The 72,089-nt window shown below is 47.8% G+C and overlaps 1 protein-coding gene across 2 annotated transcripts; it reads left to right on the top strand.

Moving 5' to 3' along the window:
* Positions 1 to 17,758: 17,758 nt before the first annotated feature.
* On the top strand, positions 17,759 to 69,350 carry LOC138453093 (dual specificity protein phosphatase 8-like). 2 transcript variants are annotated; one of them, XM_069605605.1, is made up of 7 exons: positions 17,759 to 18,110; positions 37,026 to 37,239; positions 41,370 to 41,499; positions 46,133 to 46,299; positions 52,357 to 52,516; positions 56,036 to 56,159; positions 67,518 to 69,350. In XM_069605605.1, exons 2-7 carry the CDS (start codon positions 37,027 to 37,029, stop codon positions 68,317 to 68,319), a joined length of 1,596 nt encoding a protein of 531 aa, XP_069461706.1. In that variant the 5' UTR covers positions 17,759 to 18,110; position 37,026; the 3' UTR covers positions 68,320 to 69,350. The 2 variants fall into 2 exon arrangements, with proteins under 2 accessions (XP_069461706.1, XP_069461716.1); XM_069605615.1 differs by lacking the exon at positions 17,759 to 18,110 and adding an exon at positions 19,503 to 19,523.
* Positions 69,351 to 72,089: the final 2,739 nt, after the last annotated feature.

The raw sequence follows: 72,089 nt of genomic DNA, 5'->3' as shown, positions 1-72,089 counted from the left end.
CCTCCATCAGCAGATGACGTCGCACCACACTCCATTTCTCTGACCCCTTCGATGGATTCTGCCCCTATCAAGCCGCATATGTCTCCTCCCACGGCATGAGTTTAATTGGCAAACTTGGGCCTCCTCCGGTCTCCAAGGCCTGGTTTCTGTTCGCAGAGAGGATGCTCCGCACCCTCAGCCGCAGGTCGTCCCACCTTTTGCTGCAATCCTTTATGGTGCGGGGGTGTTGCCCACAGCGCTCACCTTCTGGCATGTTAGTGCCCAGATATCTTTTTTTTTCTGCACCGCCTCCCTGCGCATGTTGCTGCTAAAAACAGTCCCAGCATGCTCGTGGAGGGTATCCACAAGCATTTGCAGCTCATCTGGGCTGAACCGCTCCTTTCGGAGGTGTGCAGCTCCCTTCTTTGGTGCTTTGGGCATTTCTGGGTGGTAGCAGTTAGTTTCCGGTAGGTCACCAGTGTGCCAAGGTTCCTGTCTGGTGAGGATAGCAATGGATTGTGTTTTTAAAGATGGCCGCCGTGCTCCTTCCCGTTCCTGTGTGATGACGCTGTTTCCGGTTCCGCAATTTAACGGTGACCGTAAATAACGGTGACCGCTATTTACAGTCACCGCTAATGCTGTGTTGATCTATGGCGATAGTGTTGTCTACGGTGCAGTTCATGCCGGTAGGGGGGTTTTCGGGCCCTTTTGCGGCATGCCGCTACGTCCGTTACCGGCATAGCGCAAAGCTTGTGCCCTCGAACTCGTAATAGTGCGGTTTTAGCGGCCTATTGCCAGCATGGACGCGCTATTTGCGCCATGCCGGTAAACAACGGTACTTACCTCGAAACTCGGAATGAGGGCCATTGACACCAAAAAAAAAACACTCTAAGATGCTTATACTTCCGCCTTGTAAACCATTGCTTATTTTGAACCATGTTTTTTTTAAACTGCTTACAATTGCTTTTGTTAACTGAACCATCTGTAACCATGGTCCCTTTCGGCAGCCTTTCCTGCATGTCATTGAATAATGTATATTGTTAACGTATTTACTGTGCCTCACCTTGTATGCAAAGCCTAAGTCTTTCAAGCGCCCAGTTACCTTAGGGTTTGGTGTGTGATATAAATAATAAACAAATACAAAAAAGTAGAGCAGGTCATTACATCCTGCCTCCCTTGCCAAATCACAGGAGCACCTCCAAATCCTGAGCCAATATGTCGGCAGAGCATGGATCATCAAGGTGGGACGCCATCAGCATCGACTTCTGCACAGTGCAGGAAGGAACATATCTGCTGGTGGCCATTGACGACCACTCACGATACCCAGAAGTGGAGACCATATCCTTGTCAGCAGCGAAGACCATAATACCTGCACTCGAGAAGATGTTCATAACACATGGCCTGCCTAGATGCATCAGGAGCGACAATGGACCACCATTCCAGGGCACGGAGCTCAGGAAATACCGGGACGATTTGCAAATCAAACATCACCTCATGACGCCCCCTTGGCCACAGGTGAAAGGCGATGTGAAACGTATCATGCGAACAATCAACAAAGTGTTATGCATATCCAGTGTTCAAAACAGCCACTAGAGAGTAGATCTATACAGGTTCCTTCGGAATTACCGGGTGACACCCCACAGCTCCACCAACATACTCCCGTCGCCCTCATGTATGGGACTGTGGTGAACTCAACCATACCACACCACCCGAGCAGGGGAGTAGGCCTTTTCCACAGCAACCGCAGCCAATGAAGGGGGGTTGCAGCAAACGAATACATGAGTGACAGGAGACATGCAAGAAGGTTGAGACACAAAGTTGGTGATCACGTATTGGTGCTGCGAAACCCTACAAAGTCCAAGTTGGAAACAAATTATGACTGCGCACCCTGGACAGTGACCCGAATGGAAGGAACGATGGTGACAGCGGCACAAAGACAACAGACGATCACCAGGAATGCTTCTTGCCCCAGCGAATGTGGACTGACAGAGACAGACAGTCCCAGGTGGAGGCAAATCTGCCACCACATGCTTCAAGTCACTCAGGTGAGGGAGAAGCAGCACCAAGTGGAGAGCCGAGGAGCAATCAGAAGGATCTGAGGGGGTGTATCCAGAAGATGGAGATGAGCCAGAGGGGGGACATAGCCCTGAGGTAGCATCCAGGCAGAGGCCCAGCAGGTATAACCTAAGGGCAGCCCCGAAGGCTAAGAAACTATGGGCCTCATTACTAATCGCCCGGTATGGAAACAACGATGACAGTAAACCCGCCGCCACTGTTGTTTCCATGCCGGGCGATCACAACTCCTGCAGGCGGGAGGTGATGTTCCCGCCAGGTCTTACCTGGCGGGTTTAACACCGCCCGCCTGCAGGCGGACGAGGAAACACCGGCAGCATTACAAGATGCTGCCGGTGTTTCCATGATCCCCATTCCCATTGAGTCCTATAGGACTCAATGGGAATGGGGATTAACACCATTCCGCCTCCGTGATTCCCAGAAAACCGGGGTTGTAATGCCCCGGTAATTCCGGGAATCACGGAGGCGGAATGGTAATACGAGTCCGGCGGTAACCAGGCGGTTTTACCGCTGCGGTTACCGCTGGACTCGTAATGAGGCCCTATGAGTGGTGAAATGACAAGGTGGAGAGCGTGTAACTGTGCCGGACTGGATTTGTACAGGAACGGTAGTGATGTTGTTTGATATGGTTATGTGTGTGTGTGTTTAATTGTGTTTGTTGGAAAAAAAGAGAAATGTTGGATCCGCCTCACGTCCCGCATGCACAGCGACGTCAGGCGCACCTAAAATAAAGGGCCCGCCTTGCCGGAAGGCAGGCTGTTCTAGGCACGAGACCAGCCAGGTGTGCTGTGTCCTTTTGTTTGTTTGTTTGTTTATTTGTATAGCGTGCCGAACCCTGGGTATCTGGGCGCATTGCAAATTTACAAGGTTACATAAGCACATTTACAAAATTAGCAAGTAATACAAATTATTTACAACATTGGTCACTAACATGTGACTGTGATCTGATATTTTACATAGCAGTTGATAGGATATTTGCAAAAGTATATACAGGCATGTAGGCATTACAAAATGTGAGGTTTAACAATGAAGGGAGAATAGCCAGGTTTTTGTTTCTTTCCTAAATGAGAAGTGAGAAGGGACTGCTCTTAATGTTACAGGTAAAGAGTTCCACAACTGGGCTGCCATGACTGGGAAGCTGTTTCCCACTGCTTTCTTGAGTTTGAATGATGGGACCTTGAGGCAGTTGATATGCTGGGACCTTGTAGGACGTACAGAGGTGTGTTTAGTACATTTATCCATAAGGTATTTGGGAGCCAAATTAGCGAGGCATTTGTGGGTAAGGGACAGTGATTTAAGTTTGATTCTGTCTTTAATGGCTAGCCATTTGGTGTTACACCTGGCATATGAGATGTGCTGCGTTCTAGGGATGCGAAGCGCCGTTCTGAGGGTGTTATTTTGGAGTGTTTGCAGTTTGCAGATGTTGTGTTTGCTGGTACCTAGATAAAGTTTGTTACAATAGTCTAATTTAGACATGATAAGGGCTCTAGCTAAAGTGATACAGCTATCAGTGGAGAGAAACGGTTTACAAGCGTTGATGAGTTTGCATGTATAGCTTGTGGCTGAGGCTGTTGCATTAACTTGTTTGTTTAAGTTCAGGGCTGAGTCTCGATCTTTACCTCGGTGGAAACTATGATGTTTAGACCATCAATGTTGAATGCCTTAAATTGGTTGTTAAGTTTGTTGAGTCTGCCTGATGAGCCAATAAGCAGGAGCTCTGTCTTATTATCATTAAGAAAGAGTCCATGTGTGGACATCCATGCTTGTATGGTAAGGTACATTTTGTTAATCCACGCCACGTCTATGTCATAATCACCTGAGATGGGAATGAGAATCTGTGTGTCATCCACATGGTTAGTGTAGGAGATACCCAGATTGTCGAGATCATCAAACAGAGGCTTGGTGAAAATGTTGTACATAGTGGGGGAGACACCCGAGCCCTGAGGTACTCTGCGAGTTACCGGTACAGGTTCTGCTGATGATGTAGGTGAGTAGACTCTCATGGAACGATTTTCTAAAAAGGATTGGATCCACGCAGTGTCTTCCCTGGAAAAATGGGTAGCTGAAGTCAAATGGTTACATAGCACTTTGTGATCCACCAAATCGAATGTGGCGGACAGGTCTAATTAGAGGAAAATGGCTAGTTCTCCTTTGTCCTTTAACTCATCCATTGGGTTTTTTAGAACAATGAGTGCAGTTTCTGTTCCGTGTCTCGGTCTGAAACCTGATTGACGGAGTCCTAACAAGTTGTTAGTCAGTTGGTAGGTTTGGATCTGGAGGTAAGCGGCCTTGTCTAATATTTTTAAGAGAAATTATACTGTTGTTGTCGGTCTGTAGTTTGCGGGTATGCTGGGGTCTAGGTTTGGTTTCTTTAAGTGTGGAACAACCCAGGCATCTTTAAGATTAGTTGGCAGTATGCAGGTGTCAAAGGAAGAGTTAATTAGTTTATTAATAAAAGGCACAAGAACATTAACTGCTTCTTTGATTATAGGTGCTGACATTAAACCCCTAGGCATCTAGAGGGTTTAAGAGATGTTATTATGTTCTCCACTTCCTCGATGGAGACTGGTGAAAATTAAAAAGGAGTAGACTTTTTGTTTTTATTAGTACTAAGGGGTTCTTGCATCTGTTTTTTGCTAGGTAGGAGGTTTGCTTTTTTGGCTTCAATTTTTTCTTGTAGCATGGTGATTTTATTGCATAATGCAAATTGAATATTAGTACACCAAATTTTGTTTTTGATGTAAGCGTCAATTGATGTTGCAGGAGATTCAAGTTCTCTTAAAATGGTAAAGAGTTCCCCTGTGCTAGAGTTAGCTTTAGATATTCTCTCGTTAAATGTGTCTCTTTTAGTTTGTAGTATCTCAGATTTATATCTTGCTGATATTTTAGCAAGGTTTTCTTTGTTCTGGTTAGAAGGGTTGTTTTTCCAAAGGGATTCTGCATGCCTTTTTCAGTCCGTGTAGCTTTAAGGCTAGGACTAAACCAGGAGTTAAGGAGAGCTAGTGGTTTCCCTTTACATGATTTAGGCAGGGCTATTTTGTCAATGGCTTGGTTAACCGTTGAGTAGCAAAGCTCCACTAGTACTATTGGGTCTCTGCTAAGATTTATGGTGTTCGTGATAGGGTGGAGAAATGGTAGTAAGTTATTAACAGTAATATTCTGCTTGTTTCTAGTTACGGCTGGGGGTGCCATTTGAATGGCAGAGTTACGTTGTTCGTTGTCTTGAATAGAGAAGGAGATAAGATGATAATCGGTCCAGGCACAAGGTTCAGTAGATGAGGTCCACAATCCAATCTAATGTGTGCCCTTTGATATGAGTGGGAACGTTGATTCTGAGGGTAAGGCCTGCCTCCGAGATAGTATTAGCAATGGTAGTGGCATTGGCATCATTAGGGTCATTCAGACCGAGGTTGAAGTCTCCCAGTAATATACTTAGTGAGCCAGGTTTTGTATTAGTGGTGAGAAGGGCATTTATGTCTTCCTCAAACGTGGAAATGGGGTCAAGCGGTCTGTATATGAGGTAATATTAATGGTGCGAGAAGCTGATTTGTGTGCTCCCACATCACATCAGCTGGGCCACCGATGCAGGCCCTTTTTGTTCTTCTCTCCACCGGCAGCACTGGCAGGGAGGAACGTTACAGCGCCGTCACCCCGGTCCCTCTGGCAACTCTGCATGAAGATGGGAGAAAAGAACAAAGAGCAGGTCGGAATGGGGACAAAGCCCCAAGTACAAGTGAATGGAGACCTGGGCATGAGGTGTTAAATGCCAGCAGGAGGCCGTGTGGAGACCCGGCCCGAAACCAAACCGGTTTCAACAGGGGGAATGATTCTCCAATAAAAAGCGATGGTGGCAGCATTAGGGCACTGCCGTAGGCAAGCTCATTCAAGGCGGATTCAGTTTGCAGAAGGGAGGCCCGACCACAAGTTTTGTTTCTTTGCCTTGTGAGCAAACGATGTGCGAGGCGGATTGCATGATCTGCATATTCCACGGTTGCCCTCTGAAAGACGCACACTGAGCGGCAAGAGGAGAAGCAGACGCTGAGCCCAACAGCACAGGAGGAACCGGGCAGGTTTGCAACATTGTGACCCTTAATCAAACGATCGCTGGAGGAAGGGAGAGCAGGCGGAGAGAGCGGATCCGAGAACGAGGCTCCCTGTCTGCAAAATAAAGGTGAGCCTTTTCTACAAGTGTAACGCTCTGCCGGAAGGTGAAAGTGAGCACTGAGCCAAAGTTTAAATGCTCTGCTGGTTTCAACTCTCGGGGCAAGGCCTTCCAAGCCTGCAGCTGCCTTGTGGTCCAGAGAGTGAGCTGCAGTATTTGGGTCCTGTGTGTGGCTGGCAAGAGGAAGATGCCCTGTGGGAGCTTTCCTGGATTGGAGAGATCAGGGGCAGTACACCAATATGACAATTCATTGTCTGTGGTTTTCAATTTTCCTGTTGTACGGCTGCGAAATAGCTCAGTGAGTAAAATCAATTTCTTAACAGGTTGAAAGACATGGGTGTGGTGTCCCTTTAAGTTAGCACAAGCGGCTGAGTGACATATCTCCGTCGCATGTGGATGCAAATGAAAGGGGTAGGCCACGTGCGCTCGACAGAGCACCCGTGGATCCCGGACGTGATGCAGAGCCTCATGAATCTTCTGTTTGCCGGAGGTCTCACGGTGCACAGGGCAATTCCTACTAAGGGTCTCCCATACCATATTAGCGACGAGGTGGTCGTCCATGCTGACATGGACCAGATGGACCATGCAGCGGTGAGTGGAGAGTACAAATTTCCCTCATGCCATAGAGCTGGCGCATACAGCGTTTTCAGCTGCCATTTTTGATGCACATGTTGCGGGTGGTTGCGGCTCCATAAAGGAGTGCTTGTGTGCCTCCCATGCCTAATTTTTGGAAAACCCACAGCCACGTAGTTGTTGGACTACATTGTGGAGGTTTGGAATCCTCCATTCACAAAAGGAAGGTGAGAGGTTGTGAGACTGGGAAGCAGGGAGGAGGATCACATGGCTCTGGTGTCTCTCTGTCACTCACCATCCTAATTTTCCCATTTTACTCACTCATCTATGGTGGTGAGGGAGTGTCTTTTTCTCAGTGACATTGATCTGCAACTGTGTGCAGCTGGGGAGGATGTGCCTTTCAGGTTGCGCCAACCGGGTGCGTTGGCCCCTATGCCAGAGTTTGACGACTCGGGGGTGCCATCGAGCATGGTCCAGGCTGGAAATCCTGGATTGATCGTATGGACATATATTTCAAGGCCCCAGGAGGGACTGATGAGGAAAGTAAGGTGGCAAGCCTTTTGTACTCGGCTGGCCCGGCAGTGCTTCAGCTGTTTCAGTCGTTAGAGCCTGTGAATGCGTCCTATGCTGCGGCAAAAGTTGCAATGCATGAACATTGTATGCCTCTAGCAAATGTGGACTATGAGAGGTTCATCATGTGCAGCGCCAGGCAAAAGGACGACAGGTTTCTGGACAGGTTCTATGGACACCTCTGGTGGATGGCGATGTCATGTGTTTGGGACAATGAACAAGCCATGATTCGGAACCAGCTCATTCAGTGCTGCGTGTTTCGGGGAAACTCCGGCGTCAAGTCCTTCGGGAGCTTGGCCTCATGCTGTCCCATATCCTGGAGCTGGGACTTCAGTTGGCAGAGATGCAGGCATCAAGAATAGATGCAGCAATTCGCCCTGCCAGGTCGGAGGAGGTGTGTGTCATTGGCGGTGGCCAAGGAGCGAGAGGGGCTCGTGGGCCCGCTGTGCAGCAGACGCACAGGAATAGCCAGGGGCCCGAGTGTATGAAATGTGTGTATGATCTAACGCATCCTGCGGAGTGCACCCCAAAAGGGAAGGCTGGACCATTATGCCTGCATGTGCAGGGCTCTGTTGTTGGTGGTTGTCCAGAGAGGACCCATTTCGGCTAGTTTCTTCCACCAACAATGTCAAACGAATGTGGGTCAGGAGGAGGATGGTGCCACACAGGACCCGGAGGAAGAGGAGGATGATGAGAACATATTGTTCATCTCGAGTGTGAGTGTCCTGAATGTGAGAGCCAGGAGGCAGCTGAAGTGTATGGTTAAGGTGGATGGGTCACCAGCACCGGTGTTGGTGGACACAGGTGCCTCAGTCAATGTCATGGCCAGGGAACACTACGAGGCATTGAGAGAACCGCCAAACCTTCAAAGTCCGAAAGGCACAGATATTCACATTCAGGGGCGACCGGCCCATTCCGCTGGTGGGGGCGTTCTTATCAAAGGTCGAGCATGGCAACAGCTCAATCAAGGCATGCTCCTTCATGACGGACGTGAGCACCAACGCCCACCTGAGCTGTGCTGCTGCAGAAGCGTTGGGCATTGTCAGTTTGGCCTACAGTGTGCATTTGGAGGATGTGCAGGCGGTCCTCGAAAGGTTTGGAGAGCTGTTCACAGGGATTGGGCAGATGGTCGGCGAGCCTGTGACATTGATGAGTCCATTCAACCGGTGGCCCTCAAGCACTGAGAGTCCCTTTTCATCTGCAGGACCTAGGAGTTGAAGACCTTGTAAACCTGGACATCATTGAAAAGGTGGAAGGCCCGACTCCCTGGGTCTCGTCCATCGTAAGCGCTTGCAAACCCAAACAGCCGAACTGAGTCAGGATTTGCATGGACATGCGACTCCCCAACAAAGCAATCAAGCGGGAGAGGTACCTTACCCCAACAATTGATGACATCATCGCAGATTTGCAGGGTGCAAAGTTTTTCTCTAAACTGGAGTTGAGAGCGGGATACCACCAGGTTGTGTTACACCCAGTATCTCGCTACATCATGACGTTCACGGAGCACTGAGGGCTGTACTCCACACGCATTCTCCAAAGAACACCACCTTGTGCCTCATACACTTCCAATCCTGGATTGCTCCAGTTTGTCTGCTCCTTGCACACATTCCCCCACCGTAATTCAACAATTCATGTTAGCATATCACCAACTACCACTATGCACATATGCACCATTGCCACCAGCACTCCTAACCAACCTTGACACTGCAATGGACATGCACATCATTACATACAACTGTTACCGTAATGTATAAACATTGCACTGCCTCCGGCACCCCTACACCTTTCATTCACATACTATTGTCTTACACACTTCCTCTCAGAAAGGATTGCTTCATTGCCAACATAACCACAACATGTTTACATTGCCCATACTGCAAGTATTGTGCACACAACACACTATGCAAGCACATATAAGCTGCCCTTCAACCATACCCTGTAACATACTGACAGCATACATGCATTGTACCCAGTGCCCACACAGCGTGACTTTTTTTTCATCTCCAACCACAGGGCGCTATGCAGTAACAGATTGCAACAGTTACCATAACGTACAAACAAGACACTCTCTCCTGCATCCCTGTGCACTTTCAATCACATATTGTGGGCGTACCCACTACCATTCACAAAGTATTATGCCACTGCCAACCTACCCACAATCTGTTTCCAACAGTGGCCTATAATGGCTTAAATGTGCTCCACACCCATTCCTTACATGTCACCACCCTCTAACTGATGCACATTGAAAAATGCATTACTGCCGGGCGTGTCCTCAAGGCATAGGCTCTTGAATGCATGGCCTACAGATCCAATAGTCTAGGCCTTGAACACACTCACAGCAATGTAATGCCACCATGCATGTCTCCATATCAGCACCTGCGAAAATCCACATAGACACCATTTCCACCAACACTCCTACTCAACCTGTACACCGCCATGGCGCTACGCAGCAACAAATGGCAACAGTTACCATAATGGCCATGTGGGCCACTACCATTTTGCACAAACGTGCCACACGTATGTAGCAACACTTCACCCCAACTCCCCCACACCATAAAACACCCAATCACGAACACAGGCCACACTTACCAATATGCACAAACATATCACATCCTCCACCACCTCTACACACAGCCATTTACAAAGTATTGCGTCACTAACCACAACATTTTCACAACATTCGGCCTACTTCAACAATTCTGCACACAGCATAGGCATTGAACACACCTACAACAACGTAATGCCACCATGCATGTCACCAACTACCACCATCCACATACACACCACTGCCACTAGCAGTCCTACCCAACCTGCGCACCACCATGTAGCTATGCAGCAACAAATTGCAACAGTTAATACAATGTAGAAAGAAAACCCTCTCTCCTGCACCCCTATACAATTTCATTCACAAACTTTGGGAGTACCCACTCCCATTCACAAAATACTGTGTCACTGCCAACCCACCCACATTAATTTTGCAGCACTAACGCTACTGCAACCAATCTGCAAACACTGCACTATGCACGCACCACCTGTACCAGATGCAGAGTCAAACATGCCTTCCTGCGGTGTACATGTTGCAGACCTACGCTCCTCAGTGAATGCCCTACAGCCTACAGGCTACAGGTTTCGGCCATGCACCCAATAGTGTAATCCTTCCACAACCCACTGCACCTTCAATCACCCATGCATGCCTCCATGTGTCCTACTACCACATTCCATCCGCAGCACACCGTCACCAGCGCTCCCACCCATCCTATGTCATGTGCAAATCACACCCCATCTGCAAATGACCTGCCACCACGAAAAGAGTTTGCCGCAAACAGGTTGCGGCAGAAGCTATGGGACCGTTACGACAGCTGCCTCCAATCACCACAGGAAATACTCACCTACATATGTCACATGAGCCACTAATCACTCCCCCAGCCATTCCCTCCCTTATTGCTGCCAACACAATGCGTATGGTACATTTTCCAGAGCCTTCCGCCACAGCACGATCCTCTGATACACCATGGCGGCTTTCCTAAAAAATGTTGACGCACAGCACGCTTCCCTCCAGCCAACCACCAGCCACGTCCAAACTTCTCTGACACCACGCTGTACCGCGATCCAATGACACTTCTGTCCGAGGAGCGAACAGGGAAATGGCTCTGCAGAACGGACCCAGATATCACTCGTTTTTTGGGACATACATTTCAGTATTTTACAAAGTAATTACTTGTTGGATTTCCACCAAACACACAAAAGCATGCTTTCTGGCACAAGCCCCCGCTCCTGTCGCAAATTCGGTGAAAATCCATCCAGCCGTTCAGCCTGTAGCCGTGCACAAAGTTTTTCCCCATTCAGTCTATGGGAAAAAAATGTTTGGGACCCCCCTATAACTTTCCTCCCCCCACACGAAACCTCGCCCAACTTGGCAAAAAAAATCAGAGCCGGCCATATACTTTTTTTTGCAAAGTTTGGTGAGGATTCGTCCAGGGGGAGAGATGTTATAAGCCACCGAAAAAGTGCTCTTCCTATGAGTTTAGCAACTTAACCATAACTACACAGCCGCTACTGCAGGCAGTGTAATATATATATTATATATTGGTGAGGTTTCCTCAAGGGAGGGCAAAGTTATAGGGGGGATCCCACATTTTTTTTTCCATAGACTGAATGGGTAAAATCTTTGCACACGCCTACAGCCCAAACGGCTGGACGGATTTTAACCAAATTTGCGGCAGGGGCGGGGGCTTGGTTCCGAAAGCATGCTTTTGTATGTTTGGTGGAAATCTGACTAGTACTTTTGTTGTAAAGAACTGAAATGTTCATCTCAATAAATTAGTGATATTTGGCTCTGCTTCGCGGACCCATTTCCCTGTTCGCTCCGCTGTCAAATGTCTAATTGGCTGGGAGTATGCCGTAATGTCAGCAAACATTGGACGCGGCCGGTGGTTGGCTGGAGGGAAGCGTGCTGTGCGTCACACTTTTGGGTTATGCCACCATGTTCTATCCGTGGACAGTGCACCGCTGAAAGGGCCTGGCAAACATACCTTACATCATGTGGTGGTGGGAAGAAGGGATGGAAAGGGTGGGGGAATGAGAAGTGGTTCATTTTAAATATCTCATTAGGTGGAAGAAGACAGTGGTGTGCCTGCAGTATCTGTGCGTACTGCGCCAATTTGCAGGTACCTCCACAGGTGACTACCTTATGTGGTGAATGCAGGCAGCCTTTGTTACGGCACGAAAGCTTGTGCGGCGACCTCTTTCCGTGGAGACTGGTGGCAGTTCAATTGCAAAAGGGGAGTGTATTGCATATGACATGTATATTTTAACATAGCGTGTACTATGGTATGTTGCATGTGGTACGCCCGTAGCCCCTTCCATGCATGGCTGGAGGCCTTGTACCGACAACTATGTGCCCTGGTTGCAAGGAGGTTTGACATTGTTGCCTTGTGTGTGTGTGGTTTGTCCGCATTGCATACATTGTTCATTCCATGAGTGTGGTGATTGTTAGCACATCCTACAGTTTGCAGTCCATGGCTGGAGCTTATGTAGTGAACACTCCTGCAGTGTGTCAACTGGGTGAAATGTTCAAATACTGTGTGCATAGAAGTGGATAGGGTTCACCTGCATATTGTATCGGCTTGGGTATTTTGTATTGTATTTTATTGCATTTATATAGCATTTTAATCCAAAACGCTTTACAAGAGGAACCAACAATATACAGCACACATTGCATAACTATTGAATTAAACCAGAAAGCAGTACAAAAAACAATTTACATTATGGAAGGGGAAGAAGAGAAGGGAGGGGTCAAGAAGAGAGAAGAAATAGTGGGTGGGAGTAGAAGTAAGAGAGGAGGCAGGGGGAGTATGGAGAAGGAAGGAAGAGAGGAGGATGAGAAACGTACAGGACATAAGGAAGGAGAGAGTGGAGAGAAAAGAGAGAGCGAGGGGGACGGGAAGTAGGAAAAGGAAAAAAGAGGTAGGAGAGAATACTAAAAGAAGTAAGAGGAAGCAAAGGGTTTTAATGAGGTGAATGAAAGAGATAGGATTTTAGGGAGGTACGAAAGTAAGTGAAGGAAGAAGTAGAGCAGATGAAAAGAGGAAGGCGGTCTAGTGGTAAGGGGCAAGGAGTTGGAAACAGCGGAAGCGAGAAGGGGCACAGGATGGAGGTGGAGAGGAGGGTAGGTACAGATTGGAAGAGCGGAGAGAATGAGAAGGAGTGTAGAAAGTGAGAAGGGAGGAAGGATGGGGGGGCAAGACCATGGAGGGATTTGAATACGAGACAGAGGAAATCGAATTTGAGCTGGGACTGAAATGGGAGCCAACCTAGAGTGGAGAGAGAAGAGGAGATGGATTCATAGGGAGAGAGAAGGCAGAGGGAGCGGATGGCAGAGTGGTAGATAGACTTAAGAGGGGAGAGGTGAGAGGAGGGTAGTCCAAAGAAAAGAGTAGAGCAGTAGAAGAGTCTAGAGAAGATGAGTGAGGAGATTAAAAGTTTGGTAGCGTGAAAGGTTAGGAAGGATCACATTTTACGGGTAGTGTCCCTTGCGCCAAGTGCTGACTACTGTACTGCACTATGAAGTATTGGTTTTGTGCACTTAATAGAGTGCTGGGAGCAGGGCCACTGTTGTGAGGATTTTGTGGTTTGGTTGGCAGTAACACCATAGTATGCAAATGAAAGTGGGTAGGGGTGCCGGAGGCTGTGTTATGTTTGTATATTCTGCTAACTATTGCATGTTTCCATGTATAGCTGTATTACGGTGCAGAGGTTGGGTTAGAGTGCTGGTGGCTGTGGTACGTTTGTGGATTGTGGTACCTGGCCACGTGTTCGCATGCATGGCTCCATTATGTTGTGCTGGGTGTGGGCAAGGCCTAGACTCTTGGGTGAATGGGCAAAGTCGTGATGGGTGCCACTCTGGATGATTTTGGATGCTGAAATCGTGGATTGTTTTGCAGAACTTACTACTCGAGGTGCTTTGGAAGCACATGCGACATGTACTTGGAATGTTTAACGGTACATATGGAGTGCTGTAGAGAAATTATAGTGTTGGATGCAGAGGTCTTGGATGCGATTGGTGCATGCGTGTGTGAATATTTCACAGTACCTAATGAGGGAGTGCTGCAAAAAGAACAGTGGAAAGGGAAGAATGATTGTCCCTGCTATACTGGGGCGAGGCCCTCGCTGTAGCTGAGAAAGCGCACGTGCCACATCCTACCCTTCTGAGCATGGTGGGCATGGAAATGGAACTGTAGGGATTATCCAATCAGGTGTTCTGGGTGTGGTTCACAGGAAGGGGCGGTACTATTTTTTCCAAATACTCTATGTAGTGAGGTTCGCAGAGATGGAGAGACACACAGTGCTGATCGTGGGAGATACCTTTGTGTAAGATCTGCACAGGTATGTCGTGCAAAGAGGCACTGCTTCTAATTTCGGGCTGGAAGGAGTGGAGGCTTTGTGAGGCAGTCTCTATGAGTGCAGTTTCGTCAGTATGGTTCACCTTTCCAGATATGTGACCTCAGTCGCTACTGTCAAAGTTGTCACTGTGCATTGTGGAGGTCTTCATCTGGGTTACATGTCGTGTGGACGTTTTCTCCGTCACCTGAAGAAGTTGATGAATGCATTGATGCAGATTTTTCCCACTGCCAAGGTGGTTTTCTCATGCATACCACCAAGAGGAATATGGGACCCTGCCGGCCTAGAGACCCAAGCTACTCCTCACTGATGAGCCCCAACAAGGGCGAAACATGTTTGGGGATGCTTGTGGTCTCGTGTAGAAGGGATATGGCCTAGCAGTTCGGGCTGGACTGCCCCTTTTGGGGTGGGGCCAAGCCTGATTTGCATATGGTCTTTCCCTTCTGTAATGGCTTGGCAGGCGAAGAACGGTGGTCTGGAGGGTTGCCCAGAGCATTGCCCGTGGTTAAGATTAATTCTAAACCTTCCAGCCATCACCTCTTTGTTTTTGTAATTTGTCCCCAGCCACATCTCGGAACGTGTCTTATAAACAGAAGCATGTGTGCATTTATGTGCATTGATGGGATGTTCTCCACCCACTATGAGATCATTAATTTGCAAAATATGCATTGTTTCCATGCAAATGGCATTTCTTTGACCGCCGTTGGCAATGCTATTTTCTTTTACACTGTGAAAGAAGCTTTGACCAGAAAGGGAAGGGTGTAGCACAAATGGATACATATACAGGGGAATTTGGGATTTTAACAAGTTCGTCATGAGGGGAGCCAAGGATTGAGGTCTCATTGTAATGTCTCTGCTCACAGGGATGTTGTTGGGGATGGTGGCCTGGGAAATGGGGATGGGGTAGACGTGAAGGTAGGGCAGTGGTATTTCATTTCTCCAATGATATGTCCTTGTACAACATCTTGTACGGGGGCTAAATTGTTTAGCAATTGTTCTATTTTGACGTCCAGGTTGCATAGGTTGCCTTTTAAAGCTTTTCCTTCATTTCCTGTGCCATATGCTGCTGTGCAAGAGGTGCCGCATCTGATGCATTGCTTTCGTTTCCAGTATGTCCTGTTCAAGATAAGAATATCTGTTAGGTGCATATGAAGCAATACTTGTTAACTGTCTTACTTTTCAGACTGTGCTACGTGCCAATAGCGTTACTTTCGTTACTCATTTCATGAAGAGGCAAATTCTGTTCCAGCCATTGTAGGGTGCTTTGCATTGCTGTGTACAAAAAAAAACGATCATGTTTTTTCACTGCTGTACACTGCACAAGCTGTGCAATTATAGGAGAAGCTTCAGTGTACTTACCGCTTTGTAGTGACGTTCTGCTCTCAATACTTTGCAGTCCTTACTCTGCCATTTCTTTCTTCGTTTCCATGTAAAGCAGCAGTGCAGTAATATTGTTGGACGCAGACGTCACTCCGCCTATTGGTGCATTCCATTATGGTGTATACTCGATGCCTTTGCTCTGTTTATTTCACAAGTACAGAGTTTGCAGGCCTACTCCATTGTTCCTTGCAATGCACATACATGGTGCTCTTTGTACATGTGCCCTCTCTTTGCTAGATGCTACCACTTTGTAAGAGAACCCCTGCCTTTTTCAGCAATTTGCATGCTAGCCGCTATCCGTGAAGAGACGCACAGTCCGCGGTTAGCGCGCCCATCGGCATGCAGACATCCCTTTGGTATGTTGTATGGTACATCTATACAAACTAGGGGTATCCTGGTAAAAATCTACGAAATGAACTCTGATAAATTTTCTGCCAACATTATAATGACAATCTCTTGTGGAGGCTTCTCATGACAACTAACTGCGCATGTGATGTCATCAGTGATGTCATCAATGACATTTGTGATGTCATTGTTCATCTCCTGGGTGTTAGTTTTAGCAGTGCACAGTGGTGGCACGAGTAATGGTTGCTTAGCCTGGGTGTCATTTTAGGGGTGGGGACAAGGGTGTTTGCCCCCCCCAATGTTTGTGGCACACCATTTTGTCCCCATTCATTTGCCAGTATCACCTTTCCTGTAGATGTCATCCCCCCCCAACATTTTCAGCAAAGTTACTCCACTGTTGCTTAGCTTACCATAACTAGCGAATTCATGCGGTTTTTCGGTTTTACGTGTAACCATAATATGGATAGGTTGGTATTACTACAGAGAACTGCAATGTCCCTTTAAAAAAACTGTTTGCACGAAATTTGATAGGTTTTTCCTAGGGCAACTGAACCATAACGTCCCTTTAACAACGTTTTTTCACTGATATATATATATATATATATTGCCTGCTATCATGTAGCGTGCATGTCGGTTATTTCTAGTTGACATTTGTTTAGAACTTGCTCGAATCTCGACCTTACCTCACTGACTACAATAGCACGTCGACGTAAGGTGTCCAGAGAATGTTGCTGTTGTAATGTTTTGATATGTAAATACGTCCTCTATGTCTGTTTTTTTTTATCTGCGCTTTGATGGCTTTTATGCCGAATAAAGCCCGCGGAACTGGAACTGTGACGAGGGACAGGTGTTGGCAGCGTCCTCTCTCCAAACACGGAACAGCCGAAAGGCCGGTTACTGTGCGGTGTAACAGCGAGAACCCGCGTGGGCAAAAAGACACGAAAGGGGGAAGCCCGCCTTCCATCCCAAGCACTAAAGTGCATAATGTGTCCTAAATTAGTCAACAGAATTATGGCCGCAGGAGTAAAGCAATCATTGCAAACGACCCCGGGTAAACGCTGCTGCACGCCTTTGTGTCTGTCAGCACATGGGGGAGGGGGGTCCACAGTGGCGCGTGCTGAGGGGCAAACGCTGCCTTGCACAGCAGAGGCGCGCGAGATGCGGCGTGGACTGCCCCTGGCATGAGGGTCTGCGGGGCTGGGGCTAGGTCCGGAAGCCCCCCACCAGCACAGTGTGCACTGGGACAGCAGGGAGGGGGGGGGAGGTGTGCACACAGACACACACACACTGATGCCTGTGCAGCACTGCAGGGGCTGGTGCATGCGCTGCTGCAAATGCATGCACAGACTGACTGGTAAAGACAATTGGCCATTATTCACAGAGCGTTTTCCAATGGGGGGCAGAGGTGGGGGGGGTTGCCATTATAAAACGCTTCTGTGAACTAGACCCATTGTGTATGTAGGTTGTGAATGCACATATTGTGTGTTTTTTTTTTTGCAAGGCACACTTAAAGACCCGTCTCTGGGTCCCTATGCGGCAAGGATGCGGGGATCCCCCTCCCCCCCTCCTTCAGGCTTTTGTTATTATTACGATTGTTATTATTGATATTCATTGCAGATTCTGTCCTGGTGCCCGAAGGGTTAATGCCGTATATCCGCGCAGAATGCACCAGGAGATTGCATTAATCAGGCTAAGCGATGACATCACGGCCCTGAGAGGGTCCTCCTGATTGGACGGAGATGACATCAACCTGGGTTATTTATACTGCTGCCCCCAGCAGCGCCCCTCCCCTCGCTGCTCTCCATCACACATGACCTCATCCTCCAGCTGGCTCCAGTCCCCATCCCGGTGTAGAGCCCGGCCGTCACCTGGGCTGGCTTCCGCCGCTCGCCGCCGCCGCCGTGCCACGACCCCGCTGTGCCCGGCGCGCCACCTGCTGTGCCACCTGCTCGAGCCCCGGCTGTGCCCTGCTCCCAGCGCCACCTGGAAAAACCCGTACCCTTCGGGCTTCTTGGGGGATCCTCGGCGACGCTGCTGCAGCAGCCCGACACCTGGAGGAGCGCGCGCAGCCGTGCCACCTGCGGACGCGTGCCCTACGCAACCGCAGCACCCCCCTGGGTAGCCAAAGGTAGGTGGCGCGGTGTTTGTTGGTGCCTGTGCATTTTTTTTTTATTATTTCTTTGCCACCTCTGTATCTCTTGGTCGCCCGGGTAACAACGAGGTTTAAATCCTGCAGGGACATGGACAGGCCGGTGGCTCCCCGTCCTGCGCACCCGCAGCACCGGGCCCCGGAAATACAAATGCGCTCCCGTATTTTCTGCGGGATGTCGCAGCGCCAGCTTGCACCTCACAGCTTGCACACCGGGTGCAGCCGACTCTCCCTTGTCTACCACACGCATACCTCTCACCTTACACTGCGCACGTTGTAGTAAATATCCCCTTTTTGCAGCGTCCACCGTCTAATGGGCCTTACACCGCAGCTTGCCCTGACACCCTGCGCACTTCTAACCAGCACCGTTCTCCAAGGACTAACTATTAATGTGGGCAACGCAGCGCTTCGAAGCGAGAGCAGCGTGCCCCGGAGCGATCTATACGCGTGACGTTGTTGTAGAACCATAGGGGTAAACCCAGAATTACGGGGGGGGGCAGACCGTTTACCCCACATGGTGTTGACAAAATTATGCGCCAACGAATCATTTTAAGCACGTTTTCGAATTGAATGGGGACACCCTAAAGGTGTGAGAGCCCGTTTTTGGAGGGCTTTCGTGAAACAGAGAAAGGGGATGCCCCTGTCTGCAGCAGGTAACGCTGCACATCGCGTGCCCACTTCTGCGCCTGCTGGGGGCCCTGCGCTCGCGGCAGCCACATATCTGCGTCACAGGGGCCCGGAGACCCCGGCTCCATCATTGCCTTTCATGTTTATGGAGGTGAATGAAGGGTGTGAGTCGCACAGTAGGGCCCCCATCTCCTCTCGGCCTGTGCTGCGACGTGTCCCCCGGGATAATCCACTTGAAAACAAGCCGAAGTCGCGCATCATGTAACGGAGTCGGGAGCACCCCTGACGAGCGCCGAAAGGGACTGCGTCACCGTTTGCGCCTCACACCCCTGAGAGGCAGGGCCGCGAGCGCGCCGTGCTGGGTGCACCTTCCCCCGGTGGAACCCCCCCCCCAACCCCCACCCCGCCCGGCCCAGTCTGTTCTGGGGGCGCTTGCAGCCCTTCCTCTGCAACCCTTCCACTCACGCCTCGCTGCTGCTGCTGACAGCACCTCACTGGTATCCCGAGGCAGCTGGAGCGGGAGCGGCTAAGGGAGGGGGGCTGGGGTTTCCCCTGCACCTGCTGCCATCCGTTCGGAGCGTCGCCCGGCCCCCGCTCCCTCCACTTGGTGTTAAACACCCGCCCCTCATTCACAGAGAAGGGGCACGAGCGCCTGCCCCTGATTCCGGGTCTCGCCTACCTTTCCTGGCTGCTGTGCCCATCCACCCTGCACCCCTGCGCTCCGCACCTCAAGCCCGGGGCTGCCAGGCCATCTCTCCGCGGCAAGTACGTCATAACCGCCCGGCCCCCCTCAACATGTGGAGAACGGTGTGCTGGTGGTGAGGGGCTTCCCTAACCGCTTTTTGCAAAATACGGCATGAAATGGATCCGAGACTCGGAGTCATGAGGGGATTTAAAGCAGGTCGGGATGGAGGAGAGGGGGGAGGGGCGGTCGTAGAATCCTCACCACCAGCCCACCGCTTAATAATTATCATTCTCTCTCCTGGCCTGTTTTTCAATGGAAAAATCCGCTTGAAAACCATCTTGTAAATCAGGTCCAGCTGCTCGCTACTTATATCCTGCTCTCTCTCCCTTCCACATAGCCAGGGCTGCAAAAGGATTGGCTTTGCTGTGGAAGCCACCTGAGAACCAGGCAGGGGGGAGGGGGTGGGGGGCGGAATAACAAAAAAGTTTTTTTACACATGGGGTAACATCTGCACAAATCACGCAATAAACCGACCTGACAATATATTGTTATAATAACTTCAAAGCGTATGATTGTTGCTTTAGTTTTCCTAATCTTAATGTAAGCCTACAAGTACTAGCATGCAAAGTAATGTGAGCATAAACACATCGTTGCTGGGTTTTCTAACTATTATCTGCACTGAAAATACACAGGAAAAGAAATGTATCTTGCCATTACCTGCCGTGAGTCAGAGTTTCAAGCAGCTTTATGCACCCCGCCCTCTTCTAATCACCCACCATTCACTCCTCCTACAATACATTCCATAGAACCACAACAGCCTCGCGCCACTCCCCATTCATTTCTGTGCCCGCCCTCATCGAACGTTAATGACGTGTTAATGTGCTCAAATGCAACACAAAACACGATAAACCCGAGCATGAGTCTTCTGAGCTTGGAAGTTAACCCCGGAGCACTGGCAAGAGCTGCGTGTTTATTTGCGACTCGCGATGGGCCTTTGGATTCCCAGGATCCGGGGACATCGTTGTTTCAAGATTTCTGACCTGGAACAGTCCGGCCTACTTCCTGCACTACCTATCGGCCACTTCTCACATTTTCCCTCAAAGTGTTTTTCTGTAAATATGTCTCCTTTACTTTTCTCTTCCTCTGTTTGAACTAGCCTTGTTTTTCCTTTCCCGGTTTTTCGCTGTCAGCACACCTTCTCTGTCTGCTCCCCTTTTCGCTCCCCGCCCCCTACCGCTTGAACACTCCCCTCTTATCTCTGCTTATTTCTGCACTCTGCAGCCTCTGTAATCAAATGAAAGATCTCTAGGACCAGCACATCCGAGAATTATTTTGAAGAGCTCGTTTGAATACTCTGCCAACCAGAGAAAGACTTGAAGAAGTAAGACACATCCCGATGACAGAGAATTACTGCAGATGCTGCAGCAGTGCACAAATACCAGGAAGTGTATTCCATCTAAGCATGCTCTGCCCTGCCCCAGCACAGAAAAGAAGCCCCTTCAGAAGCTTATTTCAGATCGCGTCCTCACAACTGTCCTCCGCAGAAACGCGATGCTCATTGATGATAAGCGGCCGGGATAATAACGCTACATATACACTTACCCTATAGGGCTCAATGGGAATGGGGATGGAGGTAACAACGGGCACATTATAAGTGTCCCGTTGTTACCTCCCTCTTCCCCTCGCGGGACCCGGAAAGGACGCCTGGTTTTACCAGGCGTCCAATCCGGGTCCCGCAATGGGATGCTCGTAATCAGCCCTGACGGAATGAAGGGGGCCCGTCCCGTACCGGCCCCCTTCATTCCGTCAGCGCCTGCCTCGTAATGAGGCCCATAGGGCCTCATTACGAGGTAGCCATGGTGCTATTAGCACCATGGCTACTCCCTTACCGCATACCGGGTTCTCGGAATGGTTACTTACCGGGTCATTCCAACCTTGGGGGTCCCGGTAAATCCCCATTCTGAGAACCATTACCCATTCCCATGTGAGCCCCCATAGGGCTCAATGGGAATGGGGAAGTAGCTAATAACGGTACCGCAATTTGCAGTACCGTTATTAACTCTGAAGTCCCTTAGCGGATCCCGTCCTTAACACCTGGTCAGACCAGGTGTTAAGGAAGGAACACGCTAAGGGACCTCGGAATATGGAGGTAAGGGATTACCGGCACTGGCACCCTTACCGGTGCCGGAAATCCCTTACCTCCTACCTCGTAATGAGGCCCACGTAATGAGGCCCATCATCTTTTATCCTAATTACTGCAACGTGGCCATTGGCCTGCCCATGCTCAAAGGCCATGGCCGGTGGTATCTGGTTGTTTACTAGTGAGGGTGATATGGGCCACAGTCTTATCGCACCAGTGGCATTGGCCACAACCGCATGCAATGATCATTGTGTGTTGAAGAAGATATTGCATAACCAAACCCTTGAAATTCAGTGAAGAAACTTTAGTTAATAGAGTTAAGATCATCAAATCAATTGCAACAGAACCCTTGAAATTCAGCAGATGTGGGAATTGGCCACAATCTTAACTCTGACTCACCTCTGTTGCTCAACCCATGAGCAAATGCATGAGATCACAGGAGGGATCTGTAATGAGATTAAGGTGCTGCAAAAAATGAAATTTAATAAAAATAAAATTGGTCATGACTTCCCACCTGAAATTTCGTTTGTTGTTTTTTTAGGGACCCCACAATTCTTCGGCCCAAAAAAAGCAACATTTTGGGATAAAAGATGGAATTTCACAGGAAAATGCTCATAGGAAAATGAAATTCGCCCAAAAAAATTGCGTAAAAGGGAACAAAACACCATGCCATTTAGACAGAATTGGTGGCAAATGTTTCCAGTTTCATTGTGGTTTCCCAACTCATCCCCTCAGTACAGCAGGTAAGTGGGAGGATCCGATTTTGTCACCAGGACTTCCATTTCCTCGGGCTGTGCCTTCATTTGCAAGAGTCTGATTCTCGCACAGGGCCTTCCAAAAGGCTGCCAGGTGAGCCAAATTAAAGATAGAAGATAAGGGCCAGGACTTGAAAGCCCATCCTCTTCTTCCTCCCGTATTGGAGATGCCATCTTCGTAACCCATGCACAGGTTGCCTTTTCCATGTTGATTTTCGTGGTAGTTGGGCCTGGAAACCCAGCCCACCGGTGGCTTGCCTGGTAATGCAAAGGGGCCTAGTGTGAAGGTATGGAATGGTCGCGTGGCAACAGGAAAAAAGGAACGAACGACGGGCTTCCATGGAACCAGGGCAACGCCGGCTGTTGGCTGCCATTTTGAAGAGGTAAACCTGACGCCGTGTGGCACTCAGCATCGCCCCTCTTATATGGGGCGGAAGACGCTGGCAGCAGGGGCCGTAAAGCTGGCTGCTCCATGCGAATGAAGTTTCTGCTGTTGCTGGCTTTGCTGCTGGGTGATGCGAGGGCCTGCTTCATTGGTTCCTTGGTATATAGCCGGTAGCATGACATGCTGAGGATGGTTGCCAGCAGTGCCAGTCCTGTGTGCCCACCATGGATAATCCACTCTATTGGGTGTACAGCTTGCTTTATTCCCTGGCCTCTTCACGGGAGATGGCGCCACTGGTGCCACACAGCATGGGCCATTCCCCAGAACAGACCATGCCCCACAGGTGGCTTAGAGTCAGGGGCACAACTAGTCCTTATGTGTCAGATGCTGGGGGAGCAACCGCCTTCAGAGACTTTGTGCGGGCGGTGCAAATCAACTTGTATGGTGCCCCATTCCAGTTGCCACAAACACATCTGTTGAGGAACTGGTGTCACATTAGCAATAATGGGGGCATGCCAGGCACATTGGACCAGTGGCATTGCCCAAAAAACATGAGGGGTTTTACATACAAAAGGCACTTTTTGATGGTAACTGCCAGCATGGTATTGCAGTGGTTGTGATGTGGTGCATAGTTGTGCTTGTCAGTCAGTGGGTGAAGTGGGTGGGAGCGGTGCTCCTCTACTTAAAAAAAAGGTTTTACTGTTCATATACTTTTATTTTTAAAAGCAATCGTTTCGGAATGGTTTACTTTTAAAATAAATGTGTAGGAAGAAGTTTAAACTTGCACTTCCCTTAAACAGCAGGCGCATGTGTTTGGGGGTTTAGGTTGTGCGTGGGAGGGGGTGTGGTGATGGGCTTAGTGGGGAGTGGGGTCAGGCCAGCAGGGAACATAGTTCCACTACTTCTTTTCGTACATTTCCACCACTGTTGTCAGCTGCTAATTCATGTTGCACATCCGGCCGCATTTGACCATAATCACCTGGGTGGCGCTATAGTAATCACATGGGTGGCGCTATAGTAATCACATGGGTGGCGCTATAGTAATCACATGGGTGGGGCTATAGTAATCACACGGGTGGCGCTTTAGTAATCACATGAGTGGCGCTATAGTAATCACAGGGGTGGCGCTATAGTAATCACATGAGTGGCGCTATAGTAATCACACGAGTGGCGCTATAGTAATCACATGGGTGGCGCTATAGTAATCACATGAGTGGCGCTATAGTAATCACACGGGTGGCGCTACAGTAATCACATGGGTGGCGCTATAGTAATCACATGGGTGGCGCTATAGTAATCACATGAGTGGCGCTATAGTAATCACACGAGTGGCGCTATAGTAATCACATGGGTGGCGCTATAGTAATCACAGGGGTGGCGCTATAGTAATCACATGAGTGGCGCTATAGTAATCACACGAGTGGCGCTATAGCAATCACATGGGTGGCGCTATAGTAATCACATGAGTGGCGCTATAGTAATCACACGGGTGGCGCTACAGTAATCACATGGGTGGAGCTATAGTAATCACATGAGTGGCGCTATAGTAATCACACGGGTGGCGCTATAGTAATCACATGGGTGGCGCTATAGTAATCACATAAGTGGCGCTATAGTAATCACATGGGTGGCGCTATAGTAATCACATAAGTGGCGCTATAATAATCACATGGGTGGCGCTATAATAATCACATGAGTGGCGCTATAGAAATCACATGAGTGGCGCTATAGTAATCACATGGGTGGCTCTATAGTAATCACATGGATGGCGCTATAGTAATCACACAAGTGGCGCTATAGTAATCACACGGATGGCGCTATAGTAATCACATGAGTGGCGCTATAGTAAGCACATGAGTGGCGCTATAGTAATCACATGGGTGGAGCTATAGTAATCACATGAGTGGCGCTATAGTAATCACACGGGTGGCGCTATAGTAATCACATGGGTGGCGCTATAGTAATCACCTGGGTGGCGCTATAGTAATCACATGGGTGGCGCTATAGTAATCACATAAGTGGCGCTATAATAATCACATGGGTGGCGCTATAGTAATCACATGAGTGGCGCTATAGTAATCACATGGATGGCGCTATTATAATCACATGAGTGGCGCTATAGTAATCACATGGGTGGCGCTATAGTAATCACATGAGTGGCGCTATAGTAATCACATGGGTGGCTCTATAGTAATCACATGAGTAGCTCTATAGTAATCACCTGGGTGGCGCTATAGTAATCACATGAGTGGCGCTATAATAATCACCTGGGTGGCGCTATAGTAATCACATGGTTGGCGCTATAGTAATCACATGAGTGGCGCTATAGTAATCACATGGTTGGCGCTATAGTAATCACATGGGTGGCGCTATAGTAATCACACAGTTGGCGCTATAGTAATCACAAGGTTGGCGCTATAGTTGCAGTGTCTTTGATATGCCAATGGGTCGTCAGAAGGTGGGTAAAGCAAGCTGACTAGATACTGTGGCCTCCGAATTTGTGTCATGACATAGTGTCACCTGACATGGCATCCCCTAGCTTAACATCACATCTCAACACACAACTCCAGCAGCAAAACAGCATAGGTTACACAATGGAACGTACACCGACCAAAGACAAAAGTCTACAATAAATTCCCTAAACACCACACTAACCCACAACAGATACACCAACAAAACTCTACACATTCCCAAAATACTCTGACAGACACCTTGGTCAACCGCACAAACGGGCCACATTACCCGGTAGGCGGTGAGCCATGGCACCATTAGCGCCATGGCTCATGCCGGTAAAATACCGGCACCGCCTTGGCGGAAAGGGGATTTACCGCCCCATTCCAAGGTTGGAGGGGCGGTAAATCCCCCTTCCGCCATTGCCCTTCCCCATTCCCATTTCTGCCCCATTGGGCTCAATGGGAATGGGGAAGGCGCTAATTACGGCACCGCAATTTTGCGGTGCCGTAATTAGCTCCGAGGTCCCTTAGCAGGTTGGATTTTAACGCCTGCAAAAAGCAGGCGTTAAATCCCCCAACCCGCAAAGGGACCTTGTAGTAAGGCGGTAGGGATTTACCGGTACCGGTATTTTACCGGTACCGGTGAATCCCTACCGCCATCCGTGTAATGAGGCCCTTTATGTTAGCAACCTGGGGCGCACGGTAACCACTGCTCTACATGAGCCATACAATAGCTAAAATGTGCACCCTACAGGCATCCTTAACTTTCCAGATCTGCACACATCACTTACAGACCCTGAAGCTCGAAGAAACCATGAAAAGGCGAGGGGGAGGAGGTTATGCAAGACTCAATGGGCCTCATCACGAGTTTGGCCTGAGCCCTTAAATGCGGCGGTAACGGTATTACCGCCGCATTTAGGGGCTGGCCAAATCATGAGTTGGGCCGAAATGACATTTTTACCTCCACCTTTTTGCTGGAGTTAAAATTGGCTATTTTCTGGCTGTTTTGTGCGCTATTACCGCCAGTGCAATTACCGCCAACAGCAATAGTGCTCCCCAACTCCATATGGACCCAATGGGAAATTGGGATTTACCCCCCCCCCCCACAACTTGTGATCTGGCACAAATTGCGCTGAACCGAGTTGCGGGTCGGCGGTATCCCGGCGGTATTACGGTCGGGATACTGCCCAACTCGTGATGAGGCCCAATAGCACAGCATAACTGAGCATAGCAAAGAGCTGCACTCATTATCATTTGTGGTATTACTCTGAATGGTCCAGGCAAGAAATGAATGCCAGTCTGCTATGCTATGATCGCCGGAGCTGTGACCGGCCGCTGAGACTATACTTCTGCCTGTCACATTAGGTGCTATGGGAACTGAGGGATGGTCCCTGCAACAATTGCACAGTTCTAGGTGGTGTCCTCGGAGACACTATTGGAGGAGCACAAGGAGACACGATTCTGTCCATAAATTCATGAAATCTGCCTCACTGTAAAGCAATTTATTTTTTAATAGTGTGATCTTTGTCACTTCTAAGGAGCCCACTTTCTAATTCCAGTGAGATTACACACTTTGTATAAACAGTCAACCTGGGATTGTAAGCCTCTCTGCAAATGAGGTACTTGACCAAATACCTTCTGAACTCTACTTGGTACACATTTTAAAGATTTGTCTTTCAAGGACTACAGCAATACTGTTTTATAGTGTTTGCTTGACAAATACACAAATCCACAAATCCCACAGTAAAGCATCCTGACAATATGGTAATGACAATATGGCAACATTGTAAACCAAAGAAATATCAATGTTCCTTTATTTCCCACATCCTGAATAGAAAACTACAAATCCTAGAAGGCAAAATAACAATAGCCTGAAAAATCATTGTACAGAATTGTGTTTTTAGCACTTTAAGAAATACAAGGTCTTTTTACTTAAAAATGTAAATGGCATTTTAGTCATTTGCACTATGAAAAGCAAAACAAAGGTGTACATGGATGTCAACATAATCGAGCGGATGCCTTAGTTTTTAGTTTTAGCTATTGCCTACAAGCCAAAACTATTGCATTAGAATGCAGACAGGGAGAAATGACATATCAGTAGGAACACAAAGCTTGTAGGTGTTGCTTGGTTGTTTACCCACCCATGGACTGCCCGTGGCCATGATCATCCCTCTGGCCATTCCCACCCTCTTCCTGCTGCCACCGCCCAAAACAAAACCTCCTGGGATCTCTTTGAGGTGGCTTTATCCAGCCTTATCCTTAAACTTTGTGCTTGAGGTGCCAGCCAGGATTTTCCTCAAAGCAGTCTTCTGAGACGTAATGGCCTAATTGGAGCTGTAAATGTGCCACTGGTGTAATAAAAATGTGTTAAGGTCTGCCTCCAGCCACTCGATTTATAAGCACGATGTGCGTCCTCTACCAAACTCCTGTTAAAACAAGCATTGAGAAAGCCAGCTGTTTTGGCTTGTGTATTTATTTATTTTTGTTGCTTGTATAGCGCGCCAAGCCCAAAGGCATCTGGGCTCTTGCTTGCATAAAAAGATCACAATTGTTACACAGGTGGCAGTCATACAGTTCTTTTTACATGTTTTACATTTGGGAGTTTGTACATTTCACCACTGCAATATTTTCAAAAGTCTACATGCCTGGGGGGGTTTAGTACATTGGGATAAGGCTATGAGGGACACCTGTGATGTACGTTAGTTGCACAATTTATGTGTAAAGAGCTGTGTTTTAAGCTGTTTGCGGAAAACCCAAAAAGAGTCCTGGGCTCTGAGTTGAATGGGCAGGGAGTTCCCGAGTTGTATGAGAATCAGGCATTTGTTAGGCCCTGCTATTCAATATCCAGGTACTCGCTGCATTTTGCAGTTGCTACAATCCATGGCCAGTTATTACCACTATGGCAGTGCCCGGGAAAGCCCTTTCCCATGCCCATTCAAAAGCCAAAACTGTTGGCATTGCCAAATTGGGTAAATGCCACTTGCCATGGATGCATGCCATGCAGGGTTTGCAATGGATTACTTTGGAAACCGCCTGCTTTTAGCTGGCATAAAAAGCAGTACGCTTCCACAGACTCCAAAGTATTTGCGCTAACTTGCAAATGCCTAAATGTTTGCGCATTTGCATGGCGGAGACAGGGCGGGGGTGACAGAAAAGGCATTTTCCGTTCTGTGCCCCCTCTCTGCCATACAATGCAGCATAAAAAGCATCCGTAAAGCTTCTACATATGCACGTTGCAGATACATTTTATGCTGTGTCATAATAAATACGGTCCCCAGTCTAAAACAAATTAAGTAACATGGTCCCCTGATCAGTGGCCTGCCAGTACTCTTCTGACTGCGGTGGCCCGAGTGGGGCACTGACTTATGCAGGGGTGGCATGAAGTACGAGCGCACACACAGACGTCTGAGTAGCATTAATTTACAATTTGTCGCCACTACCCATAATTACTTGAACTACTAACATTACATTCCATAGTTTAGGATAATGGGGTGGCACCCGAAGTGGTCAATCATATTCCTGGGGGAGCATGTGCCATCCCAAGCCACGCCTGTGGTCCCCTGGTATATGATATGATAGGTTATTTATAACATGCTTAATACTGAGAGACCGGGGCTCGAACCTGTGTTGCTCCCTGTTGTCTTGCTCCCAGGGCGAGCACGTTGCCCCTGGGCTATGCTCCTGTATAGACATGGTTTGTCACACACTTCCAGCTTACTGTAATGCATGGTGGCAACAACCCTTGATATGGACCTCATGGGTATGAACGACTCTTTGAAAGGCCGCTTTAATGACTTACGCGCGTTAATTGCCTTGCAAGCAAACACATGGTTGCTATGTAATTGGAGGGTATTTTATTTGGATATAGCCCTTTGCATTTCCAATTGCCTAACAATTAACTCCTAAGAAAGGCACTGATGATAGCAAAAGGAAAGAAATTGCGCAGACCCGGGGACCCGGCATCCCTTTATCGTTTGAATTTGGTCCTGCTCGTGACGACTCTGAAGGTCAGCAGTGCCCTTTAGGCATCATGGCCCTGGTCATCCTTGCGCGCGAAATCGCGTGATTAGTCCAAGAGGACTCTATACACACACTCAGTTGAAGATCCCGGAACCTGCCCAAGCCTTGTGGAGAGCCACCGCAGTGGCGGGTCCAGACTCTTTCGACTAGGGTGGCCCAAGAGCGGCACTGACGTATGCAGGGGTGCAGAGACACACAATGAACACAGTTTAGGACAGTGGTATTCAAACTGTGGGTCGCGACCCCCTAGGGGTCCGCGGGTGCATCCCAGGGGGGCCCTGAGAGCTCAGCATGAATGGAAGAAATGGGCAGGGGTGGCCCACATGGGCGGGCTGAAGCATGAAACTGTCTCAGGCAACAATGAAAAAGTGGCCCACAGTTGTAAATGGATATTCATTCCTTTAGTCACAGACTGGGCCTCATTACTACTATGGCGGACCAGTAACAACGGTGCTGGTAAGCTACAGGCACCGTTGCTACCGTTCCGCCATAGTAAGAGTTGTGCTCGTGGGTGCTTGACAGCCCCCGCCAGGTCTGACCTCAGCTCGTCGGATACACCAGCACCGTTATTAACGGTGCCGGTGCATCCGAGCTCCCCATTCCCATTTGAGCCATATGGGGCTCAAATGGGAATGGGGATCTACCGGCACCTTCGAAAGAGCAATTATCATGTCCGCCTAACTCGGCATGACCTAGTAATTGCCCATTCGCGGGTGCCAGACCCGGATGCAACTCCAGTGGCAGCCGTGCCGGTTTTACCGGCACAGCTACCGCCAGAGTAGTTATGAAGCCCACTGTTTCAATAGTACCCAAAAGGGGCGCTTTGTGTTAAAATGTAAGTAAATTGTGATATATTCAGCAACAATGGTCAACATTACTAACTGCATAGTTAAGTAACTCATCAAAATGGTCCACATTGGCCAAAATGGTGGCCCATTTTGATTGGCCCAAACTAGCATTTTACATTTTTGGTACAGGCATTGCCCTATAGGCCTGTCCGAGCCTGGCGGCTCATCCATAATGGCAAGAGGCGCCCACCCAGTGGCCCCTCACCCATTATGGAGGAGCTAAGGAGCCAGCCCAGTGAAACAGTGAGCACTCCCTCAGCTGCTTTATCCAGCTAATGGAGTGCTCCTGGGCTGGCTGAACTGTCAAAGGGAAACACTGTTTCCCTTTGACAGTTCAGTTTAGTTCCCCAGCCGCACATGCTCCCTGAGCCATGCAAGTGCTGGGGCGTTTTGCTTCGCCAGCATTGCATAGCTCATTGGAAATGCTGGCTGGGGCACTGCATGTCTGTATGTCCGAGGGGGAGCTCCTGCGCCTCCTCGCACATACGGACAGAGCAGCAGGAGCAGGCCGTTTCAGCACCCACACACAGGCCAATGCAGAAGGTACGTTTATGTTCATTGTTTTTATTTAAACATGTGTATGGATGCGTTATGAGTGAGTGTATGATGATGGATGCTCATGTGAATGATAGAGTGATTGCTGTATGAATGTGCAGCGCCTTGCATATACACATAATCATGTTCATTGTGTTAGGACCAGTGGGGCCCAGGGGACAGGGATGGTATCTTTTTACCGGACATCTATCATTCAAAACCCTCTGCCTTGTCCACAAGGCTTTCTGGGGCCTGGGTCCAAAATACCTTCAGCTATTCCTCCGCAAATACCTCCCCTCTCGAGCTCTTCACTCCTCTACCTCCAACTCCCTCAGGGTCAGTCGTTTATCAAAGAAACGAGCTGGGGGTAGATCTCCGTCTTCGGCTGGGGCCTCCCTCTGGAACAGCGCCCTGCCACTCTAAAACTTGAGGAGAACCATCTTTCTTCCTGCACTTATCAGACCTACCATGTCTGCTGCCTTAAACGTAGCACTTGCAAATTGCTGGCTGCACTACCACTGTTTGTTGCCTTTATTATTTATTTATTGTTATTTATCTGTTTCTCCTCTGCTTCGCACTTTCCACTTCTCCCCCCTTCCATGCACTTTTCCCCTCACACTTGCGTGTTCTCAATGTCACTGGGCCTAGTAAGATCGCTGTTTTATTCTCCTCTGTTCCCCTCCCTTGCCTTGTCACGCTCTGAAACACTTGTGTACGAGCGCGATAGAAATAAAATATCAATGCCTGCCCCCTGGACTCCCAGCAACAATTGCAAACTGTTTGGCTATTTACCAATTTTTTGTTAAAAGTATGCTCTACAATGCAACATTTTAACCTATTATTTAAAAAAAAATTCACAGGGGGAAACCCCCCCGAACCTCCCCTTAATGCCCCTCCACTTAAAAAAGATTCACCAGCCGCCACTGGCCCTCAGACTGTGTTGGGAACGGGATGGGGGAACCGAGGGACTATGGTGGGAGCACAATGGGCGGGAACCATGGGATAGTGATGGGAGCAGAGTGGGGAGAGCCCTGGGTGTGTGATGGGGTGGGGAGAGACCAGCGACTGGGTAGGAGTGGGATGAGGGAGCCCAGCGACTTTGATGGGAGCAGGTGACGGCGCGCAATATATACTGTCCATTTGGCATTTCTGGGGGGTCCCGACCTGCCCAAATTTTGCTCAGGGGGGCCCTGGCCAAAAAAGTTTGAAGACCACTGGTTTAGGATAATAGTTTGGCGCCTGGGGAGGCCAATCAGATTCTAGTGGTAGCACTGCTACCGCAGGCCACTCCCTGAACACGCCCCTGAGCTACAGTTGCCTCTTATTTTCAGTGCACTGAACAGCAACACACAGGGAACCCAGAGGGCCCCTCCTTCGGTGAGTTAAGAAGGCGCAGCAAGATTCCCGCTCCTGTAAACACCCTCCCCTCCTGCACCAATAAAACGCTAAACAGCGAGCGCTAATAGGCTTTGACCAGCGCTCCTACTACGCACACAATTACACCCAGTGTACGGAAACAATTAAACGGATTGTTTGTTCACGACACCTGCACGAGATATTCTCTCACAAGTGGAGCAAAGAACTCTCTCTCTCTCTCTGTCTCTCTCTGTCTCGCTCTCTCTCAATTCTCTATAATCTCTCTCCTCTCTTTCTTCTCTCTCTTGTCTCTCGCTCTCTTCTCTCTCGTTTTTCTTCTCTCTCCTCTCTTCTCTCTCTCGCTTCTCTCTCACGCTCTTTCTCTTCTCCCTCTCCTCTCGCTCGCTCTCTCTCTCCTTTCTCTCTCTCCTCTCTCTCTTCTCTCTCATTCTCTCTTCTCTCTCCCTTCTCTCTCTCTCTCTTCTTTCTCACACTCTCTCCTCTCTCGTTCTCTCTCCTCTCTCCTCTCGCTCGCTCTCTCCCTTTTCTCTCTTCTCTCTCTCGCCTCGCTCTCTTTTCTCTCTCTTCTCCCTCTCACTTCTCTCTCTCCCCACTCTCTCTCTCCCTCTCTCTCTTCCTTAAGGAGCGAGCCATAACTTTTCTCCCCAGATCAAAAGAGCTCTGTCCAATCCATTTGAACTGGCTCGCAACAGAGGCATCCCTCCCTCGTCATGGGGAGTGAGTGATAAACAGCATGGCTGAAGGCATCTGTACCTCAGCCATGCCCAAAAACACCCCACACCGAGGGAGGCCAGTTCTGACATGCACGCACGCACGCACACACACACACACACGCGCGCCAACCCCAGGAGCAGCAGAATGTCGTGAATGTCTTCCCCTGGGTGCGCTAACTTTGTGGTGCTGTTCCAGCTGGGTGGCATCAAAATTGGTTTGGGGTGCCTAGCGATGGCATGTTTACCTGCACTAAGCTGTATTTCCCATGCCCTGATCTGTTTTGACATGGAACACACAGGTAGGGTTGATGTGCTACACTGTGTTATGTTATGCAATGTCATGTTTTTAAGCTGTAGAAACATATTGTGTAATGTTTTGTTCTGCTGGCATCAATGTGTTCTCTTCCCAAAGCTAAATTCAAGTTAACTGAAATCTACCTGAGTGTTGCTGTTTTTTTTTTTACTTGTGCTTTTATGTATTTAATTATTCTTTTTGGGGAGGTGCGCGGGAGGCTATGATGTCAGTTTTCTTGATGTTTTGGTCATGTTACGTCAGGCTATGTTATGGTGAGGTTTCATTGTAATATTCTCCTTTAAATGTCTAATATTCAAGCGACTTTAAGCAACCATAAGGCAGCCCATGGCACCCCTCAAACACGCAAAAAAAAGAAAAGAACAGACGCAGAAGGTACACCCGGAAATCTACTCTGTTAACTAGACCCTACACCCCTGCTTTGACCTAGCATTCACATGAAGCTCTTTATTAAGAGGACACAGTAACTGCAGCACAGGTAGAGAAGGCTAGCCAAAGGCTGGATTAACTCCAATTACTCCCATAGGCACCCAGCCTCAGCCTAAAAGGATTCCTGCCCCACGCATCACTATAACCATACCCATTAAGGTCCAAGCAGGACTTGGGAACCCTCAGGAAGCCAGGCACAGGGCTTCTCCCATGGAGGCCCTGGTCAATATCCCGCCCTCAGTGGCTTCTTCCAGCTTTCCCATTTATAGAACCTCACTGCTCGTGCCCTAGAGGAGGGAGTACGTTGAGGGGCTTTGTCCTCTGTAGTTTCTTGGGCATGGTTGCATATGCCCAGATGTGGACTGGGAAAGAAAAGAGGCCCTGCAAATAATTTTCAAACTGGCACCATATGACACATTTTCAGCAAGCCCAGCCCCTTTCCAACGAGAACATTTGGAAATAAAATAGGTGACTACCAAAAAGAGGCCCATTGTGCCGAGGCCTATCAGGAAACCTCCACAGTTCATTGTAGGCCAGTCCAGCCCTGCACATGCCTCTGCCCACCATGGCACCGTGAAAGGCTCACACGACTAAAAACAGTCTTTGTGTCCTTAAGCACTTTGCACAGGTGCACAAGCCTAGGGTTTAGTGAAGTAAAACATAACATTTCAATATCCTTCTAATAACCATAACATAAATGAGGGTACAAAAAAAGGGTGTTTTGCTCACTTCTCGGGAAGCATTTGCAAACTTCGCAAATTCGGATTTCTTAGATAAAACTTCTTCCAAATGTTCATGGGGGGCTTAAGAGTGTAATTAGAAGGGCTTCCTCAGGTGTGTTTCCCTGGGCATGGCATCATCCCTAAATCCATTGGCTTTCCTCGCTCACGCATCCTCCAGCAAAACAACGTTAACCTTTAGGACCGGTCCACTCTCTGACTAGGGCTTTGAATTAAGAATGGCTTCTCGGTCCCAGAAGTCGCATCCGGGAAATATGTGCAGCTATTTAAAAGGCTGTGGCACATATATGAAGTGTTTCCTTTCTACATGTAGAACTAAAAGAATCGAAAGTTATGTGAGCTTAAAAGGCAAGACTCCCCTCGCAGCTGACACGGGGCAACTTTAGATCTCTAAACTTTCCTATTAGTTTGAAGACTAAAAGACACATTCCGAAAGAGCCTGTGTGATAGCCGCTGCTTGTAGTCATTCTTTGACACAGGCGTGCATCTTACGTGCCTGATGACGTAAAATCAGCAGTTCAGTAGAACAAATATGCCTTTTCGTATGTCAAACAACCAGTCACTGTGAAAACGAAATAGCAATCACATACGTTTTATTTAGCTTTTGTTTTCTTGAAGGAAGGTACATTTTGAGGAGCCAGTCATTGCCAGTGTTGGGTTTGTCATTGAGATGCAGATGCTTAGATAGCAAACAGGCACAACACATACAGGGTCGGACTGGGACAAGAAATAGGCCCGGTCACCCAAAAATAAGTGGCCCACCCCTCGCCTCATGACCCTTGACCTCTGATGACATCACCAGAAGTGATGTCATTTGACCCCACCCCAAAGTGACATCCCGGGAAGCGATGAAACACGACCTTTCACCCCTTTACAAAACAGGAAGTGGTATCAAATAGCATTGTTCCTAAGTACACTATATCACTGTGAATCCAAGCAGACGTCCAAGGTCAAATGATAATATGTTATTGTATAGCCCTTACGCTTAAGCTCCTTTTTATAGAACAAATATGCATACAAAATCACCCAACCTGTGTTGGTACTCGTTTTTCGACCCTAGAAGGCATTTTGAAGAAAAAAAATGGAAAATAAAATATATTTCTTTCCACATTTTTTTTTACCAAACCGGCCCAGGCATGGCCAGAAACCATCCCCACTCACCAGGGACGATTTCGGGCCGGAAGGCCGAGGGGCCAATCCGACCCTGAACACAGTTGCCACCCAGCACGAAACCCTGATTAAGGTGTCTTGCTCCGCTAGCTCACACTTAATACACCCCCCCCCCCTCTGCTGGCCTACGTCTCAGAAAAGAGAACTCGCTTTTGCTATTGACTTGTGCCCTGCCCTTGGTACTCGTGGCTGCCTTGCTTCGAAGAGTTTCTTCTCAAAGATCTGGGTTTTCCTATTTTGGGGACAGCGCCGGATGTTGGGTTCCTTTGCCCCCTTCCTCAATACCCAAATATGTGTAGACAGAAATAGGGAGACGTGCTGTCCTTGGGGGGCTTTACCGTGTCGAGTGCCGAAGGGGTTTATTGTTTTACCCTCTGTCATGTACGTGCACCTTTATTAAATATTGAAAGTATACAAAGAACAATTAAGTTTGGCTCCTACTGCACATTTTACTGCTGATCTAAAACTTTTCACTACTTGCATGGGTTCCATGTGTTAAAATTGTTGCAAAAATGGCAGTGAACACAAAATATTGCAGCAAAAAGGCTTTGGTTTTGCTGCCGCAGTCCATGTAAAGGATGCGGGAGGCACCCCTGCAACCCCAGACCCATTATACAATTTAAGGGGAGTGGGGGACACCCCCGCAACCCCAGCTCCCCTTAAATGGTGTAATGGGGTACACCTTTAACGGATCAAACCACTGCATTTTTGCTGCAATTTTTTTCGTACAGGCGACATTTTTGCCGCAATTTTATCACTAGATACCCTTGCATGACAGCTGCCCACCACCGCCTAGGATTTACAGGCCAGCAGCCAATACTACCAGAGTCATGGACGGGTTCTGCCTAAACCAACCTATCTAAGTGTGCTTATATTACCTGAGTGATAAGAGCACTACGAAATAAAGTTTCTTAATCATCGCATATCCCATGGTTTAATTATCATTTGAAATAGAATAAGTGATCACTACTGCCCGCTTGTGAGCCCTGTCGACCTCTCGTGATCATTCTTGGCCCATTATGGTCCCTATCGGGTTCTTGGAGTTGCTGATGACCATTCCTTACCTCTTGTCGAGATTATGAAATCTCTTCTAATCGATGCTAAGTTCCTTGTGAATTGGATCAGTGCTCAGAGCTGAGACATTATAGACCCTGTACCTAAGCGGTGGAGCCAAATGGTTCCATGTGATTTAGTCGAGAATATTTTGTCGAAATCATCGAATTTTCTTTTTCTTTTTTTATATTTGGCCGGAAATATATGCGAGGGGTACTTCCCCCTATCTTAATTATCACGATTACCCCCCCCCCCCTCCACAAATATTTTTGGCCAAATTCAATTAAAAAAAATGCATCGAATTCAACAAAATCTCCTACATTGTGCTCTTCCTCTACCGAGCCAAATGCCTGAAGGTATAGTGACCTGTACAATTAACTCCATCATTCAAGTACTGAGGTCTGGAGGGGCCTTGTCTGACACCAAAGGTTCAAAAAATGTTTTCACACCAGTGGCCATGTTGCTTTGACCAGCATCACAAACTGGACAACGGGCCTCCTTGATCTCCTCGAGGTGGGTACAAAGCCTTGTAAGGCACGCAATAGATACACTGCCTGTTACCTAAAGTAGTTAGGGTGCTTCGTTCAACGCCTTGACATGGTTCTGGTGTATCCTTCGCAGTCACAGTACCTCCTTGTTTTCTCTTGCCTAGGATGGGTGGTGACCGGAAGCCCCCGCGGGCCATTGGTGCCCACCAGCTTGCAGGGATCCTGCGTCAGGACAGCGAGGCGGTTCTGGTGATCGACTGTCGCACCTCGGGCGAGTACAACAACCTGCACGTTACCGGCTCCGTTAACCTGTGTGGGTCCCGGATGGCTCGCAGACGACTGGTCAAGGAGCTGCTCCTCTTACCCATGAACCCCAAGGTCAGTGTCTGGAAATTGGGGCAACGTGGGTGTGCTAAAGGCTAGCTAAGGTTTGGGGGCTACATTCTATACCATGCATGGGTGAGGGCAGAAAAGAAGCTTGACAGGCTAACCGAAAGGTCGGGTGAATAGTCAGTCATGAGGAGTGAGACCCGGTTATGTGAGACTCCATTAAAGTGTCTGAGGCAAGTGAATGGGAATGAGTGACGCTCCATTGAAGTCTAGGTGGCAGTAATGTAGGCGATGATTGAAATTCCTTGGACATATCCGAAATCTCGGATGTTTGAATGAGTGATGCAATGCTATGATTGAGAATAAGAGGAGCACTATTGAGGCAAAGTGACGCGTCGAGCGGTTCCATCTCCATTTATGTATAAGAAACAACTATGAGGGGGAATGAGCAAAACTCCATTGAAGTTTATGAGGGTAAAGATGGGGAATTAAAGAGACTCCATTGAAGTGTATGAGGACAGAGCTGAGGAATGAATGAGGCTGCCTTGAAGTGCAACAGGTCAGAGATGAGGAACGAGTGACAATTCCTTGGGGGTCGCTTTAAGAGCCAGAAGAGTTCCTCAATTTATTTTGGGGCAAAGGGCGAGAGTTGGGGTCTCTTGGGTGCCTGTGGATTTTACTCCCTCCCTGAGGATTTCAGTGACTCCCCTCTGTCAGTGGCAGAATCATAGTGGGGACTGGGGAAGGGTGGGCCGTGCCCTCCCCCTGGCTCTTTTCAGACCCCGATGCCCCCATCATCCTGACCCTGCCCACTGTACAGCAAGTGCCGGGGAGCTGCAGAAGGACTGGCGAGTGGATGGATACCTCAGGGTATGCGATGGGAAGAGTGTGGATGAATCTGTATAGTTGTGGAGGCAGTGCATAGGCTGCTGTGCGCTGTCCTATAACCCTGGTCTTCGGGGATGCCGTGAATTGCGCTTGTGTTACTATTGGCTGCTTCCCGCCCACTCGCGTATCCTGTCCGCTGGGATGCTAAGAATACTGAGTCCTATCTACACTTCTGGGTGCAGCCCTATATGAATACCAAAAAGTGATGCACAGAAAGGTTTGAAATTAACCTTATGGCTGGTACTGGCTCCGGGCAGCTTACATGGAATCCGTTTTTATTGTGCCTTAAAAACGAAAGCAGGAGAACATGGCTGGAGTTGCTTGTGTTCCCATGCGGGGTGATGTGGCCTAGCAGTTCAGGCTAGACGGCTCTGTTTTGTTTTGTTTGTTTGTTTTATTTGCTTATAAAGCGCACTGAACCCTGAGGTAGCTAGGCACATGACTTGGTTAACACGTCACTTACTCTCTTTCGTGGCAGGCCAAGGACTGATTTGCATGTGGCTAATTCCCTTCTGTAATGGCTTATACAGACCAAAACACAATGGAATAGAAGTTGTCCAGGGTTAGTCCCGGTGATTATGATTAATTCAACGCTTTCTATGCATCTCCTCTTAGTCTTTATAGTGCATCTCTGATGTGCCCTTGAGCCTTGGCATCCCAGTGTGGTAGTCTGCATTATCAGGGATCGGCATGTATTTCAAGGTCATCAGACGCCTTTGAAAACGCCATGGCACGTTGTAAACTGCGGCTGTGCCCTGATGCCATTGCCAGGGAATTATATGATATGGCATTTGTAACGCGCCTATACAGAAGTGTTTCAAGGCACGAAGGAAACCCGCATTTACGCTGAGAACAAGAGAGCTTGTTGTTTTAGGGGGCTTGAACCAAGGCATTCGACAGCGTCATTCTTTTGTTATGCGCACCTAAATTCTGAGCACTGAGCTAGCCACCTTGGGATGGAACCGGAAGTGGACTGGAAACCAAGAGTGGCCCTGGACATGTCTCCCATCCTGTCCCTATATTACACCATGCAAGCAAGGCCAACCCCTCTAAGAGTTTGGAGGAACTCCCGCAAGAAAATGTGGCAAAAATAGATCGAAATAGAGAATTGAAATGTATATTTGCTCCTATACATGGATTGAAAGTACTTAAACATAACAACATATTGATTTGTATCACTTGTTAAGAGTGAGGCATCCCATACAGGAAGCTTGTAGAAACATATTTGCTTCAAAGGGGTAGATTGGATGAGGAGAGATAGGACAAGGGGGCGGGGTACATAGGAAGCGAGAACAACCCACACAAAAGAGGTCCACAGGGAGTAAGTATTCCAGAGTTGCCTGTAGGCCAGCCCACCCCTGGGTGGAGCCTGTGACTGACAAGGCCTTAGCTGAGGTAAGGCTCCCCTCCTCGATAACCACACAGAAGCTGAATCTCAGCCCGTTTGGTGACTCAGCCCTCAGGGAAGCGACTCGATGTTATCTCTTGTCTCACGGAAGAGACGCGACATGGAACTGTGGCTGCCCTGGCTGCTCCCGTAGCCTGCAATACCCCGCGGATCCTCTGTGGTGTGCTATTTCATTTGTGTGTGCCAAGAACTTGTCGGTAAATAAATACATGCTTTTGGATTGTTCCCTACTTCCATTTCTACTGCAGCGAGTGCACATTTCCGCCCATGAGGAAATGGCCCTCGGCTCTGCCCTGCCAGCGAAATAGGACTGCTAACACGCGCCAAAGTGTCCTGTCCAGTAGTAGTGCTGCGGAATATGGCAACCAGGGCCCGATTATCAAAACTTTGCCCATGTGCAAAAAACAAATGGAGCACATTAATTGAGCCCCATTTTTCCTGCTTGGATAATACGGGATGGAACAAGGTGGTTCAGCCCCAATGAATACGATGTAAAATGTTATCACTAGGGCAAACATGAAGCAGGCTGTTTTATTTTCTACGTTTTCTACTCAACATGAAAAAAAGTGTAGTAAACACATTTCTTTTTATGGTGTGTAGCAAACGTGGTACAAGAAAGTGTTATTCTTGTTTTGCTCTAGTGCAAACATTTTCAGGCAATGCAGATGTGTCAAAACCTGTTAGTTCCATTCTCTATCATTCACGTATTTGCACCATGTTTAGAACTGGTGCACATTTTCAATATGCAAAAATTAATCAAGTGCGCCAACTTGGTATCAAACGCACACCGTAATGATGTATACCATTAAATCACACGCGGTTGTCAGTTTTACAATTTAGTTAATTTACTATTTAATGTAAGTGCAAATTCAGGCCAGACGTGTTTTACACATGTTCTGACATACCGTAGGCACAATCCGTATGTTCGTGTTTTAGTCAGCAATGCTTTCACGTTAGCATACCTGTAAACCATATGAACACAGCACCAAACTTTACCAAACCACCTCAGATTTGCTAATCCTGGGACCTATTTACACCTTGCCCCAGCCAGGGAGATCCTACTGAGCAAACGTCCAGTAATCTGGCCCAGGGGGTTTTCCACAGCCAAGTGGACACACAGGGCAAAGCAAGGCCCAACGCCCCTGGGGTGGGTGGGACTCTGTCGAAGTCTGAAGGGCTGTTTGCAGTCGGCACAAGTGAGACAGCATGTACGTGTGAGATGCTAGCGAGGAAGACTGCGAGGGTGTTTCTCAGGTGTGAGATGTGTCCATGATTAGTGCAGAGGATACCTGCGGTGAACTCATTGCAAGGTAGTCTTTTAACATACCTCATCCTCCCCTCTATGGCCTGTGTATCGCCCTGTGTCACCCCTGGCATCGCTGTCTCTTTCTTTAGTTTCTCTCTTCTGTCTGTACCGTAAGCCTCTCTTCCTGCCTCATCCATCTGCCCCTCCTTCCCTTATGGGTCAGCCTCTCTTTCTCTCCCTCTTGTCTGTGCCGCTTTTCCTACTCGTCCTTCACCAATCTCGCCCCGGCTTCCTTTACAAGTTTCTTCCGCCGTGTTCCCCTTTACCTATTTTACCATGTCCACTTGCTTTACCTGCCTCTTCCTTTCCTTCACCCATCTATCTCTTCACCCTATTTGCGTCTCCTTTTGTGGTCTCTTCTGAGTGCCCTCAGCCCTCACCTGTCTCATCTCCGTCTTGCTTCCCTTTCCTCTATCTCCCTGTGTCTCTCCTTTCACTTCCTATCTGTTTCTTTAACCTGTTCCCCTTTAACCTGTTCCCCGCTCCTCTGCTGTCCCTCACTGATCTCCCTCTCTGTCTCTTCCTACTCCCTCACTCCCCGCCGGTGACTGATTTCTCTCCCCCTGTGTCTCCCAGGTGGACCTGTCCTGCGAGCGGCCGGTGGTGGTGTATGACCAGGACAGCCAGCAGCCCGAGGCCGGCCAGTTTGTGTCCCTCGTCTTGGGAAAGCTGGAGAAGAAATACAGCTCTGTCTCCCTCCTCGAAGGTAAGAGAGAGACACAGCCCAGGTGGAGGAGGTGCCCCCTTTGCTCCTTTCATGCATTCCCTTCTCCCAACCAGAGCTCTACCCCAATGCTTGTGAAGAGCCCCCTTCTGCGCTAGACTACAGCACTGATGCTTGGCGGGGTTTATGGGTGGGCGCAAGATCCACCCGTTGCACCGCGGAGAGGAATCGCGGAATAGAAGAACCCGCTGCTCTGCTCTTCTGGGCCTGAAACAATAATAGCACTTTTTTGTCACATCCTTAATGCATGATGCGGAGTCATCCTGTATGAGAAATAAACAACCACGCTAACTTTATACACTTAAAACGGTTCCATGTGTTAATATCCCCGCAAAAATATCGCGATACAAAGATATCGCCATATTTTTGTGGCAATATTGAGCCATGGACCCTGCAGGGGACACCCCCGCAACCCCTGGACTATTTTTAAATGTGCAGGGGACACCCCTGCAACCCCTGCTCCCACAAATTAACCCCCCAAAAAATATTGCCTATGGCGAGACAAACAACCATATGTACGGCGATATTTTTGGTGGGGATAATATGTAGGGATACCCTTAAAACATGTTAAACCCTCCCACTACCATGGGTGTGAAGCACCTGACCAATAACCCATATTCTCGTCTGTCTCTTTCTCCCTGATGGCATGCAGGCGACACCTGCAACTTTATCGTTAGCTCTGTTGCCTTGCTTCGGTTCTTTCCTTGTTTGTCGGGCACCTGGATTATGTAACCTTGTTGGGTTTTAGATTGCACAAAGCCCCTTCTATTGCACAATTCTTCTCCACGGCACTTTACAATTTCAAAATACTCGGTGTGATTTACTTAGTAGAAGCAGAGGAAGAACAGCCATATTTTTCTGCTGGGGTGTTCATGGGGGCAGATATTAAGGAAATGGGCTCAAGCCATGTGTTCTTGACGCATAGATCTTTGGGCCATGGCTGGGTGTAGCATGAGGCAGAAACATATCTTCTTACGGTAAGTTTTAGTGCTTTGATTGTGTGGGGTGGTCTGTGGGCTGGTGTTTTGTTTCACTGCGGTGGGTTGCGTGGGAATGGTGAACTGAGCCAATTCTTCTAATGTCATCCATGGTTTGCGGCCTTTCTTGTTATTTATTTATTTGTTTGTTTGTTTGTTTATTTATTTATGTGTGCAAAGTATTAAGTTATGGGATAAGATGTGATGCCAGTTATGGTAGGAGGCAGAGGTGGGTAGCATGCGGCAATGTATCTACCAAACATCCATGTAACCTCTTGGTGACAGCGTCCCTTCACAGGCAGTGGTGTTCTGGTTGCACCGTTTTAGTTTACAGAAGCAGGTCTTCTGCAACTGTTCTTCAAAATGTGCCTGTGCTCGCGTGTCATGGTTGATGCACGGTCCATGTTTCGCTGATGGGGAGTACCGGGATCCCAGCGGGAGAGCACGAGGGGCAGGGAGGATGGGGGGGTAGAAGATATGCGGCACCGCCTCATTGACGAGCTCCTCTATTAATACCTTCCATCGGCGTCCCATTGATTCCTCTGCGCGGGAACTTGATAAAAGAGCTCGCGTTTCAATGGATGGAGAGGCTGAGCCCCGGCCAGAAGGGCCTGCATCAATGAAGTATTAATGAGCCGAATGAGGAAAGGGCAGCCCCAAGGAGACACCGCAGAGGCACGGGCAGTGCATGGGAGATAAGTAGAGGCATATTGTGAGAGTGCGATGAATACCCACTCAAGGACAGCGCTTGCAGTGGGAGAGGGTTTGTGCCTGCATGGATGTGTGTGTCTGCCTCTCTCCTAGGACCAGGGTATCCCCGTCGAGCTCTGTTAGAATGACAACAGTATATGGAAAATGCGCCCCTGCATATCAAAAGAAATAGAGGCAACCCCAAGTAAGTCTCTTGGAAGATGATATAATAGATTATTTAGAAGGCACTTAATACCCAGAGGCTTCTAAACGCAGACCCGGGGATTGAACCTGTGTTGCTTCGTGTCCTCTCGCTTCCACGCAGTGCCCGTTGCCGCTGAGCTATCCTCCCGAGACAGCAGCTTCTGTGGGTCACCTGTGGCAGCATGCCAATGGCCAAGGCCTGTGCCCTGTTAGCGGGCGGTATAACAATGGACAGCGAGGGTCCGGAGGCGGCGTGTAGCCATGTTTCTGTGATGGTCAATAGATCCGGATCATTTGACGTAATAAGGTTGAACATTTTGAGTGGATGCACTGCAATAAATGTGGCGTTGACTAGTGCTCTCTTTAGAGAGGTGTCTGTGAGCTTCAGCTTGCTGTTGTAATTGGCTGTGAGCAGATTGCTGGGATGGCTGTTTATCACGTTCCGAGGGAGGGAGGGAGGGAGGGAGGGAAAGAAGGAGGGAGGGAGGGAGGGATGGAGAGAGGGAGGTAGGGATGGAGGGAGGAAGGAAGGAGGGAGGGAGGAAGGAAGGGAGGAAGGAGGGAGGGAGGGAGGAAGGAAGGGAGGAAGGGAGGGAGGGAGGGTGGTAGGGATGGAGGGAGGGAAGGAAGGCGGGAGGGAGGAAGGAAGGAAGCGAGGAAGGGACGAAGGGAGGAAGGAAAGAAGGAAGGAAGGAAGGAAGGGAGGGAGTGAGGGAGGGAGGGAAGAAGGGAGGGAGGGAGGGAGGGTAAGGACTCTGGTGTGATGTGCGCTTTGCATGATTTGGCTACCTTGGGAGAGGCAGTAGAGGTGATGGTGTTAGAGGCACAGTTGATAGGGGAGTTGGTCGTAATGCGCTGGGAGCAGTGGTTGGATTTGGTGGTGGGAGCCAGAGTGGTACTGAGCACCAAGTCGCTATATGGGAAGAGCTGAATATTGTCCCATGCTTCTGTCCATGTAGTGGCGCTGCCTGTTAATGATAAAATGTGAGAGTATGCTGCTCTCCCAGGAGGGAGCTTTTCCGGTTGTCCCCATTAAGCCCCCCAATGGTGCCCCTGAGCATTGCCTAGTTCGCCCGCCACTAGAAAAGGCTTTGCCAGGAGCTATCTCTGTACATGGGCAGTCCATCCACGTCTTGCGGCTCCTCTGTTAGTGGACAAAAGCGCGCACAGTGTCAGGGCCAGGAGAGGGAATGCTGTGTAGATAACCATTTGATGTGAATCAATCAGGGAGATTCCACTCCTCCTTCCAGGGGGATGTATGTTATTATTTTGAATATGAAAATTTCGAAGATGAAAACGTCCAATTCTAAGTGTTCATATTTGAAATAAGCACCCCACAGCCAAATGGACTTTGTAGACCCTGCTCCCTCCACACCCTTACCTTTTAGCGGCACACTTTGCTGTGTGCCACCGAGTCACTGCAGCACCAGTTCCCTCCACTTCCGTGGATGGGAACCAGCGCAGCAGGGTCCTTTTCTCTCTTTTTTCAAAAAACGTTGTTATTTTGAATGCGGGGGACACCCCGCCATCCCCAATTCCATTATAGCGAACAAAGGTGTGGGGGACACCCTTGCGACCCCTGCTTCCCTTGTTTGTATAATGAAAACCGGATGGTTGAAATGTTTGCCTTTTTAGGCTGTTCGTAATTTTGGTACGGCTGAAATCCGATCATTTCAACAATTCGTTTTTAAATGAAATGATATTTTTGTGTAGTGCCTTTGCAGGGCAGGATATTGCTGTTGTATGTCAAGCCCACAAGAGCAGTAGGCCTTGGGGTCCAGCGCTTGTGTAGCTGCCTTTCTCACGGACACTCGCAAAAGAGTGAAACAACAATGCTTGACTCGTTTGGAACCTCATTGCGCTTAATTTTAAGTGGGCCTGCTAAGTACGGAAGGCCATTGGCATCGCTATCGTCATTGCTACAAGATTATTTTAAAATTGATATTATGCTTGCACCTTGCACAGTAAATCCAGCATGCACTTAAACTTACACTCACATATAGACGTATTTGCAGGGACTATGCATAATAGACTGTCTCCATTTATATGTGGGGCAGTGGGCCTCCACGTATGTCGAGTGCAGGTTGTTAATAATGCAAACATATTCAGGATGGCACAGTTTATGAGGCCCTCGTCCTAAAAGGATGTGTGGGAGAGAACATTTAATTATGAATAATAGTGTTTAGAGAGAGCACAGATGGCTAGACAGTCAGTGAGGGTGACAGTGAGCCCAGGAAGGAGAGTCGAGTCTATGGGTGCACCAAAGCAAGAAACACGAATTAAAAGACAACTTTAGTGAGTCCAAAAGTCAGGAGGACACATGAGACTTGGACAAACGTTCCAGGGACTTGTGGGGGTTGGGGAGCTCTGAGATTACCCTCCCCTATGAGGTGTCCCATCCCTCCTTCTGTGTGCCTCATGACGAGCTGCCCCTTCTCCTTCAGCTGCCCCATGGTGGTACTCAGTGATAATGTCTGTCAGGTGGCGACATTTCCCTAAAAATTCGCCCACACTTTCCACAAATATTCTAGGATTGTAGGTAATAATATATAATGGCACCGCTCCTAGAATATTTGGGCAAAGGATGCTTGGGGTCAAGAAAAAAAAGTCGCCTACCTGGTGACTTTTTCAGGTGGACTTCCTGTCCCTGCTCTCTCTTTCTGTATGCAGGCACCCTCCCCTCTTTGATGTACCTCATCTCCCAGCTCGCCCACCCCTCAGAGCTGTCCCTCCTCTCCCCACAGGTGGCTTTTCCGGATTCTCGCCTCTGTTCCCAGGCCTGTGTGAAGGCCACACCTCCAGCCTCCTGCACTCCAGCATCTCGCAGCCCTGCCTGTCCAGCGCGGCGGTGTCCATAACCCGCATCCTACCCCACCTCTACCTGGGTTCCCAGAGCGACGCCTTGGATCAGGTAAGGAGTTGCCCGCCCCGCTACTGCAAGCTGACCATGAGGGTGCCACCGGGGAGGGCTAAGGGGCTTCTTACTACCGCTGTCTCCACTGACCCAGCTCGTGATAACAGCAGAGCTGTTTCTGAAGTCATCATGTCCTTCTGGGGGACAGTTTATCAAAGCTTTGCCCTTGCTCATGAAAATGCAGCAAATTCATTTTGTACCAGTTTGGCTGCCTAGATCATGCTTGATGGAGATAGCAGCTTTAGCCCAAATACGTGTTCTCTAAAATGTTTTAACTAGGGCAAAAATGAAGCTGGATGTTTTACTTACTGTGTTTGATGCAGAACATGAACAGAAGTGTAGTAAACACGTTTCTTTTATGTTATTCAGCAAACGTACCAAAAAACTCGGATTCTTTTGCCCTAATGCAAAGGTTCTTAGATAATACACATTTAAGGCCAATTTTGGAAGACTGCCTTGTCACTACCCAAATCTACGTCTATCACAGCGATACGGCGCAAACTCAGTCTCCAATCCTTTTTTGCGACAGTTAACATCAACACCCTACTCCTATATCGAAAATGCATCACTCAAGGGAGCCATGAAATATACACTCTCCTAGGTAAAGAAGCGAAAGCAGACAAGGTCAAAATGCTATTGTCATGGAAGAACGACAACAAGGACCTATTACTTGCCGTCGCTTGCTCCGAAGAAGATCTGATAACCAACCCAGTCAGAGTGACCAAGAAATTGAAAGACCTAGACTGGAGCAACATGCAAGACTCAGCAGCTACAAACAAACTGCTATACCAGCTGCCCCAAACTTTCTGCAAACTCAAATAGTCTATGAGATACTTAAAAAAATTCCCTAGCAGAGCAGCTCGTAACTTTTTGCTTGGGCCAAGACTACATTTATTGGAAACAAACGAAATCCGCAAGATCAGAGGTCTCTCTGAAACAAACAAGTGTTGCCTATGTAACTCAGAAATCGAAACATTTCGTCACCTACTGCTGTCCTCCCCAAAAAAACAGCAAATAAGATCTGCCCACCTCGACCACTTTCTAGTCGAGGAACGTTGGTGGGACAAAGAAAAATGGTGGCATAGACTGATTGGAGGCGACCGAACACCTTGGCTACTAGCCACAGTCAAAATTCTGGAACAGACCATGAAAATGATATCAGGAACTTGAGCATGTGCAAGAAGTAACAGACTTACACAACTTTTCTTTTGTAAAGTTCTATTTTGGAACTTACACAAATAAAAAATAAAATAATAATAATACAGATTGGGGTAACACGTGATTGCTGGGTTCCCTATCATCTAAACATGGCCTGCATTTTTAGCAGCAGTGAAAATGTCAGATATTCTGCCCCCTGGTGTTTAATGACACTCTGTAGTGTGACACTGGCTAAAGGCTGATGCTGACCACACTTTGAGCTTGATTCACAGAGCATGTTCCAGAGGGATTGCGCCATTATAAAATGCTTCTGTGAATCAGACCCTTTGTCGCTTAGTAGCTGCCTTGGCTACTGGTATATGTGTTATGTTATTTGTGCTTAGATTGCCCAGGTTTTTGTTTTCCTTCAGGCTGGCGTAGAATGGATTTCACGCTTCATGGCTTTTAGAGTCACTATATTTTATAGAGCCTGACATAAACAGCGGCACCAGTCACACGCACATATTTTCTGCCTTGACACAAACACACACATGCCACTATCAGACTACCAAGCCTCTCTAGTTCTTTCCCATGTGCACAAACCTCTGTCTGACACATGCACCAACCACTTCATGAACCCACACTGATGTTCCCGACCTCTGCACTATGACAGTATGATAGGCCGGGAAGCCTGCGCTTTTTGATTTTTAATAATAAAATAATGCTGGTAGTACTGTTTCTGAGAGTGAGATCAGCTAGTCAGACCCCACTTTCACAATGATTCATGCCATAAAGCATAATGCAAACATGATATGATATGGCATTTATAATGCGCCTATACACAAGTGTATACATGTAGCTTGTGACTTTCTTCTGACATCCCTAGCAGCTACCCCTCAGTGGTAGCAGGGCAGGTTCAAAGGACACATGTGCATATCTGAACACAGCTGCTGGGGCCCAGAGTTCCGACAAACAGAGGTGGGGTTTTAACTGTATGAACCTCTCGTTCAAAAGCATATAATGGTGTAACCCAGAAGACTGGTGGCAGTTGTTAAAAACTAAATATAAGCCATGTCTAGTTTCAACATGGTGGCTACTGAAACTACACAATTAAACAGCTGCAAGTGTTTGATGTTATTTATTGTCAGCTTGGTGAACAGTGACTCATTCTTGACAGAGCCTGTGTGTATTAAGTTGTCTGGGCTTGGTGTATCCACAACAGCCTTGTTGGGTCAAGCATAGGAAGCCCTTTCCTTGTTCCCACAGAGAAGGGTTGTTATTTTCCTTTCAGGGAACAGGAGGACTGCCTGGGAGGTCCTCTGGGGACCATTGCTTTAAAAACAGTCATTTCATCACAATGGCCACCTCACTCCAGGGTGATGATTACTGGAGATCTTTTGATGTAAGCAGACAGAGGAAAGAGGCAGAGTTGGCTCAAACATGCCTTCCTTTTAGGACAGCGCAGGGCCCCTGTGGGTCAGTTGAGACTTCTCCGGATTGGAAGGAAGTCTGGGCAAGGAAGAACCACCTTTATGGGTCAGTGAAGGGAGGAGACTTTTTGGATCAGAACAGGTCTCTGTTAGGGAAAGGGGAGACCACTTTGGGTCTTCACAAGTCTCTCTCTGGTCAGAGAGCAGTTTGTGTGGGTCAGGACTACGCCTCTCAGTGCCAGCGTGAGTCTTCTCTGGTACAGTAGACCTCATCTCTGGGTCTGGGGGTGCCTCTGTAGAATAGCACAATGCCTCTTTGGGTCAGCGTTACGCTTCTCTGGATCATGAGGAGGCCCCCTCATTTAAGAAAAGGAATCTCTGATTATGATGGCCGACGGAATAACTTTCTCTAACAACATCGGTCATTTAGGCAAAGGGATGATCCCAGGGTCGGCACCTGCACTCTTATGCATCAAATGGGCTGCATGTGCGCTCTGTTCCTGTGTATCTCTCTTCCTGCCCTGGCTGCTTTAGCATTCGTATACAGTAGCTGGTGGTACCTTTGTGCCATAACCGGCATGCAACTTCACGGTGGTACCCAGGCAAGGCTATTGCAGCACTTTGGTACCCTGGTCAGGCTATTCCTGCATTTTTACGCTGTGTTCAGCAGTACCCCTCCTCTGTGGCCCTGTCGGACAGTTCTCTGGTCTGTAGCTGCGCTTTGGAGCGCGAACTGGGCAGTATTTGCACTCTGATGCTCTGGCTGTGGTGTACATGAACTCAGATGTGCTATCCAGCGTGTTTTTGCACTCTGATGCCCACAAGGCTAGTCCTGGCTGAGCCGGGGATTCATTCTGGTGTCCTGTGTGAGATCAGATTAAGACTCATTTGTGTTCCTCTAGATATTTTTCATATTTGTGTATGGTTTTGATCAGGTGCTGCCATTATCTTCACAGTGGCGACATTATTTTTGTAATTCAATTTCATGTACAGCGTACATGAGTTTATGTTGACATTACAATTCATACATGTACAGTATAAAATAAGTCACTTGGGATGTAAATTACTCTTTGTCAGACCTTTCACATTGGCAGCTGGGGGGCATAAGAAGCAGATTGTGTTTTTGTTACATGTGGTCAAGGTCAGGCCACACCATTTGGTGGCTGGGACCCCGTGTATAAAAATGTCCCATTAAAAAATTGTTCACACTTGCAGGTTTGCTTCACCTTGGAAAGCCAAGGAGCGCCCAATTTGCAATAGGAAGTGTGCTGCCCCCGCATGTGCGAAAAAAAAGGTACTTTGTCAACTTAAACCCTACAGTTGTCGAGGTACAAAAGATAAGTTTAGGACATCTCAGGCTACTTCGACAGAACATTTCACACCCAATTAAATGCACGTTTTGTTCTGTTGATCGGCGAACCCACAGGGCTGCCTTCATGCTGACGCCTGGGAGTGTTCTATGGAAAGTCCCCATCTGTGACAGAGGTGTTCTTATTTTTCATTGGAATCTGCAGTAAAGTCTGACTGAGATGCAAATGTGTGGCAGAGGGACTTCCCTCTTTGAGAAAACTCCCTGTATCATGAGTAGCCATACGCGGACTCAATGTCTGCTTGTGTGATGCCCCGTCTTTGCATCAAGAAAAGGGACAACTCATGACTGGAAACTGTTGAATAATGAAGGAGCTTGAAGTTGCTTTTCTCTGCTTCTCAGAACGTACGGGATGGTGTATTGACCAGTGTTGGCCTGCCAACATCCTAACCATAGAGGCAGGATAAATCCCAACTTGTGGGCACAAGCTTTTCATGAGTCACAGCTATTGCCATCCGCTAGAAGCAGAGTGTTCCCAATCAATGGGTGCTGCCTCCTTGAGAGCCCTCCTTTGTCTAAGATGTCCGTGACAAGATCGCGTGGCACCCCCTTTCAGTGCCATCCAGTGGGAACCCCTTTAGGAATGACGAGGGAGTGAACATCCCCTCTTTGCACAAGACTACTCTGCAGAAAGCCCTCTCTTTCATGTAGAGGACAGATGTACTTTTGAAGCAGCATCCAGGTGCAGTGTTTGTGCTGAGGAAAGACTTGTTTCTGGACACCGCCAGAAGATAAAGATTTGGTGGTACTTGTGTCTTGGGACATCTCAGAAAACCATAAGCCCCACTTTTTTGTTACATCTTTGCCCGCTACTGCAATGCCCATCTGTGCAATGTGTGCAGTGTGATGCAATGCCCCACTGTGCAATGTGTGCAGTGTGATGCAATGCCCCACTGTGCACCGTTTGGTCCTACAGCTTTGAGAACAGTTTCTTACTGCCTCTCTTTTTATATACATCATGTTAGACTCAATGGCTAATAGTTCACAACACCAATGGAAATCCCCAAAAGGCTCTGAGACGTGTAAGTAAACACCTGGCTTTTCTAGTGTCTGTCACTGGGTAGCCCCTTAATCCCTCGTCTGTAAGCATGCCATCTTGGAACAAAAATTATTTGCCCCTCTATGGGAGTATCTACAACTAATCCTGGACTCAAAATGCATATATAGTCTACTTATTGGCTAGAGATTTAGGATTGCCTGGAGCATTAAGGAGAAAAACAGTCCTGCCAAATGCTTCTTAAGTAGAAGGAATAAGTGAGCCATTTCTCTATTTGGTATTCGAACATAATAGCCCTGTTGTTTTAAGAAAGGTTACACTTTTCTAATTTGATGAGTTTTCTTATTCATAGTTTGGGGAAACCATAATTGTTTCATATTTTTCTGCAAACAGTAACCTGATACAAGCATACGCGTGTTATTTCTGTATTTATTTAAATTACATCTGTGAGGTAGTCTCAGAAGGATAGCTTAGGGGCAACGTGCTGGCCTTGGAAGCAAAACGACAGAGTTGAAGGTTATGGGACAACACGGGCCTTAAAGAATATTATTTTTGTACTGCCCCAAATCTCGACCCGGGCAACATCGCAGCACAGGTTTTACAACCTAAATGTGCAGTGCCAGTCTCCTGATACTCTCATCCCCCACCCTGACCTATGATTCTTTAACCAACCACTCCAGAAAAAAATATTGTCATTTTCACCAGCAATGGAATGTTGTGTGCCATTTAGATCACATCTTGGTGACCTCCCTCGTGATACATGCTTAGATCTCTGTTTTGTTGTCATCCAACTTGCCATTTTCTTTGATAAATTGTCACCTTGCCTAAGTTTGGCCTTCCCCTGACCAGTCATCCCTTCACCAGTGATACTGGTCTCATTTCTATTCTTTGGTGGGAGTCTCCTTGTCAAGTTGTCTCATCATCTTGGCCAGTGAAGTTGTGTGATGTAAGTGGACACTTTGATGCTGGCAAGCCCTATCTCTCTAGGCTCTACCCCTGACCTCTGTTGGTCACGTCTGGTCAAATCGCGAGTGGTCATCGACTTAATTTTATAAGACAAGTCATGGAGCTGATGTGTTCGACCAATTGTTGATATTCACTTCTCTGTTTGCTCCATCTAGGAAGTGATCACTCAGCACGGCATCACCCATCTTCTGAACATCAGCTGCAGCTGCCCCAAGCCGAGCTTTGTCCCCGAGAGCCACTTTCTGCGTATTCCCATCAACGACAGCTACTGCGACAAGATCCTGCCCTGGTTACAGCCTGCCACAGAGTTCATAGGTAACCACATGGGTCATGGGTAACTACAGTGATAATGGGTGACCCGATTAGGCAAAGGTAACCAGAGGGCTTTGATAATCACAGTAGCTGTGAGGAATCATTGAGTTCCTAGGTAAGCAAGGAGGCCATTGGGTTGTGGGAATGTAACGGGTAACCATAGAGGCCCTTGCCTCTCACACATGTTTTAAGTAACCTCAGGTGTAACCATGGGTAACTATTGGGGGCACAGGAACTCCAGAGATTATTGGGAACAAGAGAGGTCATGAGTGACCATAGTTTTCAAGAGTAAACAGAGTTCATGGGTATTCACAGAGATTAAAGGTCACCAGAGGCTTTACAGGCAATCCTAGAGTAAATTATGGATTATTTCAAAAGTCACAGGCAACCTGAGAGTTCATATTAATATCAGAGTTCATTGGGGATATAAGAACTCATGGGTGATCGCTGAGTTCATGGGTAATTTCAGATTTAAAAGTTGGTGACAGAGATCATGTGTGCGATCAGAGTTCATGTGTGATGTCAGACTTCATGAGGTAGAGTTTACGCTGATGTCACAGTTCTTGAGAAGTCACAGTTCATGGGTGATGTCAACGTTTGGCGGAACACTGTTGGAACCTGGAAGACAAGTTGTTTCATGATACTTTGTGGTGGGTGAGAGGGGTTGGGGTGTTGGGTGCCCCCCACCCCATTTTCCAGATTCCTTCAATCTAATTGAATTGCTTATGTGGAATGTGGACTGTGGATGTGCTTTTTTTGTATTAAGACCAAAAATTGTAAAAAAAAAAATAAATACAAAAAAAAGAAAGTCAGAGTGTATGGATAGGAGGGACAAACTACGAGTGCCTAGTAGGAAAGTGGTAGAGGCAGAATGCACTCTGGCTGACCTCCCAAAACATCAATATTCCGCTGCTCATAAAAAAGGAAGACACAGCTTTATGCAGCCCCAGCCGAGGCCATGGCTTCACTGTGCTAGAACTTGTGAGGGATGGTAATTATAAACCACAATTGCAATGCAGGTCCAGAATACAGAACTTAATATTCAAAGTAGGTTGTAGGGCCTCCAGGAGCCACACAATACATCCCCAGAAATGCGAGAAAGGTTCAGTACTAGAGTCACTGGTGATGGCAATGGCTCAGTAGTCCAGGCACTTGTGATAGCGACATGGGCATGTGGCGGCCCTCTAGTTTAGCCTCTGGCAGTCTAGACATCGGGAGCATTCTTGGCTAGTGTTAAGAGGGATGTTGCCGCTAAACCCACCAACAGAACAAGGAACTGTGGTTAGGCAAACTGGGATTGATAAAGACAAGTGTTAAACTTTCTGCAAAATGCCAGATAATCACCTGAATCCCTGATGTTACTGGGAAGCCTCTTCAACTGCACAGCCGCCTGGTAGGAGAAGGAGCAACCCCCTTCTCTTGGTCGTCGAAGTTAGGAAGCCTGAAAAAGCAATGCTGACTGGGAGGATAGGTGGCGACTATGAATAGACTCATGATTTTAAGTTCAGAGATATAGATGACCCTGTACAACTGGCAATGGGGGTTAAATATTATTAGTATCCGGCGAGGGTCAATCAGATTGTAACAATCAATCTGATTGGCCCTCGCCAGGTCGTTACGTGGACAGGAAAGACTCACCTGCTGCGCTCTGTTGGGAGCGTGAGGCCCACAGAGTTATTTTCTTTTCTTCCCTGGACAACATGGAAAGGGAGAAGGCACTACATGTAGTCCCTTCTCCCCGTTCCATTGCGGCCATTTTGTTTGTTTACCTTTTTTTCTATTTTTTTAATGGCCACCATGGAAAGGGAGAAGGGACTACAGGTAGTCCCTTCTCAGTGATCCCTTGTGGCCATTTTCTTTTTTTTTTCCTGAGTTGCAAAACAGTTTCCCACCATTTCACAAATCGAACGAAAATGCTATAAGTACCCCGGTACGATGTGCTGGGGTCCTAATAGCACTAGAACCCTCAGAGTGGGGCATTACCGGTTGGGTAATGCTCCTGTGGCTATGTTAAAGTCCTTGCTTGCTCAGGATTCGAACTATCGCCCTGGGGCATTTAACCGACCGGTAATACCCTCCTCCTCGGGTTCTATTGCTTAATTATGTTGCCAATGAAAACGTTGCAATGGGATGGAATATCAGTGGAATGTCTGTGTGTGCAATGGCACAGCGCCATTGACACTGATCATGCTATTTATTTATTTATTTATTCGTATTTGTTTAAAGCGCACATCAGCCCGTGGACATTGTGGCGCTGTTTCATGAATGCCTATCTATTTACAAAGAAGGTTTATTAGCTGCATTGGTAATTATGTTTACAGTACATCTTAGAGTTGCAAAGGTATAATTGTGTTTACAGAACATCTTAGGGTTACAAAGAATATGGCAGTTAACATATGAATGCAGTAAGATTCGTTTCTAACAGTGTGTTTAGTCGTAGTAGGAGGGGTGGTTTTGAAAAGTGGGGGACCCGCGGTTAAGTGAATATTGTGGTCTTGAAGGATTTGCAGAAGGTTATTAAGGAAGGTTCAGCTCTTAGTGTGTTGGGTAGGGTGTTCCGTAGTTTTGGGGCTATGTGAGGGAAGACTATGCCGCCGGCGTTGGCCCTTTTTATGGGAGGCAACTTTTCTCATGATGTCACAGTTCACGTGTGGATGTTAGAGTTGATTGGGGATGTCAGAGATAACGTGTGTGTGTGTGTCAGAGTTCATGATGAAGCTCATGTTGAAGTGAGAGTTCATGGATGGACGGATGATAGAATTCATGGGTGATGTCAGAGATCATGAGTAGGGCTCTTGTAGGAAAGAAAAGCTCATGTATAATTGCAGAGGTCATGGGCTAGTCACGAATCATGGGTGATGCCAGAATTTGTGAAAGGTTTCAAAGTTCATTAGTGGGTGCTCCAAGGGCTCTTTTAATACACTCAGTAATGGCCAAGAGACGTTGCATTGGAAGGGCCAGGCCACATGCCAGCAGTCTGATGGGATACAGTGTTGAGATGCCAGTTTTGGAAAATTGGGCTTCCATTGATGAAAGTAAACCCATTACCATTCGACTATTTATAAAGTCATTCATGAATGTCTAATACATTAGGAATTAGCCACGTGTGAGCTGCACTACCCAGGATAGACCCACAATGAGATATTTAGCTTGGTTTATAGTGACATTTTCGAACGCCACATTTTCGAAATGCCATTTTGTCGACACAAAATTGCTGACATCTGTTTTTCGAATGTTTTTTTTTTATTTAATTTTTGAAATGGTGGGGTTCCCCCAACCCCCTGTTTTTTTTATTGACACTTTTTTTTTATTAATGAAACAAAAATAAAACATTAAAAAAAGAATACATTGGGAATGTTTTTTTCTGAATTTTTTTTCAACAAAATGGCATTTCGAAAATATGTTTTCGAAAATTTCACCGGATACCATTTTGCTTCATTGAGGCTCGGTCCCTTTGTTGACATGCTTGTACTGATGAAAGAACGACGGGAAAGTGAGACCCGGCTGCTTTGTGTCCTGCAGATAAAGTGGAGCTGGTGAATGGGAAGGTGCTGGTCCACTGCCTGGCAGGCATCTCCAGGTCTGCCGCCATAGCTATCGCCTACGTCATGAGCACCGTTGGACTCCCGCTCGATGATGCCTACAGGTAGGTAGTGCCCAAGGCATGCATGGCTCCCCATACAGTGGTCCAATATTGATGCCATCCTATGTGCCACGTGCTCTCCTGCCATGTACACACTGCTCTCTAGCGGCACACTCTCTTTCGTCTTGCTGCGTCCGCCTCTCTCGGAGGGCACACTCTGGTGTGTTCATGCGTTTGCGCTGCTGCGTTCTTGGGCGTGCTCTCTTGATGCGCAGGGCCTCCTGTTTTCCATGTTCATGCTGCCCTCCAGCACCGCATGCTTGCACCCCTTGCTCTGCTTTCTCACACTCTGTTCCATGCTGCCGTGTATGCTGAGCTTGCGTCTCCCGTTGTTCTGCGCATGCTCTGCTCACTTGCTGTCAATGTTTTTCTGTTGATGTGCATGGCCTACATCTGTTGCTATATAGATTAAGGGGCAGCACCAGGGCAGGGCATGTAAATGGCATAACTGTTGCGGGTGGGTTGGCAATGTGAATAGCCTTGAACAGAGAAGAAAATGAGGTACTAAGGAGCATAAGTTCCGAGCAAGAAGACACGAGAAAAAAGGGAGAATGAACAGGGACGTCATTTCAACAAAATGCCAGGGGTAGCGGAAGTGACACCACACGACCCTTGACCCCCCTGATGACATCACAGGAAGGGATGTTTTGACCCCACCCCGAAGTGATATCGCGGGAAGCGATGGAACACCACCTTTCACCCGTTGACAAAACAGGAAGTGGCATCACATACCATTGTACACTACGAAAAATATGGTTACGATATAAGTGTAATGTGATGTACATTTCATACAAGAATAGATCGCCATATGTATCATTAAGATCAGTGTGTATAGGCCCATACTACCAAATTACTATGAATGCAAGCAGACATCAATGACCAAATGATAATGATGTGTTATTATATAGCACTAAGCGCTTTATAAAGAAAAAATATATACCCACTATCACCCAACCTGTATTGGTACTCATTTATCGAACTCAGAAGGATGAAAGGCTGAGTTGAGGTGTTTAAGAACAGACTAAAACAGTGACTCACCCCCTGAAGTGTGCCTGAAATAAACCTTTAATGAGTCTAGCAATTATTGTATAGAATTCCAGAAAGTCACATTATATGGTATTCCTATTCTTTCTTATTTAGGGTCAGTGCTGAAAGTGTTAGACTTGTGGCACTCCTGTTCTTATTTTTCTTCTTTTTTAAGGGGCCTGAACAAGAAAGACAGCCACTCCAGAAGTAAAGAGCCACATGCTGCTGGCCACAGCCCAGGAGCTTGCAGTACAAAAAAAAGAACAACTTTTTTTTTTTTAGAGGTCGCAAGGGAGACCACAGAGGTCGCAGTTGCGACCTCTGGTGACCCCTAAATGACGTCCCTGAGAATGAAATAATGGAAAAGTAGGAAAGGGGAATCATGTACTCAACAGTGTATTCTCGCTAGAGATGTGCACATGTTTGACTTGGAAAGCTCAATGACTCGGAGCAGCCTACTCTGACAGATGCTGCCTTCATTCTTAAAGCCTCATGGAGCTGACTTTTCATCTCGACCTTGCTACACACTAAGCAAGCCAAAGGGGGCGCAGGAGAAAACGGACACTGGATACTTAGTTTCTGCCAAAACAGCAATACATGTAATGTCCCATTATAGCGTACCAGGAACGCCATGTGCACAAGACAGAGGAAAACGAGGAGCCAGTTGCTATGCAAGGGAATGCTAAGAAGCACAGGTGAAGAAACGATAAAACACCCACCAAACGTGCATAAAAAATACTGACGCAGGCAGCAGAAAGGAAGCACGCCCTGTAAGTTAGCAAGGTAATTAGAGCAGAAGCTTGCTGGACAGGAGCATGCTTTATTAAAAAAGGTTAGAGAGAAGGCGGCAGCACCATAGTATTAGAAAGAAAGTAACTGAACCAAACGCCGCACTTGCCAAGGCACACAGATAAGTGTACTAAGGGGCCAGAGACAAGGCAAACTGATGCACGGCACTGGAGACAGGGTTATCTGTAGCAAGAGATAAACACGAAGAGATCAAGCAACATCCTGAGCCATAGACTAAAACAGAAACTAGTAAGAGAACTCGCAGCATGGGATAGAAAACATAGCGGCAGAAAAGGAGGTGAAAAGTAGCACTCGTTCATCCCCTCCAATTTCCTCCACACTTGTGGGATATTCCGTAGCATCCAAAAATATTGTCCTTTTTTAAATTGTACATGGTGCAAGCACTTGTATGGCTCTAGCCCCGCCTTCCTGAGCCCCACCCAGCCCATCAGCCTTCAGTCCCTTTCTCCATGAGGTAGAGAGATCAGACGCACATAGCATCGCTGGGATTTTTCCTTATCCTGCTTTTTGTCCTTCAATTTGTCTTCCTGCATCGGCTCCGTTGTTATGTTTTCTTTTCCTCCACCTATGGCAGAGCATAAGCGCTTCCACCTCGTGTTTCTCCTTCCGATGTCATTATGTGGCGGCGGACCCTCACAATCTTTGACTTGAGTGTCTAGGCCCAGACCATCGGTAGAATACGTGCTTCTTCTGCGACTCCATTCAGTCCAGGCACTCAAAAGAAGGATCTTAAGGTAGGAGCAGGTCTTCCACAGCTTTCCTCAGGTCCATTTAAGGGGATTCATTGAGGACAAAAGAAATCAACCGCCGAGTACTTTCCTTTTCAGAGCACCCCATCAGGGTGACTCCTACTGGGATCATCCGGTCCACGAAGGAGTTGTCCTGCCCCTGGCATCACCAGGGCACACCCTGAGGTGCCCCATTCAGAGTCTAAAGAGGATACCAAAGTTCCCTCTGAGGTTCCCCCTTTAGGGGCTCAAAGTACCAGGGTCACTCCCAAGGTACCCCAGAAAGGGGTTTAAAAGTCTACCAGCAAGGCTGAGGTTCTCCGTTCTGGGGCTAATAAAACTGAATTAATTTATGAGGTTCCCCTCAAAGGGGCTAAACATTGTACCAGCCAGTCTGAGGGAGCAAAGCAAATGGAGGCTCGTCCAAAGTCCACATTTACCCAATTCCTCAAAAAGGGCTAAGGAACCATCAAAAGCACCTAAAATAATGGCCAAAACCACCATGGCTTCTGGCAAATCTGAGACGCACGTTACCACAGAGAGTCTCAAAATGGCAGCCCCTCCAGTGTCAACGATATCAGCCATTTTATCTGTGCCTTCAGCTGCGTCAGGTGTGGATGCCAAGCCCAAATCCATGCCATCTGCGTCTTTGGGGAAAGATCCCTACAATCCAAGTATGGATTGGAATCCGAGAATGCCCATACCACCTACAATCTCTCTTCCTCCTACATCGGCACTGTTGCCCTATGTTGGGGGGACCTTCTTGGCAATCTGTGTCAACAGAGAAGTGGAGACATAATCACTTCAGCAGACTTGTTCTAAATCCACAGCCAAGCGGATCTTCGAAAGGGGCATCTTTCTGCCGTTTCCAAAACCTGATGCACTCAGACCCAATGAAAACCTACTTTCAGGTGCTCTTTCGGGAAGTCTTTCCCAGAACACTGTAACCTCCAATACCAATCGAAGTATCGCCTCTGCCTCCTCCTCTGAGGCCAGTGGAAGTTGCACCATCACCCCCTCCTCTGGTCGAGCATCCTCCTGAGCCAAAAGAGCCTGAGCCAAAGCTAAATGCTCAGCACTCGGCGCCTCGTGCTGAAAGTCCCACCGATAGCGGTGTGGTAGATGACCATGAGGAAGAGGAGGAGCTGTCTTCGTTAATTAGGGCGTTTCATGACCAGGTGATTGATCCTATATCCTATTTAGACATTCTGACACCTGAACCTCCTACTCTACAGGCAGGGGTTTTGCCAGGCAGGACGCAAACCTTCTACACGCACACAGTCCAAAAGCAAATGGCTCTGCTTCTGTCAGTGGTGCCTAAACAAACACATTGGTCCTTGTCAAGCATCAGTGGATAGCGTCCTCTCCTTTACATCAGACCTTGCATCCACTGGTATTCATTTGAACTGTTGCCGTACATACATGTCGGCCATCGGGGCTTACCTCAATTCTGACCCAGCTTCGTTCACACTCATAAACCCAGTTATTAAATGTCATTTTGCCGGCCTGCTGCATCTTTTTCTTTCTGTCAAGTCTCCACAGGCAAAATGGGACCTCAATGTGGTGCTCAACGCCCTCTGTCATAAGCAGTTCAAGTAAATTTCTCCCCTGGAAGGTGGCCTTCTTGATCACTATTACTACAGCAAGAAGGACTGGTGAGCTGCAGGCCCTTTGCATTGAAGAACCCTTTATGTCCTTCCATAGGAATAAAGGGCTGATGCCAACACACCCGTCTTTCCTCCCTAAAATCATTTTGGATGTTCATAATAACCAAACAATCACTTTACTGGTGGTCTTTCTGGACCCTTCGTCAGACTCAGAATGAATCCTAGACAACCTAGAAGTCAGGGGAGCTCTCAAGTTCTATCTGGATAGAACAAAGGACTTTAGAACCTCTTCTTACCTTTTTGTCACTTTTGGAAATGCGCAAAAAGGCCTCAATTTCCCGATGGATAGTTTTCTGCATCACAGAAGCCTGCATAGTATAAGGCCTACAGGCTCCCAAGGTTTTCCAAGTACATCTTGTGCGGGGTAAAGTGGCCTCTGTGGCTTTACAGAAGCAAGTTCCCTCGGAAACCATTGCCAAGGTCGGCCACTTGGGTCTACCCCTCGGCGTTCAGTAAACATTATTGTCTTAACTTCAGCTCTACAGCTGACACTCAGTTTGGTCAAGCGGTCCTCAGAAACCTTTTTATCTAGGGGGGTTAAATCCATCCACCTGTTTCTACCTTCAGTGCTTGTGAATCTCTGACAAGTATGGGGGAAAGGGGACTGGATGTTGGAGTAAGAAAAGATCTCTATTCGTAGTGACTAAAGTACTCCTAGTATATAGTGCCCTTTCCTCCAAGCCATCCTCTCTGAAAAGTTCCCTTTAATTGCCAATATGTCTACCGACCTCGGAACAAGAAAAGGACTGAAAGGCGATGCGCTGGGTTGGGCTCCGGTAGGCAGGGTTAGAGCCATACGAGTGTTGGCCCTGCATAAAAATAAAAAAGGGACAATGTTTTGGGATGTTTACCAAAAAGTGCTCCTGTCCCATCCGGAAGGACAGAATATCCCACAGGTATGGAGGAAAGGGGACTATGGACTGAGAGTACATTAGTCACTACAGTGAGTAACATTTTCGATGTCTCAGGATGTAAGAAAGGAGAAGTTTAATAGTGGTAAAAGACACAGCAACTATACATTTGTAGGGATAAGAAGATAGGGAGCAGAAAGACGTGGATGGCGGTATCAGAGAAAAGTCTGAAAACCACCAACACAGGGCTGGAAGAATCGGCAGCTGAGCTGCAAATAAACTGCTCACAGCCTTTGGCAAAAGGACAAGAACTCAGCAAACACACAAACAGGAATTGGCCAAAAGTCCTGGCAGCAAGAGGTTTTGTAAGCAATGCGTGAACAAGTTTACAGTGCTGGCAGCTGATGAGCTGTTTCAGGCAGTAAAACACCTAGGCCAGGGCCACATGACTGGCCTGAACAAAACAAGTCACAGGTGTTTGCAATTCCCTTATGACACATAGCCTTGCAGAGATGAGCCAGCGCTTAGATCTGGGAGTTGAACCATGGAAAGCAACGCACAGTAGCTGGTGGGTGTTACAGACTCCTTCCCCCGGAATTCTAAGAACTGAAGTCCTTAGACACAGGCGTCCAATTATACCATCCTTCCACTAATTGATGTTCTGATACGGTCCAGTTATAGCCTGCAACCACCAGCTGGTCCTCAGAGGGAACGAGCCTTAGCCTTGACACTTATTATGTGCATTCCCGACTCTGAGGGCATGCACCCGTGCTCTTGATAGCTCTACACATAAGGGGCACGGTTCAGAGGAGCTGCCACTCGGACAAGGGTTCGATACTTCCTGCAGCCTAATGATGATTCCATCCTTCTAAGGTCTTAACTTGAGTACCAACATTGTGGGCAATGATGCACATGGTAATTAGGGTATCTGGTCATTGCATCTAATGCCATTGCGTCTAACACCATTCCATCGAAATGTTTCCATCTAAAAAATGTCCATTGAATACATATTTTTTGGGGGTAAAGAGTTAATTTTTGTTTAGGTGCATTATAAAGGGTAAAAAACAGGGTTTGGTACTTTAAACCCTGGGCTCTTAGAAGCATCCATATCAGATAAAGGCAGCAGAAGATATGGCGAGGGGTTGCCTCTTTGAATTGTTCTGGTTACAACCACGGTTTTGATTGGTTCAATTAATAAAAGGAAAGGGGGGCGGGTGGGGGGGAGGGGTGGGGAAAAGGATGAAGACAATACTAGACCCTACAAGAAAGTTCAAGGGTGTTGAATAAAAGGTACATGTTGATAACAATGTTCTTAACTCATGTTGTAACGAAAGCTCAACCATTGTCTTAAGTTAAAAATGAAAATAAAGTTGGTTAAAAAAAAAACAACAGGGTTTGGGGGGTGAACCACCCCCAAACTCCCCCCCCCCCCAAAAAGAAAAATTAAATGTATTCGCCGCACATTTTTTAGATGGGAAAAATTCAATGCAAATGCATGTCGATGCAAGAAATTCGAGGCAATGGCCATACACCGGTAATTAGTAACAGCAGTTACCAAGTGCTCTTAAAATGCAGCTTCTGATATGCACTGCTATAGAAAACACCAAGGGGGTCATTTTAAATTAAATGAGGTGAGGAAGAAAAAGGAACAAAAGGAGGGTAACTCATGGAGCACCCAGCAATGGTTATGGCAGGACACGGGCCCAAACACATTCCTGCAAACTGCAGGCAGACAAAGGAACAAAGGAAGACCAAAGGAAGGGCCTCCAACTAGACAGGTTAGGGTCACCTCCAGTCTATTCAGCGCCTTCTGAGGTGTTAGGTATATGCCACGGGGGCAAGTTTGGAGCTATAAAGAGGTAGGAAATGTGCAGCACAGCCATTCCTTACTTGCCCTCATGGAACACACGAGAGAGCGAGAAATGTTAAAACACCCACCTTTCCCAACCATCATGCCAGAACAAATTTGCAAGCGGAAACTGGACAGCTTTCCAAGGATACAAAGAACCTTTAACACAAAGAAGACAGCACAACGCTGTCCCAACAACCATAGGCTGTAAGCGGCGTGAAGGCGGCATGGATCAGCTCCGACTTGGCCTTTCTCGGGAGCAGCAGCATTTCCCCTCCACCCCCCAACTGCTCCACTGATCCCATGTGCCCAAAAGCACATACCCTTTTTGCCATGATTGTTTTTGGATATGTATAATAATTCAAGCCTACAGCCTTATGTTTTCCCAAAAAGCAAACCCTCTCTGTGGTCTATTATTACAAAGAAAGCAAACTTTGTTTCTATAGGGGCCTAAAGGGGGTGGGGGGAGGTGGTCTCTACACACCCCGTATTATGACAATTCCAGGATTATGAGCTTTGCTGCCATCCTACGCCTCAGGACAGCTGCTTTTACTCTTTCTTTTTACCCTCCACTTGAGTAGAAAATTACCCCTCAAATATTGCTACCTGATCACCTTTCTTGTTGTACACAACCCACTCCCTTGCTATTTGTTCTTTCTGTACACGGTGCACGACCCGCTCTCTTGCTAGTTACACCCTGCTCTCTTTCGGTGCATGAGAGAAACAGCTAAGTTCCCAACTTGGGAACTCAGGTCCCCTGCACACTATTTTGTGTCTGGAATACCAGAGCAGTAATTAATTAATGGTATAGAGAGTAAAACAAATGTTATTTCCAAAGGGAATTCAAGTTATCTAGGTTTACAAAGACAACATTATTTTTAAAAATAGGCTTTCAATCAGATGAGGTCACAAGAACCAATCTTCATTTTATTCGTAATGTTGAAGCTGTGGAGGGCCCAACGCGTTTCGAGTGATTCAACACTCTTCATCAGGGGCAGATCAAATTTCTAAAAAAGATATGCACAATAATATTTACATGAATATTTTAACATCATATTCAAATCCAATCGTTTTTTAATGAAAAAAAGGCTTTTTTAGTCATCATGGAATGTAATCTAGTGAAAAAGACATTTCTTCGTTCAACTAGTACTGTATGGCCTTACAATCATGGATCAGAACCCATTGTGTAATGAGAATATTGTCATCACCATTAAGTCTACTTAAACATGATGCGAATCAACACCCACTGTAAGATTTTTTATGTCTTGTCCATTGCTCATACTAACACAGAGAGAGAGTTAGATCTAATACGATACTAGTTAGAAACAAGTATATTGAACTTCAGAAACTAACCTTGTGATTAATTATAGTAAAAAGCGTGTCTGCAAACGGAGAAAAAGGTCTCCGGATTACTCAGGAAATCGAGCTGCATGGAAACTCGGGAGATCGAGATGCAAGGATTTGTAAGTTTAAGTCCTATCTGTAAGAAAAGGAGGGGAACAAACCATAAGAATCGTGGCTATCAAACTATGGATATCTATCACCCACCTGGGGGTAAATGGAAACTTACAGTTTCAGCGAGGAGGAAAATGACACCAAATGATTTCATTGACTGGACGATGTGTCAAAAGTCATCTTGGCCAGGAAAATGTATCTGTAGAGAGACCCAGGCTTGTGTGGTATAAGTGATGTGGCCAGGCTCTATGAAAAAATAGGGAAACATAGTAGGGAAAGGAGCGGTCAAACAAATGTAGAATGTTAAATGAGTAGGCTAGTAAAGTGCCGCCTCCAAGAGGAACCTAAAGAGCTCACCTCTAACCGGCGGCGCTGCAGGATGGAAACAGGAAGACCGCCGAAGTACCTCCTATTCCATCCTCAGCGCCGTCGGAGAATTTATGACGAGTCAGACAATTACGTCATCATACGCATGCGCGTGCGACGTCACTGCCGTGATCACCATAGGAAAAATAAAGTCCATGGTCCCATACCTATTGTGATGATACCCGTTGCTGTTAATACAGTGTGAAGAAATCGTCAGTGGAAGGTGCCCGTTTACATGAAAGATGTCATCACGCTTGTGCGTGCGTGACATCACATGTGAACAAAGAGGTGATCGCGTCAAGAAGCGCGGCCATAGTAATTAAATAGCGCACATCTAGAATAACTGGGTCGTGTCAGGAGCAACCCTCAGCTGTACAATGGCGTTCCGTATTTGTTAGCCCAAGGAATGGGGGGCAACGGTATAGTTTAATCACATGCTCGTGTGTGTGTCTATTGATGTTTGAATATATTAGCCGATTGAATAAGGGTGAACGGAAATGTTAAATCAAAAGTGCCTGTGTGTGCCCTAGCACTAGATGGAAGTGCAATGGTCACGGATATACGGGAGTGATGGAATCCTAAAAGGGGGTGTCTAAAGTTTCCGAACAAAAAGGAATATTCAAGGAAACCAGATAAGTGCAGTTTGCACTTTTAGAAAGTAATAAAGAAAGGTTATTCTTGGTAAGGGCAACATTTAATACTCTCTGGATGAGAATCATGTACATATAGTATGTAGATTATAGTATGTAGAAACCCATGACGGCAAGACTGTATGTAGGATACTTAATTATGACTAAGGACTGTAAGTGAACAGTCCATTATGCAATCAGTATGTATAAAATGAAAAAGCTCTCTGAAGAGTATTGCCATATGTTATTGTAATCTGACCTAGTGTGGATGTGCTCAGACCAGAGTGAATGATAAAAAAACATCAGACATAAATAACGCACCTCAAAACTACTTATTTCTCGTCTCTTCACTTTCCTTAAACAAATACCCTAGAGACCTATCTAAATTCTGTCTACTAGGGTGTGCCATAACGGTCCATTTCCCTTCTTGCACTCTTTCTGTGCATGACCCGCTCTCTTGCTAGTTACACCCTGCTCTCTTTCTGTGCACGACCCGCTCTCTTGCTAGTTACACCCTGCTCTCTTTCTGTGCATGACCCGCTCTCTTGCTAGTTACACCCTGCTCTCTTTCTGTGCACGACCCGCTCTCTTGCTAGTTACACCCTGCTCTCTTTCTGTGCACAACTCACTCTCTTGCTAGTTACACGCTGCTCTCTTTCTGTGTACAACCTGCACTCTTGCTAGTTACACGCTGCTCTCTTTCTGTGCACAACCCGCTCTCTTGCTAGTTACACCCTGCTCTGTTTCTGTGCATGACCCGCTCTCTTTCTAGTTACACCCTGCTCTCTTTCTGTGCACGACCCGCACTCTTGCTAGTTACACGCTGCTCTCTTTCTGTGCACGACCCGCTCTCTTGCTAGTTACACCCTGCTCTCTTTCTGTGCACAACTCACTCTCTTGCTAGTTACACGCTGCTCTCTTTCTGTGTACAACCTGCACTCTTGCTAGTTACACGCTGCTCTCTTTCTGTGCACAACCCGCTCTCTTGCTAGTTACACCCTGCTCTGTTTCTGTGCACGGCCCGCTCTCTTGCTAGTTACACCCTGCTCTGTTTCTATGCACAGCCGGCTCTCTTGCTAGTTACACCCTGCTCTGTTTCTGTGCATGACCCGCTCTCTTGCTAGTTACACCCTGCTCTCTTTCTGTACATGACCCGCTTTCTTGCTAGTTACACCCTGCTCTCTTTCTGTGCATGACCCGCTCTCTTGCTAGTTACACCCTGCTCTCTTTCTGTGCACAACCCGCACTCTTGCTAGTTACACGCTGCTCTCTTTCTGTGCACGACCCGCTCTCTTGCTAGTTACACCCTGCTCTGTTTCTGTGCATGGCCCGCTCTCTTGCTAGTTACACCCTGCTCTCTTTCTGTGCATGACCCGCTCTCTTGCTAGTTACACCCTGCTCTGTTTCTGTGCACAGCCCGCTCTCTTGCTAGTTACACCCTGCTCTGTTTCTGTGCACGGCCCGCTCTCTTGCTAGTTACACCCTGCTCTTTTTCTATGCATGACCCGCTCTCTTGCTAGTTACACCCTACTCTTTTTCTATGCATGACCCGCCCTCTTGCTAGGTACACCCTGCTATCTTTCTGTGCATGACCCGCTCTCTTGCTAGTTACACCCTGCTCTTTTTCTATGCATGACCCGCTCCCTTGCTAGTTACACCCTGCTCTTTTTCTATGCATGACCCGCTTACTTGCTAGTTACACCCTGCTCTCTTTCTGTGCATGACCTGCTATCTTGCTAGTTACACCCTGTTCTCTTTCTTTGCACAGCCCACTCTCTTGCTAGTTACACCCTGCTCTCTTTCTGTGCATGACCCGCTCTCTTGCTTGTTACACCCTGCTCTCTTTCTGTGCATGACCTGCTATCTTGCTGCTTATACCCTGTGCACGCTCTTCTCTTTTGCAGTGGGCATGCATTGCGTGCCCGCACTTTGTAGATTCGGGTACGTTGGAAGTTAACACTGTATCTTTTCTCTTTGCAGGTTTGTTAAGGAGAAGAGACCCACCATTTCGCCCAACTTCAACTTTCTGGGGCAGCTCCTGGAACACGAGATGAGCCTGGCAACGTGTTCCCCTGAGCGACCCCACAGGCCGTCCCACAGTGACAGCCTGTCTGACTGCAGGAGGCCCCAGCATTGCTGCGCCCAGGAGCAGTGGGAGGCCCGCAGCCAGCCTTGCCCCAGCACCTGCGACCCTGCCTCTGAAACCCTGCAGGAGGTGGAGGTGGCGCTAGATGCCAGAGAGCTGGAGGGGCGGCTGGAGGAGACATGCAGCCAGGGGGAAACTGAGACTGAGGAAGTGGAGCGCAGGTTCACATCACTGGGGATCTCCTCAGACCCTCACTGGAACAGCGGCACCATGAAGCGCTCCTTTTCGTTGGACATTAAGTCAGTGTATTCCCCCGACCCCATCTCTTCTGCTGGCACATGCACAAACCCCAGCAGCACGCCCGCTGGGTCTCAGTCACCCCAAGGCAACAGGCACCCATCCAAGCCGTTGAAAATATGGAACCGGATTTTTGGTTTTGGATTCAACTTCCTCTACTTCTTTTCTGAAGAGGAAGAGACCAAAGACAACCTGGGGCAGCCAGCGGGCCCAGTCGAGACACAAAAGGAGCCAAAGTCCACAGAAAGCCTGCCAGCATGCCAAGCAGGCCGCCGCTGCAGAGAGGAAGGTCCACAGCAGCCATTCAGACTCAGCAGGCCAGGGTGCCACGCAAAGGGGCACAGGATGGAGGATGGTGACTTTGTGCGGACTAGGGCGGTCTCTCCAGTGCCAGTGTGAGAAGCTCCCGGGACAGCGGCCCGTGCTTCCTTGCCTCGTTTAGCCAGATGCTGCTCTTCTGAGTGGCGGGGCCAGCGGTGTACTGAGTAGGATGCAGAGACTGTGGAGACGCGCTTGCCACCCCCACCCCCTTTGCTGCATGATGATAATGACAACTACGGGAACCGCTTGAGTGGCATGCAGGAATGAGAACTCCGGGAACGTTGCAATGTTAGACTATGGTATTCCTGCCGCCGACCGAGTCTGGAGTGGGCTCCCCATAAGACCCGAATGGACACACAGAGAGACCCGCTCGCCAGATCTTCGGAGCGCTCCTTGCACTCGGCTCCATATTGCACATTTCTCCCCCGCTTTTCAGATGACATCTGCTCCCTGCAGCATTGGGCTAAAATATACCTGCAGGCCCATGATCTACGCTCCTGGGAGCCATCTTTTGGTAGGGGTGGAGCCAGAGATAAAGACTGGGGAGGGCGGGGCCAGAACAGATTTACTGAATGTGCCAAGTCCTGAGAGTCTCAAATGCAGTCAAGTGGCCTTGCTAGGCCTGAGCCGTGCAGTCTGAGGGGTTCCAGGTGAGAGCTGGGGGACGGTGGTACCAAGAGAAGATCAGTATGACAGGAGGCGTTGGTACCGTGCTAGGAGATGGGTGGCGGGAACCCAGTCGCCGGACTCTCCTCTCTGTTGTGGAGGCCTGCATCTTTAATAAATGAAGGGGCCCTACATTGGCCTAAGAGGAGATGGCTGAAGTGATGTTACTGGTCTCCGTGCTCTCGGCTTTGCCTGTTAGTGGAAAAGGAAGAGGCCAAATAGCCGCCTTTGTCATTGTAAAGTGGCTGTGCCGGCCATTGCTCGCCACACGCCAGGGATATGGACTACATCCAAGGCACTTGGAAGGAGTGGCCCGCAATTATCTTGGGTGAAGGGATGGAACTCCTAACCCGGCGCTAGTGCGTGAAGAATGATGTATTTTTAGGAAATGATTCCAAATGTTTGTTTGTTTCTCATTATTTATAAACCAGCAGTTTACTGTGTACTTGTGTTTCATTGAACTCTGGGTGCCAATCGATGGGTTGGAAAAAATATGTATGTTTGGCGAATGCTGTCTGAAATGGGCTTAGCAGGGACATGTTCCTTCATTTTCGTCATTTTTACAGGGGCTTTCGCCATGGGTATGGTCCCAACGCGCTGCAGGTTGAACGCCCTCAAAGGGACCGAAGACCAAAGTATGGTGGATTGGGAGGTGCTATTATGCGTGTGTGCATTATTGCCAATTGTGTGTATATGTGTGTATGGATTGACATGTATAGAGTGCATATCCACAGGGGAACTGGGCAAAAAAGATTGCATCTGGGCGCAGATGTAGGAACAGCACAGAACCAGAATGCCAGCATTGCCTACTTTTCTAGATGAAAAGATATGTTTTCAATGTTTTCCTAAAGCCCAACAAGGACTTGTAGTTACGGAGTTCCTAGGGTAGGAAATTCCAAGCTCTTGGCCCTGCATAAGAGATGCATCTATCGCCCCATATCACAGAATCTGAGTGAGGAACCACTAATAGCTGTTGTTATGGTCAATTGAAGGTTATGGGGGGGGGGGGGTGTCCACCCATGTCCAAATGGCATGCATATAGGTGAAAGAGGTACACTAGCAAAATAAGCGGGGGGGGCAAAAGGATAGTGAATTATGTGTGTAGCTGCAGTACACATTTTTTTGTTGTGAAAGGTAGCTGCATTCTTATGGTAAAAGTGTTGTGCAAAGTGTCATTCGAGTTGTGTGTGAGAACAGATGCATGCAGGAATGTGGGCGCGTCTTTGGCTAATTCCATAAATGCAATTCCTAGTAATGCCTAGAATCAGGGGAATTCAGCCAGATTCTAAACAACTAGGTTGAGAAATTAAGGTGACATCATTCTGCATGCATCCAGCTATCATTAAGTCACTATATTTTGAACCCAAAATGGCCATAAAGGCTGCCTTCTGCCAACACCTGCATTTCATGTAACAGACACGGTCTACAATCACCTAGAATCAATACATTGGCTACCCTCATAGAATCGACTAGGTGCAGCACCCTGGCAAGCTCCAAAAGCTTTCAAAGTGCTATGTGGATGCTGTCACAAGAGATCTAGGTACAATGGCTGCAATCTGTGCAATACAATGTAACACCCAGGTCACCCTCATGAATTATTCAAAGTGCATAACGTTGGCCAGCCGCTCACATCTTTTATGTTCAACACGTTAGAATTAGAATAGAGCAGTGGCATGGCTATGCTTATAAATAATCTAAGTGCTAGACATTGGCCACCCTTCTGGACCTTCTGGTTCAACCCGTTGGATACCCCCAAGATGCATCTTAGTTCAACACATTGCCCACCCCCAATATTCATACAAGTGCAATGCATTGTCTAGCCCTAAGATCCATCCAAATGCAACACATTGCCTATCCCCGATATCCATCCAAGTGCGACACATTGCCTATACCCAAAATACAGCTAAGTGCAGTACGTTGCCTATCATCAATATCCATTCAAGTACAATGCATTGACCATCCCCAAAATATATGTAGGTGCAGTACATTCCCTACTGCTATTACTTCATCTAAGTGCAACAGCAAGTGTCATTTCATGCCTGTCCTTTTTAGTCTGTGTTGTATTATTCAAGCGCCCTGATGCTTGTCTTCATGACTGTCTAAAAGCAGTCGGTGTCTGGATGGACCAAAATTGGCTCAAGCTCAATGGCGATAAAACGGAGGTGATGTTGGTGGGTTGTCCTCCCAGCCCATCACTATGGACCCCTGGTTTTTGGCCTACTTCATTGGGCCCCCTGCCCTGTCCAGTGGACAAAGTAAAGAACTTAGGGGTCATTCTTTCCACCTCTCTGTCCATGTCAAATCAGGTTTCAGCGGTCTGCCAATCTGCCCACCACCAGATTAGGGTACTTAAGAGGGTCCTCCCTATGATCCCAGAAGCTATGCGCCCTCCTGTGGTGGCTGCATTAGTCCTCTCACGGTTGGAATATTGCAACTCCCTGTACCTCTCTCAGCCGGTGGGCCTTCTCCAGCGTCTCCAACGCATGCAGGACCTGGCAGCTAGACTGGCCACAGGCTCTCCCTATGGAGCACATATCTCCCAGTGCTTCGCCAACTTCACTGGCTTCCAGTGGCTCAGCAAGTTAAGCTCAAGTCACTGTGTGTTGTCCACCGGGAAATCCAGGGCCTAGGAGCTGAGTTTCTTCAAACCAAATTTGTCCCATATATCCTGGAACGCAATCTTCGCTCCTCGACCACCAACCTCTTGGTGGTCCCTAGGTACAACCGGGAAAGACTCAGTGGCAGAGCTTTTTCCATTGCTGCGGCCAGGCTGTGGAACACCCTCCCACTGCTACTCAAGTCTACCTCTAACCATTTGGCTTTCAGGAAAGCCCTGAAAACAACTCTATTTTAGCTCTCTGGCTACCACTGTTCTTCCTGCTCGGTACCTTCCTCACCAGCGCCATGATGCCCTTGGGCGACCGTGTGCACTTTACAAGTCCAGGTAACATAACATGCCCTCAGGCTACCGGCGCTATATAAAAAAAAATACATACATACATACAACAAATTGCCCACCCCCAAAATCCAACCAAGTGCAATACATTGCCCACACCCATAATCCATCCAAGCGCAACACATTGCCTATTCCAAAATCCATCTAAGTGCAACACGTTGCCCTCCCCCAGTAATCCCCCTAAGTGCAATACACTGCCTACACCTCATAATCCATCTAAGTGAAA

Source organism: Ambystoma mexicanum, chromosome 1p, assembly GCF_040938575.1.
Source record: "Ambystoma mexicanum isolate Mex_15411 chromosome 1p, UKY_AmexF1_1, whole genome shotgun sequence".
Lineage (NCBI taxonomy): Eukaryota > Metazoa > Chordata > Amphibia > Caudata > Ambystomatidae > Ambystoma > Ambystoma mexicanum.
Note: the sequence above shows the minus strand (reverse complement) of the source record. Positions and strands in the feature narration are given on the sequence as shown.

Excerpts from the sequence above, each read along its gene's own strand:
- LOC138453093 (XM_069605605.1), top strand. The coding sequence starts at position 37,027 with ATGGGTGGTGACCGGAAGCCCCCGCGGGCCATTGGTGCCCACCAGCTT. Across the intron at positions 46,300-52,356 it reads AGAGCGACGCCTTGGATCAG|GAAGTGATCACTCAGCACGG; the intron begins GTAAGGAGTTGC and ends TGCTCCATCTAG. Across the intron at positions 56,160-67,517 it reads CCGCTCGATGATGCCTACAG|GTTTGTTAAGGAGAAGAGAC; the intron begins GTAGGTAGTGCC and ends TTCTCTTTGCAG.